Here is a 72089-nt window from a genome sequence, read left to right as displayed (position 1 = left end):
TGAACCTAAATTGTATCGAATTGAAATCTTTATAAATCAATACTAGTCCAAACCATAAAACTAAACAAACCGACAATTTTAATTTAGAATCAAACCAGAATCGACCCATGTCTGGATCTAACCGCTAGGTCTATCATTACCTACCCAAATGATGCATACAAGCTATTAAAAACAGGAAGTAGTAATATAAATAGTTAAGCGTTAAATATCAATTTCAAAGGTTGATATTACATTGAAGTAACTTTGCATTACAATCTCTAGAATTATTGAATATGGGGAGACTATTTTTATATTTTGATTATTATTTTTTTTAATTATAGACCCTTATTTTTATTAAAATTGATAAGATTTTTAAATTGCAAAAATCTTATAAGATTAGAGCTTTATTTATAACAATTAAAAATCATTGCTTTTATAATTTTATTATAGGGGATAACCTATGTGGAAGCAAAGAATGATTGGAAAAGAGAGACAACATAACTTACTCATAGTATAAGTATGTTTCTCTCTCTAAAATTGTACATACAAAAACTTAATCTCTTAGAATAATGCTATGCCACATGGCAAGGTAAGGAGAGGTAAGCTTTTCAACTAAAAGAGGTTCCCACAAGATCTTCTTAAGCAAGAAAAGCATAGTCAAGGTCCAAAGCCATTCCAATTCCTCATGCCCATCACTTGAGTTTGTGGGTTTGGAAGCAATAAATTATAAAAAATTCATTACTTTAATTTGCAACTTTCTTATATTTTTCATTGTCTTTCTCTAGTATCTATGCGTGCAAATGCAAAGGTAGATCAACAATGGAATAAAACAAAATTCTAATTTATTAGCTATACATGTAAGCCCCATTTGTGTCGTCAGATTTAGACCACTCAAAATAAGTCCAAGCATTTGAATCTATGACATCCTTTACAATCTCATACCCCACTAATTGATATTCATGGTAAACTTTCAATTTTTTTTTTTTTCCCATGTAACAATGTTTTCTTTAAAAATCAAAATTGAATTTTCCCCTTAAGAGGATAACAAATTTTACCATTGCACTGAATACCTTTTTTTTTGGTATATCAGAGTATCCTCTATGTCTGTTTTACGATCCATAGAAGATTGATTTTTTCAGGGTTCGTAACTGTCCCTCTTAATAATATCTTCTTCAAATATTGAACCTGAATTCTCTCTTTCGGAGTGTAGTGAACCTTATTGTTGCACCAACACTTATTGGTTGTTATCTTTAATATAAAAGGGTGTGAATTTGATGAAATTAAGAAAGTAAATATATTGTGATGCACCAAAAAATACTACAAAAATAAATAAATGAAAAGGATTAAGTAACCATATTGTAGGTCCAATTATAAGTTTCCTTTGAGATGAAAAATGCATCTTTTTCGAATAAAGGAAGAAATAAAAATGATACTAAATCTTGCAAATGGGACCAATAAGAGACTCCCTCTCTAATTTGAAATGAAATGGTGAGCACCTGAATGAATCTCTTTTTTATCAAAGTGAAAATATAAAAAAAAAAATTGTATGGAAGAAGGGAAACATGAAAGGTAAGGTGTTAAGATTAGATTTTGTTTTAACGTTAGGAATGTTCTGATTTCAAGCAATGATAATATGAAATTGATGAGATTTGTACTTTGAAAAGTGATTATAAAGCCAATCTCTCTCTCCATATCTCAATCCCTAAGTCTTTCCCTATTTCCAATGTGTTGATTAACTTTGATTTTGCATATTTCTTTCTTTTGATTTTCAGAACAAAACGTTACTTACTCATAATATGTTAAAAGAAGAGACCAACTGGCTTGTTTTAAACATTCTTTCTTCTATATGCTTTTAATCTACATCCGTACTCACTCATTAAGCTCCCACACCACAACCTACCTTCATCTCTTTCTATTTTAGAATACAATTATTATATATATATACAATGATTTTATTAAAATTATTGATTGTGATAGAATTTATGTGAATCTCGCTTGTTATAATTAACAGTTAAAATTTATCCGCTATACATAAAATGGTTGTACCGAATAATTTATGTAAAATTTTGAAGTTTTAACCAAATTTTTTAATTTTGTCAATTTAAATTTTAAATTTTCACATTAATTTCAATTTTAACCATTGGTTTAGTTGTTGTATGGTAGCTAAGTACCAATGAAAAAGATGTTTTAAGGAAATAATGAAATGAATACAATATATGCTCACATGACATATAAGGTGTTTGGGGTGAGGCAATTCTATGTCTTCAGCATCCACTTGTATGAAATGAAAATTAAGGGAAAGTTCTGAAGAGCTCCCATATAGGACTAGGCACATTGGAGCTATGAAATGAAAAGGGAAGACGGAATCTTTGATGATATAACTATCTTGTTGCGAATTATTTGTGCTGTGGAAACATTCATGTAGTTTTTACATCCATGTGATTGAATATTATTTAAATGATATATTTTCTTTCCTCATGTAATTCTCAACTTATTATGTTTATATACTCACCTTTTTTTTTTTTTTTTTTTTCTGTCTATCCCTTTTAGGGACAAGCCTAAGGAATAATAAGCAGATTTTGGATAAATTGTAACACCCCAAAATTTTAAATTTTATGAGCATTTTTGGTATTTTAATTTTATTTAAATTTTAGGAATTTTTTTGAGATTTTTCGGATTTTAAAAATCGGGTTCGATTTTCCGAAAATATAAACTTTGATGAATTTTAAAAATTAATTTAAAGACCACGTGGCAAAACTAAAAATATATTTGGAGTCTACGTATTTTTCTGAGTTTTCTGAAATTTTTTCAGAATTTTTGGACCTCGTTTTCGGTCCCGAGGCAGAGTAAAAATTCAAAATTTTGTATTCTGAATCGAACCGGCCGAATCGAACCGGACCGGATCGGACCGGTCGAATCGGACCGGTCTTCTTCTCTTTTTCTTCCTCCCGCGCGCGACGTTCCCTCTTCCTTCTCTCTCTCTTTTCTCTCTCCTCCCTCCCCTGCCGGCCAGCCACCTCCCCCTGCCACCCCAGCCGACCCCCACCGCCACCCAGCCACCCCAGCCAGCCGGCCGCCGCCCAGAACGGCCGGAAACCGCGCGCGAATCCCCTCCCTCGCGCGCGCGGCGTTTCGGCTTCTCCGGCCAAAATTCGGCCGATCCGGCCACCAATTGGACCGGGTCTTGTGTCTAAAATCATCTACTCGGCGAGAGCTTTCCATAGACACCAAGAACGCCGAAATCCATCGAGCGGTTTGTCCGATTTTTGCTCGGGAAGATTTTAGCCCATTTTGACTTTTGGGCTAGATTTCTCGAAAACCGTGAATCCCACGAGAAAACCGAGGGTACCAGCACGCTCCACTCGTCGAGAGCTTCGCGGCGACATAAATTTCAAATTTTTCCGACACTGTTTTTCAGTGGGTCCCACGAAACTTCGCAGTGTTTTTCCGAGTATTTAATGAGCTTAGAAAATTCTGAAAAATTTATGTACTAACCCCCGTATTATGGGCTTCGTGTAGGTATCCTCGATTCGCGGAAATTCGACAGTTGGCCAAGCCCACGAAATTCGGCGAATGCACTGCACGAAAAGTCTCCGAATTGGACCGAGGTTTTGGCTAGCCCCCCATTGTCAGACGTTCCGAGCGCGTTCCCGAAGTCGGAATTGGCAAAGGTAAACCCGAACCTTATTTTTTTCGTAATTTTCTAGTGCTTAAATAGGATTAAAAATCCATAAAATATTCGTGGTAGCTTAGAAAATTATGATTCTTTTTGCAATAGCTTAGTGATGTTGCTAAGGACCGCGGGGCAAAGTTTTAGAATTTTTAGAACTTATTTGGGCAGTTTTTGCAAAAATGGTCAATTATAAGGACTAAATTGAAATTTTACATGTTGTGATGGATGATTGAATTGGTGGGCCCAGGAGGGCTGTGTGATGTGATTGAGTTGTGGACATATGGATTGTGAATATAGAAGTGTGTTTTGAGCCCTTTTGCAGGTTGGGTAGGTCCTAGGTATAGGGGAGACTCTGCCGGATTTTCGGCACGACTTAGGACGTATTGGTCTTTTTCTTTGTTTGTATTGAGTCAAATTTATTAAATGATTGTAATAAAATTGTCGGTGAGCCGATGCCTTCTTCCTCCTCCGCCCAGCCGCCACAGTGATTGTCGTCAAGTCTGTGAGTAAAATATTAATTTTAATTGTAATTTCGATATTATTATATGTTCAGCATGCCCATGCATCACTTATATGCATATAATTATGTAGTTAAACTCTAGGCACGATTTATGTTGCATTGATAATCATTAAAGTGCCATGAATGTTGTTGCGGTAATTTGGAGCGAGCAGCGTGCGTTGGCGTGCGTGTGATGTGGTGTGGACTATGGATAGGACGGGTAGTCACGGCTTGAGTTCATCGCTGGGACCCGATCCTTCGGGGGGGTAGTCATGGATTGAGTTCTTCTCTGGGACCCCCGAATTGGTTATAAAGTGGAAGTCCGAATGAGTTCTTCACGGCACCAAAGTTGGATTTAAGAGAGTCAGATAGGGATCGGCTCCATATATTATGATTGATGCTACAGGTGCGTGAGTGCTCCAAATTACCTTTTGATGCTATGATGTGAATTTATTGCTGATGTTGCATTTCATTCCACAGGTTGCATTAGTTTTAGATAGTTATAGAGATTATGGTTAAAATTGATATTTTACTCTCTGAGTCGAACGCTCACTCCTGTTCAATATTTTTTTCAGGCTACAGGAGGATTTTATTTTGGTTAACCTGCTTTTCTCCTTCGCAGGTTGTTTATCGATAATTGTGTAATTTTATTTACTCCTAGAATTTTCGCATGTGTTAGAAGTATTTATTTGATTATGGTCTGTAATATTATTATCATGTTGGACCTGTAAACGTATAATGATATGCATGTTTGATGGATTGGATGAGGGAGCTGAGCTCCCATTTATTTTTATGAGGATATGAGTATGTGGAGAGTGAGCTGAGCTCTCCAATTGAGTATTTATTATGTTTACAGGTCGGGTGAGTCGAAAACTCCCCGTTGGAAAGTCCATTTTATGGCCGGACTCTGTCCGTTTGTTTTCTTGATATTGGGCCCAAATGGGCCTTAGAGTTGGGTTAATGAACAGTTAGGCTTACTACGGGCCTCGGGGGCTTTAGGCTGGCCCAGGTCCTAGTGCCGGTCCGGCCCATAGGTTGGGTCGTGACATAAATAAACTCTAAGGTTTGATATAGTCAAATTTGTATTTTCTTATATTATTTTGTGTGGCTATTTTGAGACTTATATGATTTTAGTTATTTTGACATAATGCTTGCTATCGTCAACTTTTGTAATACTATTGTATTAAAGAGATTGTATCTATGTTATGAGATGATATATTTTCAAAGTAATTACTAAGGAGTAGGTGAATAGAAGTCACATTTATATAGATTCTATTATCAAATAAAAAAAATATGAATGAATGCGATGAAAGATTTGCCCTGTCCCAATGAAATGAGCTCAATGAAAATGAAAGTGTAATATGATAGTAAATTGAAAAGGCATAAATGAAATGATGTTTTGTGTTAATATGTAAAAAAAGTGTTCACCTCGTGTGCTTATGAAGATATTATAAAAGAAATGAGGAAAAGTCAAGAGTTTAGACTTATTAAGGGTTGTACAAAATTGATATTAAAGCTCTAAATTACAAAGTCGGTAACAGTCCCTGCTCTAATATAACTTAAAGCAACGTATAGCGTATAAAGATTGTCACAATAATAAAATTACAAAGTCGGTAACAGTTCCTACTCTAATACAACATAAAGCAACGTGTAGCGTATAAAGATTATCATAATAATAAATGTCCAAAGAATAACAAATATTTAATCTAAAACCGCAAGAATAATGAGATAAAATAAAGTAAAAGAGCTTTATCGAGAGAAAATTTTAATATTGAAAAATAATGGTTATAAAATTTAAATATAATAAGGTATTTATAGAGTGGACAATTCTTAATTAATTAGAAAAAAAATATTATTTAATAAATTTTGATAAACATAAATGTAATAAAAAATTTTAAATTAAAAAAAAAACCCATCTTCAAACTCTCAACTTATTTTCTCTTTTCACCTTCATTATTTCAATTTTCAAATCCCTTAGTTGTACAGTAAGTACTATAAATTGTTTTTTCTTATTCTTAATTTTAATATTTATTTTTAAACTTCAAGCGTTCAGGACCAGTAAATTTTGGCCACATCAACAGCGATAATTGTTACTCTTGTCCCCTTAGCAAACTTTTATAGTTTGATGATGACATTTTCCTTACGTCACAAACAACGTCATAGTCTTGTAACTACTTTAATTTTTATCGCCTTCAGGGAGGACTCAATTTTACAAATACAATATTTTTGTTTTCGTATGATTAGAGAATGTCAATCAATTTATAAGCATAATTTAAATTTATGAATATTTAAAATTTTAAATAATTACTTATTTATTTTAAATATTTATTATTAATAAATATTTAATTTATTTCATAAAAAAATAATTTATAAGTATATTTATTATTAAAATGATTAATTATGATATTAGATAAAATTTATGATAAAATTTTAAAAATTAAATGAATATAATATAATAAAATACTTGATCAAATTAACTTATAAGTATCAAATAAAAAGTTTGGTATTTCAATTTATTTTTTTTAACTTATAAACTCAGCACATAAATCAAAAAATTATTATAAATAAATATGTTAGCCTTTTTTATTTATTTTAAGTTTATAAGCTAATTTGATCAGCTTATAAATTAAAACAAATACCCTTTTGAAATGAGTTCAAACTCGAGACCTTACAATCCTTGAGACTACTTCAGTGTTATATTAAAAAAAATAAAAATAATAGATCATAATTGATGTGAACCCTCAAGTAATTGGTAACTTCAAAATTCGCATTTAAGAATTAAATGAATAATATAGAAAGCACCAAATCAAGATGTATGAATTTGAACCAGCACAATTATATTGCTGTGTAATTCAAAGAAAATATCAAAAATGAGATTCTTGACCTAATTCATATGGAGAATGAATAAACCAAGAATATTATGCACATTAAACCTTGCAAGATAGAAATCTCAGTAATTTAATGAGTTTCACAAGAACAAAGGCAACAGCCAATTTACTTACTAATGGAGCAAAAATAATCTTTCATTAATATTCAAAGTCTATCCTCCACCTCTCCCATTACACTTGTATTTATAGCCTCTTGGTCCCAAAGCTAAAGGCTAAATATCCCTACTGTAGTAATAGCTGCAAGGAGCTTTAAGTCTAAACAAAAATTAAACTACTAAAAGACTAAAAGGTCCTAAACAAAAAAGCAAACCTAATACAGCAGCCACAAGAGCAATTAAGTCCAAAAGAGAGATAGTTATAACAGCATGGAATATTCCTTCAAAAAGGTGATAGCTGCACTTTTGTGTACATGTGCATTTCCTCCAAAAAAAAGGTGCCAACAGCATTTTTCAATCTTCATGTGCGTGGAACCTGATGCATGTACATGGGTTGAATCTGGTGCATGCATGTTCACAGGTTATTCCATGTAACCTAATGCTCTACATGATACCTGGTCACTTCTAAGCTTAATTTTCACCAAATTTAATCCTTTATAATTTTCTTCATGCCGTTTCAGCTTATAATCCTTGCTCCTTAAGACTTCACAAATTAAATTCTGAAGTGATTTAACTCTAGCTCTAGTAATTGGACCTTGGATGAAATCCATTAGCATGGATGTGGCTTGATTCTCATAATTCCCCTCCTCTTCAAAAGGATTCGTCCTCGAATTTGTTCCTGCATCAACACAAGGAGATATTAAAGGTGGCACTGATATTATACTCATCAGGCAAGTCTATTTTGTAGGCATTATCATTAATTTTGGTCAGCACTTGAAAAGGTCCATCACTTCTTGATTGTAATTTTGATTTCCTTCGAGAGGGAAATCTCTCTTTGCGCAAGTGAACCCATACCCAATCTCGAGGTTGAAATGTAACTTTCTTCCTTCCTTTGTTGGCTTGACTAGCATATTTTTCATTTTTCTTTTCAATTTGAAGCTTGGCTTGTTCACGGATTTTCTTCACCAATTCTGCTTTTCTTTTTCCATCAAAACTAGCAAGCTTGTTCACAGGCAAAGGCAAAAGATCCAAAGGAGTTAAAGGATTGAAACCATACATAATTTCAAATGGAGAATAGCCAGTAGAAGAATGCACATTTCTATTGTATGCAAATTCAACAAGTATAATGCAATTTTCCCAGGACTTCAAATTTTGCTTAACCACAGCACGCAAAAAAGTAGTTAGTATCCTATTTACTACTTCAGTTTAACCATCAATTTGTGAGTGACTAGCGGTGGAAAATAATAATTTGGTGCTCAATTTTCCCCACAAAATCTTCCAAAAATGACTAACGAATTTAACATCTCTATCACTAACTAAACTCTTAGGTATGCCATGCAACCTTACAATATCTCTAAAGAATAAATTTGTAACATTTGTAGCATCATCAGTTTTATGGCATGGAATAAAATGTGCCATTTTTGAAAACCTGTCAACAACAACAAAAATTGAATCATGGCCTTGTTTAGACCTAGGTAATCCTAACACAAAATCCATAGACAAATGAACCCAAGGATCACTAGGGGTGGGTAAAGGTGTATACAAACCTTGTGGCAAAACTATAGATTTAGCCTTAACACACACAACACACCTAACACATACTCTTTCAACATCTCTTTTCATATTCGGCCAATAAAAATGTTTCTTTAATACATCTAAAGTTTTTGCAACACTAAAATGACCCATTAATCCACCAGCATGAGACTCATTCACAAGTAATTCACGCTGGAACTCTTAGGTACACACAATTACTTTCTCTAAACAAATATCCATCATGCCTATAAAACTTCTCAAAAGCATACTTTTCACAAGCAGCATACACTCTAGCAAAGTCATCATCTTCAACATATAATTCTTTCACATATTCGAATCCTAATAACTTTGCATCAAGAAGGGCAAGAAGGTTATAACTTCGAGATAAGGCATCAGCAACCACATTTTATTTTCCATGTTTGTATTGAATCACATATGGGAAGGTCTCAAGGAACTCAACCCATTTTGCATGATGCTTACTCAACTTATTCTGCCCCTTGATATGCTTCAATGACTCATGATCTGTGTGGATGACAAATTGCTTTGGCCAAAGGTAATGTTGCCACGTTTCCAAGGCACGTACCAATGCATACAACTCTTTGTCATATGTGGAATAATTCAAAGCTGCTTCATTAAGCTTCTCACTAAAGTATACTATTGGTCTCTTATCCTGCATTAAAATGGCTCCAATACTTATTCCTGATGCATCACACTCAATCTCAAAAGTTTTAGAAAAATCAGGTAAAGCTAACACAGGAGTGGAACATAACACGTCTTTAATTTTGTGAAAAGCATCATCTCGTTTCTGTTCTCAAACAAAATTAATATTCTTTTTGACAAGATCATTCAATGGTGCTACAACGGTACTAAAATTCTTAATAAATCTTCAATAGAAACTAGCTAGTCCATGGAAACTACGTACTTTAGATGCAGACTTTGGAATGGGTCAGTCTCTAATAGCTCTAATTTTTTCATCATCAACTTCAACACCATTAGCACCAATGAAAAATCTTAAAAAGACAACCTTTTCCATGCAAAATAAACATTTCTTCAAGTTAGCATACAAATTTTCCTTTCTTAACACATCGAATACAACTCTTAAATGATGCATATGTTCATTCATGTCTCTACTGTAAACCAATATATCATCAAAATAAATAACAATAAATTTTCCAATAAAAGCACGCAATACATGATTCATCAATCTTATAAAAGTGTTAAGAGCATTAGTTAGCCCAAAAGGCATCACTAACCACTCATATAGTCCATGCTTTGTTTTAAATGCACTCTTCCATTCATCACCTACTTTTATGCGAATTTGATGATATCCGCTTTTCAAGTCAATATTGATAAAAACACAAGCACCACAAAGTTTATCCAACATATCATCTAATCTAGGTATAGGGTGGCAATATTTTACAGTGATTTTGTTGATTTCCCTACTATCCACACACATGCGCCATGTGCCATCTTTCTTTGGTACCAAAAGGACGGGTACAGCATAAGGGCTCATACTTTCTCTCACATAACCCTTAGCTAGCAATTCCTCAACTTGCCTTTGTAATTCTTTGATTTCTTCAGGGTTAGTTCTATAGGCTAGACGATTGGGAATAACTACTCCAGGTACAAAATCAATCTGGTACTCAATCCCTTGACTAGGTGGTAGTCCAGGCGGCATCCCCTCGGGTAGCACATCCTCATATTCCAGCAAAATGGAGACAACAACACTAGGCAAATTGGGGTCAAGGTCAGATGTGGATAAACAAGAGTCCTTAAACACAATTAATAACATTTGCTTGTTGGCAAACATGGCATTCCTCACATCTCTTCCTTTAGCATACAAGCTTAATTTTCTCTCCCCTCTTTCCACACAACTCTCCTTTTGTGCAAAAGATTCACCTTTTTCAAACACTCTTGGAATGTTTTCTTTACTTTCTTTTCTTTCCTCACAACTACTGTAACACCCTAGGTAAATCCCACATCGACAAAACAAGGGAGAGATGCTGGGTTTATAAGTTGATGGTTCGTAACCCCTATTGACGCGTTTTAAAACCATGAGGGTTTTGACCCAGAGCGGACAATATCATTAGTGGGCCAAGCCATTACAACTACCTTTGTCTTGCTTACTCACAATATTTTCACTCAATTTCTTGTCACTCATTCTTTTCTTCTCTGCTCTCTTTTCGACCACTCTTGATTTTACCTCACCCATTGCTTGCTTAAGCCTTGTTTGGTCTTTATAAATCTGTATTGGTGCCATAGGTGCCAAAATGATTTTTCTTCCATTCATTTCAAAAGATTACCTATTTTTATATCCATCGTGAATCACCTTTCTATCAAATTACCATGGTTGGCCAAGTAACAAATGGCCAGCTTGCATTGCAACTACGTCACACATAACCTCATCTTTATAGTTTCCTATTGCAAAGGAAACTAGCACTTATTTTGTTACTTTTACCTCATCACATTCATTCAACCATTGCAATTTATAGGGTTTAGGGTGTTTCAAAATCCTCAACCCTAATCTCTGCACCAAAATAGTACTAACAACATTGGCATAACTTCCCCCATCAATGATGACACCACAAGTTTTGTCTTGGATAAGAAACCTTGTATGGAAAATTATTTCTCTTTGCAATTCATTACCAACATCCTCCTTTACTTGAGTATTTAATGCTCTCATAATCACTAGAGCACTTCCTTCAGCAGTATATTCTATCTCTGCACCTCCTCCCCTAAAGATGTGGAATCACTCACAATTTCCTCCTCCGTTTCTATCTCACCATTTTCTCTTATGACCATGACTCTCTTGTTAGGGCATTGAGAAGCTAGGTGTCCACTGCCCAAACACCTAAAACACTTCACATCTCTATTTCGGGTAATAGTAGCAACCTACTTTCCTTTACTTTTTACAAATTTCTTCTCCACCTTCTTTTCCTTTTCCTCATTTTTCTTTTATTTGCTAACAGCCTTTTCCCTATCCTCCTTCTTCCAATTTGACTTCCAAGATGAAGAAGTACTTGCATTTCCTCCAAATTTTGACTTGCTTTTAAGTTGCCTTTCTACCTTCATAGCCATATGGACCATATCCTCCAACTCAACATAGTGATGTAACTCAATAATATGAGCAATCTCCTTATTTAGTCCATTCAAGAATCTAACCATGGTGGCTTCTCTATCCTCCTCCACATTTGCTCTAATCATAGCAATTTCCATTTCTTTATGATAATCTTCAACACTTTTAGAACCTTGAGTCAATTTTTGTAACCTCTGATGTAGCTCTCTATAGTAATGACTAGGAACAAATCTCTTCCTCATTATAGTTTTCATCTCACCCCATGTTGTAATTGATTGCTTATAATTTCTCCTTCTACTAATCAACACTTGATCCCACCATACCAAAGCATAATCAGTAAATTTTACTACTTCTAACTTTACTTTTTTCTCCTCCAAATGGTGATGACAATCAAAGACAACTTCTACCTTCCTTTCCCATTCTAGATACACATCTGGGTCATTTTTCCCTTGGAAAGGAGGGATGCTCATTTTAATACTTTTGATATTGTCATCTACCCTATTCCTCTCTCTTTCCTCTCTTCTTATCCTCCTATCCCCATTCCTCATATCTTCAGCTCTTCTCTCATACCTACCCCTCCTAGGTCTTTCAACCTCAAAAACATAGTTATCAACCACATCTTCATCGGATTCAACTACTGGAGGTACAAGATCCCTCCTATTTGGCCTTCTCTCATTTTGCCTATCTCTTTGCTCCATTCTTTCCAACCTATCTATGATTCCATTGCACACAACATTTATTTTTTCAAATTGTTGTCTAACAGCCTGCATATAAAATGGATTTTCACCTTCCCCCTCACTACCATCACCCCTTCTAGACATGTTTTCAGACTTACAAAAAAATGGTTAGTGTAAAGAAAACACCTCACTCACTCCCTTACGTGTTTACACTCAACAGGGGACACTCCACTCGTGTTTAACTCAACAAGGCTTTTCCCCTCTTATGAACTCACCACTCTGTGCCTTTTACCTCTTTTGGCTATGTCCACAAGTTCTTATCAAACTCAAGTAACTCAAACCAAGACAATAACTCACAAAAATTTAACACACAATAAAATTCTTGCACGTGACGGATTAAAACAAGTAATCAAGAAAGCAATAATGTGACTCAAGAAGTCAAGAAAAGAAAAGCTCAAGTATGGAAATGTAATGCAATAAGGAATCAAGAAAGAAGACACTAAAATAAAAGAGTAGTAAGCTGGAAAAGAGACAATCTAAAGAAGTGATATCAAGCTTAAATATCAAAGTTTACCACCAACTTATCACAACTACCAGCAGTTCACACAATACACCAAGAATTGCATCAATTTAGGATTATTAAGCAAACGAGTGTATTTTGATCTAAAATTGAGTAGGAAAATGCAACCCAATACTGACTAATTGCTGTTAGAATTTTAGGCTTTTCTTGGCAGGTTTACTATGTAAACTAAATTTAATCGGGTCTGCCACAAAATTTTGGTTTCCCATACAAACGGTTAAAATTTGAGCTGAGATTTAATTTAAGAATAGCTCAAATGTGGCACAAAAAACTTGTAAATTTTTGGGAATTTTTGGGCTGATTTGCTATGTAAACTTAATTTGATTGAGTCTGCCGCAAAATTTTGGTTCCCCACACAAACAGTTGAATTTTAAGCTGAAATTTAATTAGAGAACTATTGAAATGGGGTATAAACATCCTATCAATTTTCAGGAATTTCTGGGTCTATTTGCTATGTGAACTTAATTTGATTGGGTTTGCCGCAAAATTTTAGTTCAGTAGGCAAACAATATCAAACAACTCTCAAAATTGACACCTAACGTTTTAAACACACCCAAATAATGCTGGTAGAGTTTCAGGCCAAATGGATAAGTCGAACTCAATGACTCGAACAACCTCTCATGCTTAATATCAAAATAAAGGAAGCAAAAAAGATAGCTAGAATAATGGCTATAGCTTGATTAACCCAAAACCCTAAAACAACCTCAACAAAAAAAATTTTTAAACAAACAAATCATACTAAACCCCAGGAGCCAATTTTGATCAAGCATACAATGAACAAAATGTGAATAACAGAAACACAATAAGTAGCAAAATAAGGTCTAGCAAGAACCAGGTGCAAGATGAAGAAGAAGAAGCAAATATGGAACTAAAGCCAAACAACAAATATGAAAAAGGTAACAAACAAAAAGTAAGCATAAAGAAGAAAAAGCAAACAGAGAATTTACCTTGTTCGGACGTTCCTTTGCTCTGATACCAAACATTGATGTGAACCTTCAAGTAATTGGTAACTTGAAAACTCACATTCAAGAATTAAAGGAACAATATGGAAAGCACCAAATTAAGATGTATGAATTTAATTCTTTGAATCAGCACAATTATATTACTGTGTAATTCAAAGAAAATATCAAAAATGAGATTCTTAAACTAATTCATATGGAGAATGAATAAACTAAGAATATTATGCACATTAAACCTTGCAAGATAGAAATCTCAGCAAGTTAATAAGTTTCACAAGAACAAAGGCAACAGTCAATTTACTCACTAATGGAGCAGAAACAATCTTTCATTAATATTCAAAGTCTGTCTTCCACCTCTCTTATTACACTTGTATTTATAGCCTCTTGGTCTCAAAGCCAAAGACTAAAATATCTGTACTTTAGTAACAACTGCAAGGAGCTTCAAGTCCAAACAAAAATTAAACTATTAAAAGACTAAAAGGTCCTAAACAAAAAGCAAACTTAATACAGCAGCCACAAGAGCAATTAAGTCCAAAAGAGAGGTAGTTATAACAGCATGGAATATTCCTTCAAAAAGGTGACAGCTGCACTTTTGTGCACATGTGCATTTCCTCCAAAAAAGGTGCCAGTAGTATTTTTCAATCTTCATGTGCATGGAACCTGATGCATGTACATGGGTTAGATCTGGTGCATGCATGTCCACAGGTTATTCCATGTAACCTAATACTCCACATGACACCTGGTCACTTCCAAGCTTAATTTTCACCAAATTTAATCTTTTATAATTTTCTTCATGCCATTTCAGCTTATAATCCTTGCTCCTTAAGATTTCACAAATTAAATTCTGAAGTGATTTAACTATAGCTCTAGTAATTGGACCTTGGATTATATCCTTTGGCGTGGATGTAACTTGATTCTCATCAATAATCCATGGCACGTATAAACCCTAAAATTATGGTTTGTTTCATTAATACAAAATGTAATTAAATTTGTATAAAAAACCAAGAAAATGCTTATAAATTACAACCTAAATGTCACCTAATTTGTAGAACTAATTAACTCCATGATTTGAATAGAGGTATGAAGAAAATGATGGACCTTATGTACACCAATTAAAACATCCTTTAGCTCCTCTTTATTGTGAGTTTACTATTCAAGAAATTCAGCCTCCGCCTTCTTTTTGAATGAAAGCTCAACTTTTAGTTATGTTTCAAACAGGCTTATTTTAAGTTTTAGTCTCAATTAATTCATAACATTCTATTTAAATTGAAATAAATTCAATTTTTTAAAAATAAAATATTAATTAGGACAAAAATAAAAAAATAACCTATTTAAACATGGACCAAATATTCAATTGCAAAATTAAGATTTCTTCCCTTTCTTTGGCCCTTTTTTTTTTGTCTCATGTCAAGTAACTAATAGGTCGATCCATCATGAATTCAAGATGCAAGATATATGATGAGATCTATATAAATCCTACACATTTATGTCTTTGATCAGGCTCTAGGCTAGAATTTTCCCTAACACTAACCCTCATATAAAGCCACATTCATGCATACAGTGTTGGATCAAAGTGCAGCAAGGGAATTAACTTGCCATGTTTTGCAGCCCCATGCAAGGCTTGGCTCATGGGTAATTAGCCCATCATTAGGTGGACTCAAGTCCAATCTCCTTCATATGATTTATTTATTTTTCAAAACCAATAGAAGAAAACATCCATTAAAATATTGAAATTATACAATTAAAAAACATAAAGACAAAATGTGTTAATGTATGTTTGATTATGGAGTAGTTTCCCAACTTTGACATTGCTGCTTTAATTATTGAGAATATATATATATATTACTCTATAATAAATAAATAAATAGCAATTTTAAATATTGACTTTTTTGGTTGTCTTATTCCTCTCTTTCACACCTTTTCTTGTTGCTCTTTAGGTTAAATTCAAGAAGTCATATCAAAGCTTATTCATTGTAGGCATAAATTTCAATTTTCCACTCAATTTTGTATCAAATCTCCAATTCACTTCAATTGATATTTGAAGCTTAATTATAATGAACCTTTCTATTAGAAAATTCTCCTTTTTTATTATTATTTATTTTATTATATTTGAAATTAAAATTATTTTTATATTTTTATTTTATATCAATTATTATTATTATTATCATTTATTTTACATTATTATATTATTTTTATTATTTAATTTTAATTAGTTTATTTTTTCCAATTAGCTCAAATAAATTCAATTTCATTCGCATATATCACATATGCTAGCATAAGTTAAAATAAAAATTAAAAAACCAAGTAATTATTGGGGCCTTTATGCTTTATCTTATGTGAATGGGGCATACAAGTTACTTATTTTTTGTGTTGAAATATAATCACTATTTTTTAAAGAATATCAATTATACTAACAGATTTATAATTTTATATAATACTGTAGATATATTTCATGTTTGTGTTTATGATTTATAGACTTATTAAATATATGTGAGTGTAATAAGAACATTTAAAATTAGGTGAGTTAAAATAATTTAATCATTTTTTTTTCATGATTTATAGCAAAATGTTATGGGTAAATATTAATTAACTAAATAATAAATTGCATAATATGATAATTTTTATGGATATATGTATATATTATATTTATTAAATTGATAATTTGTACAATAAAAAAAATGGCCATCATGTAAATAAAATAAAGTTTACCTGATGACCTTTTTACATTCATATTTTCTCTTAAAATTTTTAATTTGCCACTATATAGTTTAAATTTTTTACTTTTAAGTAATAATAAAATTAATGTGATTATCAAAATTCTAAAAAAAAAAAAATTAATGTGAATGACCAATTTTCTTACAAAATTACATAAATAAAAATGATCATATTATAAAATGTATATTAGTGAAAATAATATGTATGCTCTATCAGCAAGATTTGAATTATATCCCTTCAATGTAAACTATTAATTGATTATTTAAGATTTTTTTTTATAAAAATAATACTTTTAATAAAGATTAAGATGGCCGTAGGAAAAATAAAATATTAATAAATGATTTAAAATTAAATTTATTATACATAAAAAATTTGATAATATTATTTATTTTAATTATTATTATAAAAAATATTAAATTAAATAAATTAACAATTGAAAATAAAATATAACGCATTAATGGTTTTTTTTTTTAAGTTTTTAGAAAATTTAAATTATTTAGTGAAAAAGGAATGAGAAAATATAAAGGATTAATTATTAAATAATGTAAAAAAATTTATTACCAAAATACTGTGAAGTTGAAACATTTACAAAAATAATATTTATTAAAGAAAACGTCAATTACAAAAGAAAATTTAAGAAAAGTAGTTCAACAAGAAAACGCCAATTTGCAGTTTTTGCCTTGTAGGCGAATGACATCGTTTCACTTTATTTGTTCTTGAAAACGCCAATCAAACTGGCGTTTTCAAGTTTTTTTTTTTATTATTAAAAATTATGGTAGATGTATTGAAAAAAAGAGACTTGCAGCCTAATACATTAATAGGCTATAGCCAATTGATACACTATAAAATAGTCAAGACCACCAATGATGGACACATGTACATGTTCGAAGGAGTCCTACGAGCAAGGTAGACGATTCCTTACATTGAAGGTATGTGTACGCGTGAAAGAATTCGTATGGATTGAAGAATATAATCGTATGGATTGAAACCAGCTATATTGTGGCTACACCTTATTGACCCTTTGTGTATTCCTTAAAGAAGGCAAAGAGTATAAGACCAGCAATGTCTCGATATAACTTGCATTACTTGTGACCTGTTTAAGTTGATAGCACTTCGATTGGTATGTTAAAAAAATCCACATAGTTCAAATAAACTAATTGAATGAGTGGATCATTAGGTTGGTTCGACTGGATATGACCCTTCATTAATTGGTTCAGGTATGCTAGAGTTATCATTGCCCTAAAACTATTTGAGTAGATCTTAAGATAGATTCCCATAACTAAGACAGTCCACTTATAGTAACTTTACACGGGTATCAAATAAACATTGATTCATTATTCTATAAATAAAAGCCTTTCCAATTGGAGATTAAACTTTTCCTAGTAAAATCACATCCCATTAGTCCTTTAATGCGCAAATTGTATTTGTTAGAGATTTCCCTATCTCAACCCACCTTAAACTCTATAACCACACATCGTTGGATTAACTATTCATCTGATTTAAACACATCAACAATTCCCCTATTTTAGCCTACCTTAAACCCTTTAACCACACATCGTTAGATCAACTACCCATCGGATTTAAATACATCACCAACATTACATGGAGGTTTTTAGAACAAGGTTTAAAAACTAAAAACAAAGAAATCCCGTAGTCAAAACAACAAGTCTAGCTACCCAAAAAATAGCCTCAACCCAAACAAATTGGTTCCTAGTTGAGATAGTTTGCCCATTTGAACCCTAACTCAAAAGACCAAAGAGCAGTGTTACTGTTGAGAACGAAGCCTTGCACCCAGTAAGAAAATGGAGCTAATTGAAAAACGCTTGAATAAAAAATGGCTGAAACGTTTAAAGCAAAATCCCTAAGAAAAATTTTCCCAAGGATCTTAGTGGCAGCAACCAAGTATTATTTGAATCAATTGAAACATAAGGTCATGGAAGTCGGAACCTTTGAGACTCTGGGGAAAGAAAAGAAAAAGGAAGAGACAAAGCCTAAGACTTTTCATCTGTTATAGCCAAAAGAGGTAGCCAATTGAGGGGTCTAACACTTACACCCTCAGGATTTCATCTTCCTTCCAACCCAACAAACTGAAGACATCCTCAAAGTTAAGATCTAAATCCTCACAAAAGAAGTACACCTAATATAGAAACAACACATATAGATCCAGATGATGCCCTTTCAATTTCACATAGATCTATAGGTAAAAACCCACAAAAAATTATCTACAAATCAACCCATTAGAGGAGGGCAAGATAGAGCCACATTCCAAGTTCAATAGCCAACTATTTCTTGTGTTGCATAAACATAGCTCAATTGCATTAAACAATATAGATTTTATTTTTAACTATTTAAAAAAAATTATTGAAATAAGATACAAGCAAAATAAAATCCGTTATCCTTCTTCTTATTCTATCCTTCAGTCCCTTTCCTGATCCAAAAGAATAAGAACTCTATTCATTTGGAATAGAGTTTTTATCCTTAATTTACTTTAAATTTTAAAAAATACAATTAGATTTTAAAAAGTTTATAAAATCAAAAATATTAAAGTTATTTAGTAATTAATTACAAGGTAAAAATTGTTAGGCAACTTGATTTTATTTTATAAAATTTTTTAAAATCTAATTATATCTTTTTTCTTTTAAAAATGGTATCCCTTGATTATATTTATTTGTTTTTTTTTTTTAGTTTCATATTAATTCTCTACCTAATTTCAAAAACTATTCTAAATTTTGTATGATATTTTTGTATTTTTATTAACTCTTTTAATTTGATATTTCTAATGATTATTTTGCCATAGCCTAAAGAAAATTGTTGCAGTTGTTGCATTTTCAAGTTTGCCCATTTATGATAACTTACAACTTATTGGATGTCATCACTTATATGTATAGTAAATCAGCAAGTTGTTTAGTAGCAAAGATGTTAAAGATGTCACACATCATCAATTATAAAAATTCACATTAAGCCTTAATTCAGTCAGCAGCGTCATCACTAAATATTTTTATCTTTCTTTGTTAGCTGAAAAGGATTTTTAAAATTATTAACACATGTTTAGAGTGAAAGAATTTAATTTTTTTAATTTAAAAAATATTTTATTTTAAAAAAAAATTAAAAAAAAAAAGAATTTATATTAAGAAGTAGCAATTCAATAAATTTAAAATTATGTAACTTATATATATATATTTTTTAAAATCATATAGTTTGTAAATATTATGATTATTTATTTTTTAAATCAATTTTCATACATGAATAAGATAAAAATGGTGAAACTTATATATTTTAGAAAAGTTTATATTTTAAATCAGCTAAGTGAAAATTTTTATAAATTTTAATAGAAATAATTAATTTAGAATATAAAATTAATGCTATAATTATTTTAAGCATCAAAAATTATTTTAAAAAACTAAAAATATTTTTATCCTTTTGCTAATTTGTCTTCTCATTTATACTTTTATAGATTGAAATAAACAAAAATTAAATAATATAATTTGATTTAAATTGAAAATTGAAAATTTTATTTTAAAATTACAAAGAAAATAATGAATTTTAATTTTTTTAATTTAGATATTTTTAAGTACGAATGTTATTTAACTCAATAAAATATAATTTTCATTAATTAGCTAAAAAAAAGTCTTTAGCTTTATCTGTTATTATATTTTTCATTATAATCAATAATTAAAAAAATCAGAAGTAAAAAAATTATAAATAAAAAATAATTATAAAATAAAATACGCTAATTTAAATATAAAATAAATTAAATTTATAAATAGAATTTTAATTGTTTCAAAATTACTTATCAAGTCAAATTAAAAATCATAAATACTTTCTAGTTATTTATAAATAAATTTTTAATTATTAAAATTCTAATTATAAATAAATTTTGCTTTTAAAATAATTTACTCTGCTTTATTATATAAGTCGATATACACTTAAAAAAAATAAAAACATACACATGGATTTCTTATTTTAATTAATTTTTTTTATAAAAATTTATTTAAATTGCAACAAGAAACTTAATAAATAAATGAATGTTAAGTATAAATAGAGCTAAAAATTTTTAATTTATACAAACTCTAAATAATTTAAAATATAAGAGATAACATATTTATAAATAATATAAAAAAAATTAAAAATATTTTTGTCCTTCAAAAGTTCTCCCTCATTCATATATATATATATATATATATATATATATATATATATATATATATATATATATATATATATATATATATAAAAGTTAAATCATCAAAATGACTTCACAAAAGTATGACACTGAACATAATAAGAAGACTTGAAAAATCGCCATCTGGCACAGTCTTTGTTTTATGTAAATAACTTATCGTATTAAAAACCAATTTTTAATTTATATTTTTATTAATTTCTACTACTAAAAAAATCTTATCTTATACTAAAAAATAATTATTTTTAATTCATTTTTCAATTAAATTAAAAAAAGAGTGAATTATTATTTTTAAATATATATATATATATATATATATATATATATATATATATATAAGCAATTATTCACTAGAACATTATTTATAAAATTTAAGCATTTATTTTTAAAAACACTTATCCTTTATCATATTTAAAATTTAAGAATTTTAGTAATGATAATTTAAAAATAGCCATATAATATATATATATATATATATATATATATATATATATATATATATATATATATATATATATATATATATATATACTTTCTTTGTCTTTTTATTGATATATGTAGGGGTGAGCAGATTTCGATTTAAATAGAATAATTGAATCGAATCAAGTCAATTTAATTTAATCGGTTTAGTTTTAAAATTTAATCGGTTTGATTCGATTTTATATTATAAAAATTTCAGTTATTTCGACTCGATTCAGTTTTAAAGAGAAAAAAATCGATTAAATCAAACCAAACCAAATAGTAATTTTATATATTCAAATTCAATCAAATCGAATCGAATTTTGAATTGATTTATTTTTATAGAGAATTTATGAATTATATTTAATTATATATATATATATAAATTATTTAATTTCATTGATTAATATTCATTAGGTTCAAACCAAAGTCAAAATTAGACTAAATGATTTAAAAATCAAGTCTAAATTAAAAAATCAAAACCGATCAGTTTGAACTGAATCGAGCTGAAATATAGCGGTTCGATTCGATTTGTTTTTTTATGCATTTCGGTTCGGTTCGATTTCTAAAATATGTAATTTAATTTTCATAATTTAATTCGATTCGATTTGAATCAAATGCTCACCCCTAGATATATGACAATTAATTTAAAAGATAATAAAAAATAGTTTATTAATCAACTTATCTCAAAATTTAAAATTAAATCATATATTACCAAACAAAAAATTATATCGATTAACTTTTTATTTAAATATTTTTAAATTTAACTACTAAAATCTTATCTTATACTAAAAAATAATTATAAAAAATTTTTTAATTAAATTTTTTGTTAGATTAGAAAAATGATAATTTATTTTTAAAAAATTATGTTTATATATATATATATGAAATTATTAACTAGAAAATTAGGTATGAAATTTAAACATTTATTTCTTAAAAATATTTCTTATATTTAAAATTTAAGAATTTTAATAATAATAATAATAATTTAAAAATCGCCACATGATATATACTTTTTTTTCTACTTTTTTGAATCCATTTGTTGGTGCATGAAATAAAATCAACTAATTTAAAAAATAATGAAAAATAAATAATTAATCAATTTATTTGAAAATTTAAAATTAAATAATATATTATCAATATGAAACATATCAATTACTATTAAAAAATTTATATATTAATACTTAAATAAAATTAATTTTTCATTTAAATATTTTTGAATTTCAATGATTAAAATTTTATTTTTTTTTATTTTAAAAAATTACCAAGAAAATAATATTTTTTATTTTAATTTTTAGTTATATTAAAAAATGAGTCATTTATTTTTTAAAAATTATATATTTACATTTATTTATATAATTATTCATTCGAAAATTATTAATGAAATTTATACATTTATTTTTTAAACATTTTTATGTTTAAAACTTAAAAATTTTAATGATAATAATTTAAAAATCATGATATATATATATATATATATATGTACACACACTTTGCTTATCCTTTTGTTGGTGTATGAAATAAAATCAATTAATTCAAAAATAATAAAAAATAATTTATTATTCAACTTATTTCAAAATTTAAAATTAAATAATATATTATCAAATATTAATTATATTGATTTCTATTAAAAAATTTATATATTAACACCGGAATAAAATCAAATTCTTATTTAAACATTTTAATTTCAATGGTTAGAAAAGAATTTTTTATTAAAAAATAATTATCAAGAAAATAATATTTTTTAATTAAATGTTCAATTAGATTAGAAAAGGGCAATGTAACACCCTAATTTTTAAAATACATATTTTATGTGTGAATATTAATATTTTATATTTGTAAAATTTAGAGAATTTATTTGAAATTTTTCGAATTTTAGAAATCGAGTTTGATTTTTCAAAGTCAATAAACTTTGTTAATTTTTACAAATTAATTTAAAAATCACGTAGCAAAACTAAAAATTTATTTGGACTTTAAATTTTTTTTTGAGTTTTTAAAATTTTTTCAAAATTTTTGGGCCTCTTTTTTTGTCCCAAGGCAAAATAAAAATTCAATTTCGAGTATCCTGAATCGAACCGAACCGATCGAATCAAACTGGCCTTCTTCTTTTTCTTTTCCCCTCTCCCTCCCGCGCCCGACCACCTCCCTTCTCTCTCCATTTTATCTCTCCTCTCTCCTCCCCTTGCCACCCAACCGCTGCCCAGCCCTTCCCTGATCACTAGCGCCCCATCGAGACGCCTCTCCGCCACTGGCCGATGCCCCAGCTGGTCGAAAAGTCATGCCAAACTCCTCTTGCAAGCGACTTTTCACCTTCTCGAGCCAATTTCGGTCGATCTGTCCACCAATTGGATCAGGTCTTGTCTCAATACCCATCTATACCTCAAGAGCTTTTCATAGACACTAAGAACATAAAAATCCATTAAGCGGTTTGTTTAATTTTTGCCTGGAAAGTTTTAGCCTATTTTGATTTTTAGGCTAGATTTCTTGCAAATTATGAACCCCACGAAAAATCCGAAAGTATCAGAGTGCTTCTCTCAATAAGAGCTTCGCGCCAATACCCATTTCAAAATTTTTTTACATCGTTTTTTGGTAGGTCTCACGGAATTTTGCAGTATTTTTTCGAGCATTAAATGACCTTAATAAATTTCATAAAAATTATGTACTAACCCCCGTGTTATGATCTTCACCTAGGTGTATTCGATTCATGAAAATTTGACTGTCGATTGGGTCTACATTTTTGGGCTAGACAGACAGGCAGTTGAAGCTACTTCAGAACCGGGTTAAGATTATAGGCGATCCCACCATTTTCAGACATCCCCGATACGTTTTTAGTATCAAAATTGACATAGGTAAGCCCAAACCCTAAGTTCCCTTAATTATTTAGTTTCGGGTTTAGACTAAAAATCCGTAAAATATTTGTGGATAGTTAGAAAATTATAATTCATTTTGTATTAGCTTAGTAATATTGCTAAGGACCGTGGAGCAAAATTTTAGAATTTTTAGAGTTCATTTGGATAGTTTTTGCAAAAAATGTTAGTTATAGGGGCTAAATTATAATTTCCCAACATTGTTATTGTTAACTGTTTGGATGGGCCCATGAGGGACCATGTGATGTGATTGAGATATGATTATGTGACTTATGGATATAGAAGTGTATTTTGAGTCCTTTTGCAAGTTGAGTAAATCCTAGGTATATGGAGAATTCTACCAGATTTTCGGTATAACTTAGGTATCTTTGGTTCTTTTTAAACTTGTATTGAGTCAATTAGATTAAATAATTATAATATAATTATCAAGGGAGCCGCGATAGTCTTCCCCCTCTGCTCAGCCACTACAGTGACCTCGGTTTATGTCTGTGAGTAAAATATTGATTTTAATTATAATTTCAATTTTATTATATGTTCAGGCATATCCATACATTACTTATAAATATATATTTATGCAGTTAAATACTAGGCACATTTTATGTTGCATCTCTATTTGATAAAAAAATTATGTTTATATATATATATATATATATTAACGAGAAAATTAGGTTTGAAATTTAAACATTTATTTCTTAAAAATATTTCTTATATTTAAATAATAATAATAATAATAATAATAATAATAATAATAATAATAATAATAATAATTTAAAAATCGCCACATGATATATACTTTTTTTTTTCTACTTTTTTGAATCCATTTGTTGGTGTATGAAATAAAATCAACTAATTTAAAAAACAATGAAAAATAATAAATTAATCAGTTTATTTCAAAATTTAAAATTAAATAATATATTATTAATATAAAACATATCAATTACTGTTACAAAATTTATATATTAACACTTTGAAATAAAATTAGTTTTTCATTTAAATATTTTTGAATTTCAATGATTAAAATTTTATTTTATTCTAAAAAAATTACGAAGAAAATAATATTTTTTTATTTTAATTTTTAGTTAGATTAGAAAATGAGTCATTGATTTTTAAAAAAATTATATATTTACATTTATTTATATAATTATTCATTCGAAAATTATTAATGAAATTTAAACATTTATTTTTGAAACATTTTTTATGTTTTAAATTTAAAAAATTTTAATGATAATAATTTAAAAATCATGATATATATATATACAAACATACACATACACTTTGCTTATCCTTTTGTTGATATATGAAATAAAATCAATTAATTCAAAAATAATAAAAAATAATTTATTATTCAACTTATTTCAAAATTTGAAATTAAATAATATATTATCAAATATAAATTATATTGATTCCTATTAAAAAATTTATATATTAACACTCGGATAAAATCAACTTCTTATTTAAATATTTTTAATTTCAGTGGTTATAAAAGAATTTTATATTAAAAAATAATTATCAAGAAAATAGTATTTTTTTAATTAAATTTTCAATTAGATTAGAAAAGGGTAAATTAATTTTTAAAAATTATATTAAAATACATTTAAATAATTATTTTATTTATACTTTTATTAGTATATGACATCTTTTTTTTTAAATAATATACTAATAAATTTATTTCAAATTTAAAATTAAATGTTATATAATCAAATATAAAACGACATCAATTACTATTAAAAATTTATATATTAACAATTGAAATAAAATTAAAATTAATTAAAATTTTAATTATTAATAAAACTTATATCATGATTATGAACATATAATATAAAATATAAAGAGTATATTAAATCACATTATTAATAATAAATAATTCACACAAATCATGGATAAAACAATTAGTTAACATAGAATTATTTTACTAATAAAATAAATTTTGTGTGGTTTAATTCTTTGAAATTAAAAATAGAATTAAGGATATTTAACTATAATAAATTTGGATGGAATGATTAATTTATTGATAAAATAAAATTTTTAAATATATTATAATTTTAAATTAAAAATAAAAGAATTTAATCTTATTTTTTATAAAATTTAGAGATTAAGTAGGAACTCATATTTAACCTAAATTTAGAAGCCTACATTAAGTTAAGTTTACGAGCAAAAATAATTATTGTTTACTTGGGAAAAATCAGAACAATTTTTCAAGGTGATTGAAAAACAGGTTTCGTGTTCATATATGTCAATTTTTTTAAATGAAAAATTAATTTTTTTACATTTTCAAAATTTAACTAAGAATTAAAAAAATTGTTTTCATTATTTTCTTTTATAATAAAATTTCTGTTTTTTTTAATTTTAATTAAACTAGAAACAATGACTTTTTAAAATCAAAATTATATTATTTTTTATAACTAAAATTTAACAATTATTAAAAAAATATTTATTTCAATAATAAAAAATTAATTGTATTACCATGAAATAAATGAATAATATATATTTAAAAATTTTTTATTATTTATAAATGAATTTTTTATTTATTTTTTTCTTATTTTTCATAAAAAATAAAAACTATAATTCTTTAAAAAAATAAAAAATAAATTATTTTTGGCAAATAATTTGCCTCCAAAATTGACTTAAAACGTCCTTTGTGGGAAGAAGGGAATCAAAAGCAGGTTGCAATTATAGAATTTTATCCGATTCCAAGTGATTCCACACCACAGGAAAGAGGAGATTCTTTGTTAGCGTCGTAGAGGTTTGTTGTGGCAAGAAACCAAGGCTCCTCCTCTGTATGTGCGCTGTCTTTTAACACTCTTATTAGTATTGACCCTTAAAGAACCAAAGAAATGATGAATTGAAGAGCAAATCAACGAGTGGTGTTTGTAGTTCTTGATGGGTTCTTCTGGGTGTCCACCATTTCAATTCTCAGCTAAGTATTATCATTATCAAGTCTCTGAGAATGGAGATGGGTGTCTCAGGCAGCCCAGTTTCTTTCAAGGCAGGCCTGTCCTCAATCAAGGGGTTGGCTACTCTGTTATTCTTGGTTTTGGAGTCTTTTTTGCTGTCTTCACTTCTTTCTTGGTAATCCTCCACTGCCTCTTCCACTTCTTTTCCCTTTTCTTTCTTTTTTACCCAATTATTTTTTTATTATTCATCAGTTTTCTACTGTTATTTATATGAATATATTTATTTTTAGGTATGGTTAGAGAAACGATATGTTGGATCTCGGCATACATCAGAATGGTTCAACACTGCAGGCAGGAATGTCAAAACAGGACTTATTGCTAGTGCAATTGTATCCCAGGTGAGTCCTCATTTTTTCAATTAAGAATATACAGAATCTTTTAAGCTTTTTTCACTATTTTAATCATCAATTTTATAGTGGACTTGGGCTGCTACAATTTTGCAAAGCTCTAATGTTGCTTGGCGGTATGGAGTCAGTGGACCTTTTTGGTATGCTAGTGGGGCTACTATCCAGGCATGATCTTACTTCTCTTCTTACTTTTTTTTTTTTTCCAAAAAGTATGTCAAATGAGCCATAAATATGAGTTACTTAATGAGACTTTGATTAAAAAAAAAAAGTTACTTAATGGGAGCAGTCATCAAATTTTTCCTTTCATTTGTTTCCTTGCATATATAATTCTTGACAAGTTCAATGAACAGGTACTCTTGTTTGGTATAATGGCTATAGAGATCAAAAGGAAAGCTCCTCATGCACATACTATCTGTGAAATTGTAAAAGCTCGGTATATGTTTAATGATTGCAGTGAACTTAATTATCATATGTAACAACCTCATTTGGATTTAATGAACTAATAAATTACTTCTTTGCTTCAGTTGGGGGATTTCTGCACATGTTGTGTTCCTCATTTTTTGCTTATTAACAAACATTATTGTAACGGCTATGCTGCTTCTTGGTGGTTCTGCTGTTGTAAATGCACTTACTGGAGTGAATATTTACGCAGCTAGCTTTCTAATTCCACTCGGAGTAATTGTCTATACTCTAGCTGGAGGGCTAAAAGCAACCTTCTTGGCAAGTTATATACATTCTGTTATAGGTATATCTTGAGTTACCCTTTATTATTTGAGTTTCATTAATCTAGCTGTGTTTATGGAGTGTGCCATTTTGTGCTTTTCAGTGCATGCGGTTCTAGTCATTTTTGTGTACCTAGTTTACACAGCAAGCAGTGAGCTGGGAAGTCCCAGTGTTATATATAACCGTCTGGCGGAGGTGGCTAGTAAGTCAAGACTGTGTCAAGAACCGATTTCACATGATGGGCAATCCTGTGGTCCTGTCAGTGGAAATTACAAGGGTTCTTACTTAACAATGTTGAGTTCAGGTGGTCTGGTTTTTGGAATTATAAACATTGCTGGAAACTTCGGTACGGTTTTTGTTGACAATGTAAGCTTGATGATTTAGCATTATGCAGCTTAAGTTTTAGAATTTCAATCCCTTTCTTATTCATCTCTTTATGTGTGTATATATATGAACTGTAGTACTGATGTACTGATGTTTCGGCCTTGAAAATTTTAGGGATATTGGGTGAGTGCCATCGCCGCCAGACCTTCATCAACGCATAAGGGGTATTTGTTGGGTGGCCTTGTGTGGTTTGCTGTACCATTCTCTTTGGCAACATCTCTGGGTCTGGGGGCACTTGCCCTTGATTTACCAATATCAGAAAGTGAGGCAAGCCATGGACTTGTTCCTCCAGCTACTGCTATAGCTTTGATGGGGAAAGGAGGATCAATACTTCTTCTTACAATGCTTTTCATGTAGGCTGCAATTTATGCTAGCTTGAATTGTTTTTTCTTTTCTTTTTCTCTGTAAAATTATATTGGCCGAGAATCGCTGATTATACCTATTTAATTGCTAATCTAGGCCATTCAGTCATCTTGCTAGTCATAGATCCAACGGCAGTTTACATCAATCCATTGATCAAAAGTACAAAATATTGTATTATCGAACTTTCAACTCAACTCAACTAAGCCTTTATCCTAAAGATTTAGGGTCGGCTATATGAATTCGCTTTCTACACTCTAAACGATTTTGGGTTAAATCCTCAGAAATGTGTAATGCTTCTAGATCATGTTGTACTACTCTCCTCCAAATCAATTTAGGTCTACTCCTTTTTTTCTTTCTATCTTCTAACCTAATGTGCTCTACTTGTCTAACTAGAGCCTCCGTATGTCTACGTTTCACATGACCAAACCATCTCAATCTCTCTTCTCTCAACTTATCTTCAATTGACACCACTCCTACCTTTTATCTAATATTCTCATTACAGACTTTATCTAGTCTAGTATGGCCACTCATCCACCTTAACATTCTCATCTCTGCAACTCTTATCTTAGACGCATATGACTTTTTCAGTGCCCAACACTCACTACCATATAACATAGCCGGTCGTATGGCTGTACGATAAAATTTTCTTTTCAACTTATTGGGAATTTTACGATCACATAAAACTCCAGTGGCATTTCTCCACTTCAACCATCCGGCTTTAATCCTATGACTAACATCCTCCTCACATTCCCCATCTACTTGAAAGACTGAGCCTAGATATTTAAAGTGATTACTTTGGGACAGTACCACTCCATTCAAACTAACTCCTTTCCTATCACCAGTTTGGCCTTCACTGAACTTGCAATGCATGTATTCTGTCTTCATTCTACTTAACTTAAAACCCTTTGACTCTAGAGTACTTCTCCAAAGCTCTAGCTTTCTATTGACTCCTTCTCGTGTCTCATCTATCAGAATAATATCATCTGCAAACAACATGCACCAAGGAATACACTCTTGTATATGTTTCGTCAATTCATCTAAAACTAATGTAAAAAGGTAAGAGCTTATGGCTGATCCTTGGTGTAATCCAATTGAGATCGGAAAATCTCTTGTGTCCCCTTCCACTGTGCGCGCAATAGTAGTTGCTCCTTCATACATATCTTTCAATATTTGTATGTACCTAATAGATACCCTCTTTTGTTCTAACACATTCTATAAGACATCTCTTGGAACACTATCATAAGCCTTCTCCAAATCAATAAAAACCATGTGTAGATCTTTCTTCACATCTCTATATTTCTCCATCAAGCTTCTAATAAGAAAGATCGCTTCCATAGTTGAACGACCGGGCATGAAACCAAATTGATTGAGATAGATAGAAGTATCATGACGTAGTCGATGCTCCTCAACTCTCTCCCACAACTTCATAGTATGGCTTATGGGTTTAATTCCCTTATAGTTTGAGCAACTCTGTATGTCCCTTTATTTTTAAAAATAGATACTAAAATATTCCTCCTCCATTCATCAGGCATTTTCTTTGATTTTAGAATCTTATTAAATAATTTAGTTAACCATGCCACTCTCATATCTCCCAAACACTTCCACACTTCAATTGGTATTTCATCAGGTCCACAGGCTTTACCCACTTTCATTCTCTTAAGTGTTTTCTTTACTTCTAAAGATCTAATCCTTCTAGTATAATTCACATTCTTTTCTATTGTTCTATAGTCTATATTCACGCTATTACCATTTTGACTATTATTAAAGAGATCATTAAAATAATTTCTCCATCTTTCTTTAATGTCCTCATCTTTCACCAACACTTTCCTTCTTTATCCTTAATGCACCTAACTTGATTCAGATCTTGACATTTCCTTTCTCTCCTCCTTGCTAATCTATAAATATCTTTCTCCCCTTCTTTAGTTCCAAGTTTCTCATATAACTTTTCAAAGGCCTGTGCTCTTGCTTGACTGACTGCCTTTTTTGCCTCTTTTTTTGCTATCTTGTACTGTTCATATGTCTCATTATTATCACATTTAGGTAATTTCTTATACTATTCCCTTTTTCTCTTCACTGCCTTTTATACTTCCTCATTCCACCACCATCTCTCTTTTGAGGGTGGTCCATGTCCTTTAAACTCTCCAAGTACTTTTCTAGCTATTTCTCTAATCTTTAATGCCATCTGTATCCACATATCATTGGCCTCCATATCCAGCTTACATACTTCGGACTCGAGAAGCTCATTTTTGAACTTCACTTGCTTTATTCCTTTGAACTCCTACCACTTTGTTCGAGCTATACTATTTCTTCTGACCTTACTTGAATTGTTCCTAAACTTGACATCCAAGACCACCAACCGATGTTGACTTTTTAAAGCCTCTCCTGGAATGACTTTGCAATCCTTGCATAGAGCTCTATTTGTCTTCCTAGTTAAGAGGAAGTTGATTTGGCTTCTATGTTGTCCACTTTTGAACGTCACTAAATGTGACTCTCTTTTTATAAAGTAGGTATTTGCTAGTATTAGGTCGTATGTCATAGTAAAATCCAGGATGTTTTTTCCCTCCTCATTTCGACTGCCAAAACCAAAACCTCCCTGAACATTCTCATAACCTTGTCCATCACTTCCTACATGTCCATTCAAATCTCCACCAATGAAAACATTCTCTTCATTCGGTATGCTTTGCATTAATACATCCATATCTTCCCAAAATCTTTGTTTACTCTCACTGTTTAGTCCTATTTGTGGGGCATAAGCACTAACTATAGTTATTGTTTCTCATTCTAGTACTAGCTTTACTAGTATAATTCTATCTCCTACTCTTTTCACAGCTATTAGTGCGTCTTTCAATGTCCTGTCTATGATTATGCCCACTCCGTTCTTGTTTCTCTCCATTCCGGTAAACCACAGTTTGTACCCTGAATTACCTACTTCCGTACTTTTCTCTCCTACCGATTTAATCTCCTGAATGCAAGCAATATTCACCCTTCTCCTTTCCAAGATATCTACAAGCTCCATTAATTTTCCTGTAAGTGATCCAACATTCCAAGTACCAACCCTGATCCTCCTCCTATCCTGCTCCTTCCTAATTGGTCTCCTTTTATTATATCTTCTATTGTTTTCTACGTCTATCTTGTGTTCTGTTCCACTATCTGTTCTATTATCTGTCCTATGGACTAACTTATTTACCCATACCCGTCCATGATGTGAGAATCCTTACTCACTTAACACCACACTCGGGCGCTAGCATGGCGCGTCGCTTTCGGTGAACGCCCTACACCCTTGCATATTTCTCACTACACCCGAGCTCCGATATAGCGCGTCGTGAGTAGAGGACGCCCCAACGTTTATATCATTTGAATTCATATCATAAGGTGTGATGAAATTTTTACGCTGATTGTCACCTACCGCAACCCTCCTCCTTTATCTAGGCTTAGGACCGGCTAAGCGCAAGCTATTTAGGCGGAGTTATCATCAAACTTTCAATTTTTGGAAAATTTTACTTGACAACTTTTTCTGCATATAGGAAATTGTTGACATTTTAACTTAATTTCAGTAGTTTCATGTTAATATTTTGTGCTTTGAACAAGTCATAATTTTGATCAAATCATCCTATGCTTGAACCAGTCCGTGATGCTAGCTTGTAAAAAAATAAAATACTGACAGAATAGTGTCATTCTTCAAACTGTAGCAGTTCTGAGATCATTAGATCATTTGAAGCAGATTACATCTATTTCTGAGAATCTAGCTCCAAAAAAGCTATCTTCAATTGTTATGTTATGACACTCTTTAATGATTTTATGATGATCAGGGCTGTGACATCTGCTGGGTCCTCTGAGTTAATTGCTGTTTCATCATTATGCACATATGATATCTACCGTACTTACATAAATCCAAATGCAAGTGGGAAAAAAATCCTCAAAGTGTCAAGGGCTGTTGTCCTCGGCTTTGGATGTTTCATGGGATTGTTAGCAATAATACTGAATAAGGCTGGAGTCTCATTAGGTTGGATGTATCTTGCCACGGGAGTGCTTGTTGGTTCTGCTGTTCTTCCTATTGCTTTTATGCTTCTGTGGAGCAAAGCAAACGCAATGGGTGCCATTCTTGGAACAATTATTGGTTGTATTCTCGGTATTGTAACTTGGCTATTAGTTACAGTCATTGAATATGGCCATTTAAATCTTGACACAACTGGCCGTAATGCACCAATGCTGGCTGGAAACCTTGTCTCTATACTTACAGGTGGAGCTGTTCATGCTGTTTGTAGTCTTTTGCGGCCCCAAAACTATGATTGGGATACCACCAGGCAGATCACAGTAGTTGAAAAGGAAAAAGACGAGCTTCCAGCAGAAGAGTTCAAGGAGGAGAAACTTACCAAAGCAAAATCCTGGATAATTAAATGGGGTGTCGGTTTCAGTGTTGTGATTGTTATATTATGGCCTCTTCTCACTCTTCCTGCAGGTAACTTCAATTGCTTTGAACTTGGTCACATTTCGGTATTGTTGTTTGAACTGCTATTGAGAAAAGCATACCATTAAAATTTGATTTGAATTTAAATTTGACACTTTATAATCTTTAGAACTTCAAATCAGCAAAATAATAGTTTCAAACTACTTTCTCCAATTGCATCTAAAAATGTGCTTTTCCAGAAAGGTGGTTTGTAACCTTATGTCCATACAAGCAAAGATCAGATTCTGTTAGAAAAGCATTGCCTTCTACAGAGCAACAATTATTATATCTATTAGAAGCTAGCATATTCTTTTGCTAAAATGATAAAGATTTGAATCCAAGATTCTTCGCTTTCCTATTGTTGCCATTGCAAATGCACTATGAAAAATTGTAATATCAACAAATTTTAGTATAGATTCTGTTGAGAATATGCAAGTGTTGAATTATCATGCCAAGAGGAGATGGAATGAGTGAAAGATATATAAGTGGGAATGAGAGTTTTTGGTTAAATGTGGTATCGAGGCCATGAGCGTATTCTTTCACAAGACCCATTAAGAAGCATTCTTACTAGACACTTTAGGTTCCCCAGATTTCTAACAAATTTCCTGCATTCATTGAAAAAATGAAAACACTCAAATGCTCATACTTAATGTAAAATAGCAGTGATAAAGCATTCACATATGCACTAGTTCTCAGATTAAGTTAATGATGTTGATTAGTAAATTCGTTAACTTTGTTTATACTGCAGGGGAATTCAGCTTGGGATACTTCACATTCTGGGCAGTAATTGCTATAGCATGGGGCACCATAGGATCGGCAGTAATCATTGCTCTACCACTGGTTGAAAGCTGGGAAACCATCCAAAGTGTATTTCTGGGAATGTTTACAAATGACAAGCTTCTGGAAAAGATGGAGGAGATGAATGTCAAACTAAGTACAATCATTCAGGCTATGCCGGAAGCTCAGAAAATTTACTTGCTCGAGAAAGAGAAATCCAAAAAACAAGAAACAGCAGAGCACCTGGCTTAATGTGCTCTTAGCTACCAATTGGTTCAGCTAGACCTGTCTTCATGGAAGTACAAAATATTTAACAAAGTTCGAAGGTAAGGTTTTTTTTTTTTTTGGAAAAATACCCTTTAGTATCTTATGGTTTACGTGTTTTATTATTAGGAGTCTGATTTTTTTTTTTTGACAGTTAAGGACATGTATTATTACACTATTAACACTTAAAACAAAATTACTAAACTGCATCGCATCAATGTATGTTGATGTAGCAAGTCTCCATATGTTCTTAAATTGGTGTAGCAAGTGAGCTCACCTATTTGATTGTATAAACCAATAGGGATTAAAAATCAGCATATTCTGTTTTCTCTCATTCAGCATATTCTGTTTTCTCTCATTTTTTCTAACTTAGCATGGAATAGATGATATGACAATTGAATATATGAGCTTACTTGGCATGTTAGCTCTGTATAAATTAACGCTGTTTAGTAATTTTATACTAAGTGCTAATAACGTAATAACACAAACTTTTAAGTCAAAAAAAAAAAAAAAAATCGTACCCCCATTGATAAAACGCTTAAACGGCAGGATATTAAAGTGTAATTTTCCTTCTTTTTTTTTTCCTTAAATGTAAATAAGCTCCCTGGCCTAGTATCATGTGTTTTCTTATTCTTGAAAGCAAACTCTCACAGATATGGAAATGCATTTAGAAACTGTCATATATGTATCTCTTTTTATATAAGAAAAAAGAAAAAACCTATAGAATTGGAATCATGGAGAAAGAATTATTTTACTTTTGAATTTCTTAATGTGATCATGAATAACATGCTTAATTTTGAATAAAAAATGTAAATTTAATATGTGGGTGAGGTAGTTCATGTATACACTTACTACAAAGTAAAACAAATAAAAATTACATAGGGAAAGTCTACCATTCTTGATTCATAGGTGAAAGATATGAAGTATCAAGTTTGAGTCACAATCGGAGCTATTTAAACTTGAAAAAATAGCTTTCTTAAACGAGGAAAAATCTTTCTATGCCTGCATATATATGCCGATCCAATCCGTAAATGCCACATTAGAGAAGCTGAATTCAAAATCCATTTTTATCCTAGAAAGTAAAAGGGTTCTTCCAAATTCTTTTCATGTTAAAATACAACAAGGTGTAGGCAAAAATTTCCCTCGTTTCATAACATTATCTACAACATTCAATATATTTTTCTGCAATGTATATGCCATTCAAAGCATTACTTACAATCTTCGGGTCATTCATCTGTAACAAAATGAGTATAACCCAGAGAAGAGAAACTTGCCATGAAATTGCTGGATTTACAAGCAAATTTACTAAACATTACAGGTTGCAGCTCGACCTAATTCAACATGGAATTTGTGGCCCCATTATCTCGAGGAGCTGTGATTATCATGCATGACTAACAGCAAAGAGTACAGTTCTAACATGAGCAGATCTCCAATTGGGTGCCACTGGAGGAAAATTACGATGGGTGTTTATGGATTTGAAAACCAGGTTTTAACTTGTCATTGTCAATACCATCTTTCTTTGCAGGTAAATTAGCAGCTGCCTTTTCTTTCAAAGCTTCCTTCTCCAATTTCTTCTTTTCAGCCTCAGCCTGCCTTTCATTCTCCTCTCGTGACTTATTGAACATCTTCACAAAAAGGACCAAGGTTTGTGTCACTGCAAAGTGCAACCATAACAAAAGGATCAGAAATGAATTCAAATACTTCTATCACAGTCAAGTTCAAAAAAAATCCATGATTGTTACTAAACTTTGATTTATCGCATAAATAATTGAACTTTAATTTTTGTAACAATAATGTCATTAGGATATAATTCTGTTGAAATTCTCAGCAACATGGTGAGCAATAAGGTCATTGCACCTATTTTCAAAGTCTCAGTGGGACTGCTACACATTTTATTTCTCTCTCCCCTCTCTCTCCTCTCTCTCTCTTTCACTCTCCTACAGTTTTATTTCTAAGCTAGCCATAGCAGACCCATCAAATTACATCAAATATCAATCAATCCACATCATAATCTTCTAAATGCTAGCAAACCAAACATGGGGAAGAGAAGTAAGAACAGAAACTTACACGAGTGAAATAAAATAGTGGGCTAACTCATTAAGACTATGACATACATTACCATAAGGATGCTAAGTTCACAAACCAGCAAAAATTTGGCCAAAATTAGGTCCCAGTAATTTCGTTATTACATAAATTAACTTCAATTTTTTGTAAGTGACAAATTGAAATTGAAATAAAATAGTTGGCTAACTCGTTAAGACTATGACATACATTACCATAAGGATGCTAAGTGCACAAACCAGTAAAAATTTGGCCAAAATTAGGTCCCAGTAATTTCATTATTACATAAATTAACTTCAATTTTTAGTAAGTGACAAATTGAAATTTCATGATAATTTTGCAAATTAGTGAATATTCCAACGAGTGAAATTAACCCAATGACCTATTATTCCTCACTTCCATCTAGCTCCAAAACCCTTCTAAACTAATCAATGATCACATAAAGAAAACCAAAACTTGCATAATCATTAGCTTTGGATTTTGAAGTTGCAAAATTCAAGCTAATGCAATTCTGAAACCCATACAAAATGATGACCAAGAATTATTTGATTATATGTCAAAAACCAACATCAGATTAATATAGCTGCATGAAAGGAAAAGAGCATTTTGTTATTGGACCTTGCTCAAAGGGACAACGAGCTGGATCCTCTCCAAAGTACTGGGACAATGAATCTGCATTTCTTCCCTGAAAGATAATGGATCAAGAATTTAAAACTAAAATCAACAATATTCAGCACACGGATTGCAGTAATAAAAAAATATATATATATATTAAAAAAACCTAGAAGGCAAAGAGAGAACTGACCACTTCAGAATACAAGGAGATAAGCGACCGCACTTCAGCTTCGGCAGTATCAAGAAAGTTCTTCAACACCTGCCAAAGGGGGTCTTTATATTTCAAATGGACCAAAATTCAAGTTGAAAGACTCAACTCAACTCAACTCAACTAAGCCTTTATCCCAAAAATTTAGGTTCGGCTATATGGATTCGCTTTCTCCACTCTAAACGATTTTGGGTTAAATCCTTAGAAATGTGTAATGCTTCTAGGTCATGTTGTACTACTCTCCTCCAAGTCAATTTAGGTCTACCCCTTTTTTTCTTTCTATCCTCTAACCTAATGTGTTCTACTCGTCTAACTGGAGCCTCCGTATGTCTACGCTTCACATGACTAAACCACCTCAATCTCCCTTCTCTCAACTTATCTTCAATTGGCACCACTCCTACCTTTTCTCTAATACTCTCATTACAGACTTTATCTAGTCTAGTATGGTCACTCATCCACCTTAACATTCTCATCTCTGCAACTTTCATCTTAGACGCATACGACTTTTTCAGTGCCCAACACTCACTACCATATAACATAGCCGGTTGCATGGCTGTACGGTAAAATTTTCCTTTCAACTTATTGGGAATCTTACGATCACATAAAACTCACGTGGCATGTCTCCACTTCAATCATCCGGCTTTAGTCCTATGACTAACATCATCCCCACATCCTCCATCTACTTGAAGGACTGAGCCTAGATATTTAAAGTGATTACTTTAGGACAGTACCACTCCATTCAAGCTAACTCCTTCCCTATCACTAGTTTGGCCTTCACTGAACTTGCAACGCATGTATTCTGTCTTTGTTCTACTTAACTTAAAACCTTTTGACTTTAGAGTGCTTCTCCAAAGTTCTAACTTTCTATTGACTTCTTCTCATGTTTCATCTATCAGAACAATATCATCCGCAAACATCATGCACCAAGGAATATTCTCTTGTATATGTTTCGTCACTTCATCTAAAACTAATATAAAAAGGTAAGGGCTTATGGTTGATCCTTGGTGTAATCCAATTGAGATCGGAAAATCTCGTGTCCCCTCCCACTGTGCGCACAATAGTAGTTGCTCCTTCATATATATCTTTCAACACTTGTATGTACCTAATAGATACCCTCTTTTGTTCGAACACATTCCATAAGACATCTCTTGAAACACTATCATAAGCCTTCTCCAAATCAATAAAAACCATGTGTAGATCTTTCTTCACATCTCTATATTTCTCCATCAAGCTTCTAATGAGAAAGATCGCTTCCATAGTTGAACGACCGGGCATGAAACCAAATTGATTGAGAGAGATAGAAGTATCATAACGTAGTCGATGCTCCACAACTCTCTCCCACAACTTCATAGTATGACTCATGAGTTTAATTCCCCTATAGTTTGAGCAACTCTGTATGTCTCCCTTATTTTTAAAAATAGGTACTAAAATATTCCTCCATTCATCAGGCATTTTCTTTGAGTTTAGAATCTTATTAAATAATTTTCTTATGAAAAATCAATCACTATGTTATAGAAAGTCAATCACAATATTATTTCTCTGTATATTCTGTATTCTTATTTAGGATTTCTTCCTAATTAGTAGAACACAATTATAGGAATCAATTGTATGTATATACCCATTTACAGATTAATTGAAATCAATGAGAATCATCTCTTTCTACATGGTATCAGAGCTGGTCATCAATCTAGGGTGATTATTTGTTCTCACTACCCAGCTTAGGAGAGACCTTGGCCGCCGACCGGCCGTTTCGACCCCGATCAACATCGCCGGCGTCGCCTCAACCCCCTCATTCCACCACTGTGTGTTGTTGCCTGATCCAGTATACCATAAAAGGACTTCTGAGGTTTGACTCTCAGATCCTATTTCGGTATTTGCTTGATTTGTGATTTTGGGTTATTTTGCTGCTATAAGCACTTTGGATTAGCGTTTCGATTAGTTTTCTTTGTCTCAACAAATGGCAGACAATAAGAATGTTATTTCTGATGTGATTCCGGTGATGACTAAGATCACAGAACACAAACTTAATGGTTCGAATTACAGGTGAAGTAAGATCATAGGGTCTATTTGCATAGCATTGATAAGGATGATCACCTTACTAAAGATCCACCCACTGATGATACACGACAAACTTGGTTAAGGGAGGATGCTTGGTTGTTTTTGCAGCTTCGGAACTCGATTCATAGTGAGGTAATTAGTTTAATTAATCAATGTGAATTTGTTAAGGAATTGATGGATTACTTAGATTTTCTGTATTCTGGTAAAGGGAATATCTCCCGTATTTATGATGTTTGTAAGGCATTCTACCGTACTGAGAAAGAGGATAAGTCTTTTACGGCTTATTTTATGAATTTTAAACGGATATATGAGGAACTTAATGTATTGTTGCCTTTTAATCCTGATGTAAAATTTTAGTAGGCCCAACGGGAGCAACTGGCTGTTATGAGTTTTCTTGCAGGCCTTCCTTCAGAGTATGAGACTGCTAAATCTCAGATTCTCTCCAGTTCTGAGATTTCCTCTTTGCATGAAACGTTCACACGGTTCCTTCGTACAGAGAGTACTCAATCTTCATAGCCTGCCAGTAGTGCTCTTATTAGCCGTAATCCAAATGGACAACAGGGTAATAGAAGAGGAAATAGAAGAGGAATTATAGGCAACAGAAGTAATCAGGGTAATGGAGAGGCTAGTTCTAATCAGGACTCAAGAGGAGTCATTTGTTGTTATTGCCATGAGCCTGGCCATACAAAATATAATTGTCCGCAACTTCAGAGGAAAAATCAGCGATCACAGATGGCAAATATGGCAGCAGAGAATTCTACAGTATCTTCCTCTGAGAAAACTATTTTGGTATCTGCAGAGGATTTTGCACAATTTTCCCGATGTCGTGCATCTCTAAAGCCTACCGGTTCCACATCGCGATCAGAGTCAGATAAATCCACTACATGCCTTGTGTCTTCTTCATCCAAATGGGTTATTGATTCTGGTGCGACAAATCACATGACAGGTAATTCTAGTCTTCTAACTGCTTTTCAATCTAATCTCACTTCCTCTACTGTTACTTTAGCTCATGGTTCTACTTCTTGTGTCATGGGTTCTGGAACTGCTAACCCGACTCGTCAATTTCTTTGTCTTCTGTTTTGTGTCTACCAAAATTCTCTTTTAATCTACTTTCTGTTAGTAAACTTACTCGCACCTTAAATTTTTCTATTTCCTTTTTTCCTGACCAGTGTTTGTTTCAGAATCTTACGACGAAGCAGATTATTGGTAGAGGACGCGAGTCAGGTGGTCTCTACATTATGGAAAATCATGTACTGCGGTCGCTTGTTTGCTCCAGTACCTTAACACCTCTTGAAGCTCATTGTAGATTGGGTCATCCTTCTTTGTCTACCATGAAGAAGCTGTGTCCTCAATTTCAGTCTTTATTAGTACTAGAATGTGAGTCGTGTCAGTTTGCAAAACATCATCGTTTGTCTTCTATGTCTAGAGTCAATAAACAGGCTTCATCCCCTTTTGAGTTAGTTCATTCTGATGTTTGGGGTCCTTGTTCTGTTACATCTAAAACTGGATTTCGTTATTTTGTTACTTTTGTTGATGATTACTCTCGTGTTACCTGGTTATATTTAATGAAGAATCGCTCTGAATTGTTTTCTATCTTTTGTGCCTTTTGTAATGAAATCAAAACTCAATTTAATATTTCTGTGCGCATATTAAAAAGTGACAATGTCAAAGAATACTTTTCAGCATAATTTCAGTCTTATATGACACAAAATGACATTCTTCATCAGTCTTCCTGTGTGGATACCCCATCCCAAAATGGCATGGCCGAAAGAAAAAATCGGCATCTTCTTGAGGTAACTCGTGCTCTTCTTTTTCAGATGAAAGTACCTAAACACTTTTGGGCGGATGCAGTTTCTACGGCATGTTTTTTTATCAATCGTATGCCGTCTTCTGTCCTTAATGGGGATATTCCTTATACTGCTTTGTTTCCTACAAAATCTTTGTTCCCTATTGAACCCCGTATTTTTTTTTGTACCTGTTTTGTGCGTGATATTCGTCCACAGGTTACTAAATTGAATCCAAAATCTCTCAAATGTGTCTTCCTTGGGTACTCCCGGCTCCAAAAAGGGTACCGTTGTTTCTCTCCTACTCTTAATCGTTATCTTGTTTCTGCAGATGTCACATTTTTTTAGTCCACTCCATTTTTTCCTCCATCATCTGTGTATGAGAGTCAGGGGGAGGAGGATGATCTCTTAGTATATACTGTCCAACCAATGTCTAGTCCTCTCCCACAACCTGTTCCTTCTGTCTCTAGACCTACTCGACCTCCCATTGTTCATGTTTATTCCAGGAGATTGGAGATTCCTGACTCAGATCCTCCACCAGCTATTTCGTTGGGAGATCCTGTACCTCATACTGATCATGATTCTGATCTAGACTTACCCATTGCTCTTCGTAAAGGAAAATGTTCATGTACTTACCCTATCTCTTCTTTTGTTTCTTATAATCAATTGTCTTCTTCTTCTCGGTGTTTTGTTACTTCTTTAGACTCTGTTCCTATCCCTAATACTGTTGGTGAGACACTATCTCATCCTGGCTGGTGTGATGCTATGAAAGAGGCTTTAGATGCTAATGGTACATGGGAACTATTGCCTTTGCCTACTGGTAAGAAAGCTATTGGTTGCAAATGGGTATTTACAGTAAAGGTAAATCCTGATGGTTCTGTGGCTAGGTTAAAAGCACGCCTTGTAGCAAAAGGATATGCTCAGACATATGGGGTTGATTACTCTGATACTTTTTCTCCTGTAGCTAAACTTACTTCTATTCGCTTGTTTATCTCTTTAGCAACTACATATGATTGGCCCCTGCATCAATTAGATATCAAGAATGCTTTCCTTCATGGTGATATTTAGGAGGAGGTGTATATGGAGCAACCACCTGGATTTGTTGCTCAGGGGGAGTTGGGTAAAGTTTGTAGGCTTCGGAAGTCTCTTTATGGCTTGAAACAAAGTCCTAGGGCATGGTTTGGGAGATTCAGTGAAGCAGTACAGGAATTTGGTATGCAAAAGAGTAAGTGTGATCACTCAGTATTTTATAGGCAATCTGAGGCTGGTCTAATTCTCTTGATAGATGTCATCACTGGGAGTGACTCTGCAGGTATTTCATCTCTTAAAACCTTCCTCCAAACTCAGTTTTAGACCAAAGACTTGGGATTGTTAAAGTATTTCTTGGGTATCGAAGTTATGAGAAGTAAGAAGGGTATTTTCTTGTCTCAAAGAAAATATGTCCTCGATCTATTGACAGAGACAGGAAAATTAGGTGCTAAACCTTGTAGCGCACCAATGACTCCAACTTTACAACTGTTAGCAGGGGATAGTGAGTTGTTTGAAGATCCAGAGAAATACAAGAGATTGGTAGGAAAATTGAACTACCTTACAGTCACTCATCCTGACATTGCTTATGCCGTTAGTGTGGTAAGTCAGTTTATGTCTTCCCCAACTATTGCTCATTGGGAAGCCTTGGAACAAATCTTATATTATCTAAAGAGCGATCCAGGAAGAGGTTTGCTATATAGTAATCATGGGCATTTGAATGTTGAATGTTTTTCAGATGCCGACTGGGCTGGATCTAAGGTTGACAGGAGGTCAACTACTGGATATTGCATTTTTATTGGAGGAAATTTAGTGTCTTGGAAAAGCAAGAAGCAGAGTGTAGTTTCTCGATCTAGTGCTGAATCCGAATACAGAGCCATGGCACAATCAGTATGTGAAGTAATGTGGATACTTCAATTACTAGATAAGACAGGTTTTAAGACCTCCTTGCCTGCAAAATTGTGGTGTGATAATCAAGCTGCTCTTCATATTGCTTCTAATCCGGTGTTTCATGAGCGGACCAAACATATTGAGATTGATTGTCACTTTATTCGTGAAAAGATTCAACAACCGATCATCTTAACAGGACATCAAAACTGGAGAACAGTTATGAGATATTTTCACAAAAACTCTGAATGGAGCTAGGATTGACTACATTTGTATCAAGTTGGGCATGATTAACATCTATGCTCCAACTTGAGGGGGAGTGTTATGGAAAATCAATCACTATGTTATAGAAAGTCAATCACAATATTATTTCTCTGTATATTCGTATTCTGTATTCCTATTTAGGATTTCTTCCTAATTAGTAGAACACAATTATAGGAATCAATTGTATATATATACCCATGTACAGATTAATTGAAATCAATGAGAATCATCTCTTTCTACAAATTTAGTTAACCATGCCACTCCCACATCTCCCAAATACTTCCACACTTCAATTGGTATTTCATCGGGTCCACAGGCTTTACCCACTTTCATTCTCTTAAGTGCTTCCTTTACTTCTAAAGATCTAATCCTTCTAGTATAATTCACATTCTTTTCTATTGTTCTATAATCTATATTCACGCTATTACCATTTTGACTATTATTAAAGAGATCATTAAAATAATTTCTCCATCTTTCTTTATGTCCTCATCTTTCACCAACACTTTTCCTTCTTTATCCTTAATGCACCTAACTTGATTGAGATCTTGACATTTCCTTTCTCTCCTCCTTGCTAATCTATAAATATCTTTCTCCCCTTCTTTAGTTTCAAGTTTCTCATATAACTTTTCAAAGGCCTGTGCTCTTGCTTGACTAACTGCATTTTTTGCCTCTTTCTTTGCTATCTTGTACTGTTCATATGCCTCATTATTATCACATTTAGGTAATTTCTTATACCATTCTCTTTTTCTCTTCACTGCCTTTTGTACTTCCTCATTCCACCACCATCTCTCTTTTGAGGGTGGTCCATGTCCTTTAGACTCTCCAAGTACTTTTCTAGCTACTTCTCTAATCTTTGATGCGATTTGTATCCACATATCATTGGCCTCCATATCCAGCTTCCATACTTCAGACTCGAGAAGCTCATTTTTGAACTTCATTTGCTTTACTCCTTTGAACTCCTACCACTTTATTCGAGCTACACTATTTCTTCTGACCTTACTTGAATTGTTCCTAAACTTGACATCCAAGACCACCAACCGATGTTAGACTTGTTAAAACCTCTCCTGGAATGACCTTGCAATCCTTGCATAGAGCTCTATTTGTCTTCCTGGTTAAGAGGAAGTCGATTTGGCTTCTATTTTGCCCAATTTTGAAAGTCACTAAATGCGACTCTCTTTTTATAAAGTAGGTATTTGTTAGTATTAGATCGTATGCCATAGCAAAATCCAAGATGTTTTTTCCCTCCTCAATTCGACTGCCAAAACCAAAACCTCCATGAACATTCTCATAACCTTATCTATCACTTTCTACATGTCCATTCAAATCTCTACCAATGAAAACATTCTCTTCATTCGGTATGCTTTGCATTAAATCATCCATATCTTCCCAAAACCTTTGTTTACTCTCACTGTCTAGTCCTATTTGTGGGGCATAAGCACTACCTATATTTATTGTTTCTCTTTCTAGTACTAGCTTTACTCGATAATTCTATCTCCTACTCTTTTCACAGCTATTATTGCGTCTTTCAATGTCCTGTCTATGATTATACCAACTCCGTTCTTGCAATTTAAATTTTTCAGTTATTGCTTTTTCTAAAGAAAATCACAGGAAGTCAGAACATTGAAAATGAAAATGTTGAAAAACAAAAATAAACATTAAATAGGCAAAAGTAATTAGAAATAGGCCAGTCAATTTTGGTTTGTATTGACAAAGGCGCTAACACAAACACAAGTTTTAGGCAAAAATTGAACACCACCGAATTAGAAAGCTGTCATGAACAATTAAAATATTGGAGCAAAATAAGTTAAAACATATAGATATCAGTTGCGATTTCAGTTATAAGCGATTGACATAAATAAGTGGGAAAAGATAGAACTATTCTTTATAATTCATTGCATGATTTAGGATTCCTTGTAAATTCTTTTCTATTTAGGAGTTATATTTTATTCATATTTATGACAAAGTAAGACTTATTTGATGTGAGCAAGGAAAAGGACATTTGGGCAGTGGCGATGGACAGTGGTGGAAAGTGGCAATGGCTGTGATGAAGCCAACAGCAACAAGCAGCATTTATGATTATACTGCCATTGCCAGTGTGAGGTGGTGGAAATGTCATCAGTTTCGGCACTGATAACCAATAATAATGGTGTTATGGCAATGGCACTAATGGCAGTGCATGATAGCAGTAAAAGAGACGATTATAGCATTGCCAACAGCAGCAATGAGGTTGAGGTGGTAGTACCATTGTTAATAATATTAAAGATGTTCTCATTGTTGATTTCATAGTGGTAGTAATGCTGCTGGAGGGAGAGTGGAAGGGGGATGGCTGTCTGGTGCTGGTAGAAATAAAGGATATATGACAAGCAAAAGGGAAGTGGAGTCTTACAGAAAAATAATTGTAAACAAGTGTTTTTTTTGTTTTATAGCGTTGATAAATATTTGGAACCTGAAATTGATTAAATCTGAATTCAGAACTCCATTATTTTTATTATGTGGAAGAACTTATTAAAAATAGCACTAGTTTTCCATAATTAAACAAGCCCTTTGTCCGCTTTAGGATTTTATGTGATGTGACCTTAACTATAAGTTGGATACCAATGATATGTGATGGCCTAGAAAGTTTAGGTATGACACTATATCTTTCCTTCAAGCTCACAAGCAAATTTATACATTCATGTTCAGTTTTCATTCCATTCATTCAAACCTTTATTAGAATCAAACATGAGAAACCCCAAATCCCCAAATCAAAATCATACTCCTAAAAAATAGTTCACCATTATGGGTATAATGCATAGGTGCAACCATAATGCAGATCTTAAGTCTGACTTCCTTTATCTTCTTTTGGTTCCTAATTATATTTTTGATAAGACTGAATCACTAACACAAATTACCCCTTCTGTAGCTTTTACTTGTAGCACTTGAATCCTTGAAAACCCTATTTTAAAGACCATTCCTTTTAGATACTTCCTACATCAGTTTGGAACTTTTACTCAGCACATTTTCCTTTGTCAATTTTGTATTAGGGATCCCACAAGTTTGCTGGTATATCCTTTCCAACAATGGTTCATAAAATAACTGAGTTGAATCCAAAAGTTAAATCTTGTAATCAACATCTTGAAACTGTAAAGAAGCAATTGAATGATGATATAAGTGAAAGAGCTAATTTATCAATGCAACAAAGAATCTCATCACTCCTCACCCTTTGAAAGCCTGCAGAGATAGCACCATCATTTGCTGAAGCAGCAAGCTCTTGCTCAACCTTTTCAAGACCTTTACTCACAGCTTGCATTTCTTCAGCCAAGTTTTTCAATTGAATCTAGTAATTTGAAGCAGAAAGAAACAACGAATGAGTAGTGCATCTCTGACAACTGGCTCAGGCATCAGCAACTTAAACAAGTAACCAGGAAGAAACCAATACTAGCAGCTTATAAGGCATACCTTTGAGGCTGCTTCTATATGTACAAGGTCCTTATCAAAATCTAGCAACTCTGGCATCTTCTCAGAAAGGAGCTACATGAAGACAGAGAGTGTAATTAAAATATTATATGAAACTCTCATGATACCAGCAAAGAAACATAACACTGAATTACTCCACATTCAAACCAATAATGAAATTAAAAATGGCTAATGAAGTACATAATAATTATAACAAAGCATAAAATACAGACAAATTATCACATGCACCTGGTGCAGTGTGCTGCCCCCTCACAAGCAGCCACAGCCCCTGTGAAAGAACCTGTCACACTGCACCATGTGCATACAATAATTCCTCTAAAATACAGCTTCTTTTAACAATAACAAAAAATCCAACAGGCAGATATTGAAGACTACACAAGACATGCACCACATTTGCATCAATATCCATCTTTACTGTCAGTAATCAAATTTATTTAGAAAATTCCAAAAGATTTAAATATTAATTTCTCATCATATGATTTTGTATTCATGAATGCACAAAAAAGGAATAGGAAGCAATCCATTTTAAAATTTCTTTCAACTACCTCCATAATCAGAAAAATCCTTCAACTACTTGCTTTTAATACTTCGAGAAAAAACAAGAACGTTCAGGCAAATTCATTTACAAGAACCGACTTTCTTTAATTCTAGAAATCCAAAATAGAAGCTTTATTCATATGAGGATGTGAAGTGAAATACTGGAATCAAACTATTTACTACCTCCATTGAACTACCAAAATTTATTTAACCCAATTATTGTTATTATAATGAGAAAAAAATTATATATAAAAAAACCAGACACACACACACACACTTGGCATGCTCCCAGATCATGATGAACTGTTATGCTACTGGACATTACATAACACCAAGGATTTTAATATCGGTATCCATCTATAAATCAACTCCCTAAAAATATGGTGATATCGAAATATTATTAAATATATTGAACAAAAAATGAGACATCATTTTATATAAAAAGAGTAAAATCTTCCAGAAAATTTTTAAAATATTAATTAATATTTTGTACATATTCTTTTTTAAAACTTAAAATATTGTAAATCAAATAAATAAAATAACTTTATAGGATATAAAAGTAACAATTCAATAGATCATGATTCCAGCAATTTATGCTTTTTTTTTTTAGTAGTGTGATCTATTGTTAACCTAGAAAGTGTGATACTTTCTAGATAGGAGTGACTCCTAGATCCTACTAGTTTGAGGCTAGTAATTCATTTGTTTGTTTAAATTTTTTTCTGTTTTCCTGAAGAAAATCAGATCTTCCATTTCATTTTAAAGCCATAATTCTTAAGTTCTACAAATACTAACACTAATCTTTAACAATCAAGCTTTTCTTTAAATTGTCCTAGTGTCCTACATCATTTATTGCAGTTAATATCATAAAGCAAAAAGAATTGGAGTAGGAGCCCACACTCATTGTTTAAATAATGCCAGAAAAGCATCAAAGTATTAAGAGAACATTTTGGGAGGCTGAGGAGAGAGCAAGTGGACATAGCAAATTCGAACATAAAATTCAATAAAGGAAAGCAAAGGCAAGTGAAAGGTAGAGAGCTTTGTGATAATGTTCAGACCATTCCTTAACTTTGGAATGTTTAATGGCATTATTAAGACCAAAACTACAAAACATAAGAACTCAACCACAAAAAGACAGATGTAGATTGGATGGAAAATCTATATCCTATATTCCATCCATGTTTCAAAGGATCATGGATTAGAAAAGAGTAGAGTCAAATTTCTATCCTCAACCCTGGATAGGCAACAAATAACAGAAAAGTATGACCACCAAAGTTGTAAATTCTTTTGGAAGGAAATGGGACATATTCAATTGCCATTCTAGCTACAACAGGCAACAAAAACTGTCACAACCACAATCACACTCATCTCTAATGCAAATTTAGGATTCAAACTTTCAATTTTAAGCAAATCTACCTTGCATAAGTAGTGCATTAAAGTCATTTTGTTATTTCTTGCACGAGTGTCAGATAACTTAAGAAGGCTGTCCAATTTGAATCCAACAGCAGATCCTGGAATAGAAAGTAAAAAATATAAATAAAAAGGTGTGATAAACAAAGAAGCCCAAGAATAAAAAATTATGAAAAGCAAGTATCAATTAGAAGTAACAGAGTAGTACCTCTTGCAGTGCCCTGATTCAAAGCATTTCCTAAAGTCAGAATTGTTTGCATTATCTGACGCAATTTCACAGATTCTTTTACCTGCAAATATGGGTGGCATTCAAGATGCAGGAAAAGAAATATACATTTTATATATTTAAAATCCATTAATTTATTTGGTACCTCTCTAGCAGCACCATTAATAGTTTTTAGGTGACATCTTAAATCTTCCACCTGATATTACAAAGTAGTAAGTACAAGCTATCCCAAAATAAATGAGATTAAGAATCAAATACATAAAAAATCCAACAATAGACCTGACTAGAAAATGTGATTCTGAAGGCAAATACTCGAAGCTTAGCTTCTACTCGCGGAACCTTCATCAGCTCCAGGAAAAACTGAATGAATGAATTGGCCCATCAGTAATCAGAGTATATGGTTTGCATGAATTCAAGATTTTAGCATTACAATTAACCTGTTCACACTTCCCCAGCATTTCCTTGTCACCAGTATAATTCTGTTAGTAACAAAAATCAGTAAGAAACCACAATAAACACCAAATATTATTAGAAAAAAAATAGATTATCCATATTTCTCCCATAAGTCAATAATATATTTTTTTAATTATTCAACCTGCCAAAGCTTTGTTGATTAACAGAATCACACCATTGAGAAATATTCAATGGTGTATAAGATAAGATCATGAATTCACATCTTTTTGGCTGCTTTGACACCTATCTTCTAGTTAGTTATCTCACACAGAGGCCTAAATGCAGCAATTAGTCTATATTTGTATTTCTTACCATTAGGGGAAAAAAAAGACAGAGAAGGTAATTGTATAATCTATTTTTAAGGATATCAAGGTACACAATAGCTTCTGTTCCAAGCAATAATACAAGACAGAAAAAGTACCCGAGTTTGAAAACACTTCAAAAATTAATTTCAGCTAAGATATTTAACAAAAACATCTAAGCAGCAAGATATTGCATAATGCCCAAAATGTGAACATAATCTAGAGACTGCTGCCACCGTATGCCTATCACAAGCAAACAAGACACATTACCTTCAGCGTCTCCATTTCTTCCTTGGTGGGACAGAATTTGATGAGATTCTCAACCTGATCAATATCTAAAGATGAAGAATCCAAAGCCAGAACAGCATTCTGGAAATAAATATATGAAATAATTATAAAATCAGTTTCAAAAAAAATTGAATTAAAAAAAAAAAAAACTTTGAAACACCATATGAATCATTCCAAACAAATGAAAACAAAAACATAAAATTTAAGCATCAAAGTTGAAGTCTACTTTATTTTGCATCAAATTCAAGAGCATGCAACACTGTATTTCTTTTTCTCTTGCGTGTTCTCTCTCTGTGTCCTACAAATAAGCACAGTCCAGCAGCTAATCACATATTTCAACATGCAATAACTTAGGAGATGTTTTATTTAGTCAAAATATCAACAAAGAATATATATACATAGGTAAAGTAGACATCCTTGGATTATCTTTCAAATGTCTTATTCCAACAGAGACCAAAGAATCATTCCACTCAAATAAGGAATATAAGCTTTTTGGAGAGAAAAAGATATATTGAAAAAAAAAAAAAAGATGCATAAACTAATCTGTAGAATTTACAAATGAAGGTCTCATTTGACAAAAAGATTTTCAGTATGAAGAGGTTGCTTCAAGGCATTTATCTCCTCAATATCAAACCTAGGTGTTTAAGAATAAACAAATCTACAATAAGTCACATCAATCAAGATAAAAATGGACTTACAATCATGTCCGGCAAAGGTATTTTTATCTTTGTGAGCATTATTTCACAATTATATGCCCTACGCAAGTCAACCTGCAGAAGGAAACACAACCAAGAACTTTGAGTCAAGTATTCTCATAATTGATACTTCCAAGATAAAAATAAATAAATAAATAAATATAAGAAATTTCACAATGAGAAGAGGAAAGAAAAAGCGTATTTTTTACTAGGTGTGTTATAGATGGTGATTCTAAACCAGAAAAAAAATCTGGTCAATAAAAACTCAGCATAAGATGGCAAATGCAAGAGAGTACAAGTCATAAACATTAATAAAAGTAAATCCAACAGTTGCATCATACAAACTATGAAGTCATAAAAATCCATTCCTGGCATGATACCGTTAAAAAACTTCCAAGTTTTATAGTTTCCAACATAATCTTAAGAACAATGGCTACAGAACTGGTAGCAAAAATGTCCTCGTTAATACAATAATCTTAACATGACCGAAAAAAAAGGGATGATATTTAAGTCTGATACTCAATAGGTTATGCCAAGGATGGTTTTATAATTGCTAGGCTTGGGAGGAATTAACAATAAAGTCGAGTGTTGCTAAGGCAATGCTTCCACTGCTTACCATGGAGCCTGCATTTGGGTAAGTTGGAGGGGGCTCACCAGCATTTTTGTTGCATGGATATATGATCATCTAAGTTAAGGTTGGAATACTGAAAAGCTCTTTTTTTTTTTTTTTAAAGTTTTCAGAGACTGTGTTTCTTAAGCCCATTGATATGCTAGGCTGTGTATTTTACCCATCAGCATGTTTGCCCCTTTCTTTGGTACTCTTTTGACATACCAAAATTACCCTACCCCACCTACATTTGTGCTTGTGAGCCCCAAGTCAATCAGGTAGAAGAGAGGAAAAAGTCCATATAGCTGACCCCAACCAAATGACAAAACCACAACAATTCATGATAGTGATAACAACAACCAAAAAATAAAATAAAATTACAATGCCTAGTTTATAATCCTGAATCAGTGAACTTTATATCTGCATCATTTCTTTGAAATTTGTGCTAAATTAATCTATCAACCAGAACATGTGAGAAATTTTCATAATTGGCAATAGTTATTGATGAAATAGGTAAGCAATAAAATCTAGAATGATAGGGGGACCCAAATATTCAGGATGGTAAACCAAGAATATAAATTTCTTGAGGTTGATAACTGTTTGGATTACTTTGTAATAATTGCTTGGATGGGATTTCCATGGCCCTTGGTACAAATTGGTTAATTATGTAAAAAGCTTTGATTTAACTTTATTATTGAATACGCCATGATAGAAAACCACTTTTTTGATCTAGTAATTTTATAAACCACATTGTTATCAATGTCCTACAAATTCATGTCTGCTTGGCAACTATTCAGCATTACAAAGTAAGGAGATTAATTTTAAAAAGTTTCAGTACTTCATAGGTGTCTTATGACATTAATAATTGTTATACATTCACATTCACAAGATTATTCAAGTAGCCTTAGCTACATCACTTCATTGTCATCATATATTACCTCCTTCCTTCCAATGGCCTCAGTTCTTACTTTCACAAAATAACAATATTAATTTTGGAATCCATTATACCAAAATTAATTGGGTAATGACCTTTTAATGTACCACAAGAAGAATGCCAAAAGGCTCTGATGCTAATTGAAGACTGATCAACTAATTCAAGCCAGGTTTCTATGGTTTGCTTCACATAGAAAGAAACCTCAGCATAGCCTCCAAAATAACAACAATTCATATACGATCAGCGAAGGATTATGGCTTACCTCTAATATACCAATTATGATTCAACTTCTTACTTCCAAATTTTATAATATTATGTCATCTTCCACATTAAAAACAAGCAATGGCAGACTTTGTAGCCAATTTGGAACTTCTTCACCAGAAAATATGGTGAATTCAGATTACACCTTAAAATTTTAACAATTCCTTACAATTTTTCACATCTAAGTTGCTTAGCAAGGCCTTCATTACTAGTTATTGAATATTCAGTTGACTTCATATTTGTTTCAAGATTTTTACATCTTTCCTTCCTTTTCTCCTTCAAGTTGAAGTAAAAAAATTTTATTCTCAATTCTCCTCTTCTAGTGAAGACCCCATCCCCATAGTGCCATGACTTTCTATTGAAAAAAAAAAAAAAAAAATTACATCAGCTAGACAAAAGATTGTTACTGATCCTATGTTCTTCAATAATACCTCAAAGTACCAATCATTTGGGCATATAAAAGTAAAACTACAAATGAAACCACTAAATAATAAAAATAACATCTTACTAATTGCACTTTCTCAGGTTTGTTAATGTTAGAACCACGTCGTACTCCAGCTTTATTACTACCACTTCCATCTGAAACAGAAGCAGCTGAGAACAAGCTTTCAAGTTCTGATATATCAATTTCGGGGGCCCTACCAGAAATTTTCATTAGGCAACATCAGAAATGCAGCCCTCCTCTCTCCTCCCCAATCAGCAGGGGAAGTCACAGAGAAAATAGGCAAAAACATCAGCAGGGTATATGTTAACTGATGGAAGGAAGGTAAAATAAAATGAATGATCAAATATGCACATACCTTGACTGATTTTCCTGCTTCTGTGAATCTGCCCACAAACTCCCTTGCATTGCTCGAGTAACTTTCACCCAATGTAAAGGTTTTAGTGAAGTTTTCCTAGGCGCATTACCTGTCCCACCAGTACTCCGACCTCTTCCATGGCCACTAGGCCCTGAAGAAGCTTTTCCCCTTCCAATAGATGGAGGTGGCGGTGGTGGCACACTAGAGGCCTTGGCTCCAGGAGGGGGTGGTGGTGGTGGACCTGGTGCTGTGTTGCGACCTGGTGGTGGAGGGGGAGCAGGAGGATTGGGTGCTGATGATGGAGGTGGTGGGACTGAACTAGGCCGCATAGGTCCTGAAGGAGGGGGAGGAGGAGGAGGGGGGCAAGGTGTCTTCATGGTATTACTAGGGTTTCGACCCAAAGGAGGTGGAGGAGGTGGAGGCGGCGGTGCCGCTGCCAAAGAGAAGTTTGAGCGTGAAGACAGTGTCTGAGATGGCGGCAGTGGTGGCGGTGGTGGTGGAGGTGGAGGCCGTAGACTATTAGTTGAACTGATCAAGGATGGTGGCTGTGGTGGTGGTGGCGGTGGCGGTGGTGGCCGTGATGGTGGCGACAATGATGGGTTTGATATTGAAGGAAGAGGAGGAGGTGGAGGAACTGGAGGGGGACTGGGTCCTTTAGAAGAACTGAAAGGTGGTGGTGGTGGTGGTGGTGGTGGTGGTGGTGGTGGTGGAGGCAATGGTGGACCTTTGCTGGTAGAAGGAGGTGGTGTGTAGGAATCTTTAATGGAAAAGTTAGGAGGAGGTGGTGGAGGTGGAGGTGGAGGTGGAGGACCTCCACCAATTGGAGGTGCTGAAGAAACAGATTTATTGAAGGTTGGAGGTGGAGGTGGACAAGGAGGTGGCTGAGGATTTCTATTAGTAGTGAGAGCTGGAAATGTGGTAGAATCTCTGTTCGAAACACTGGGAAGACGTGGCAAAGGAGGTGACTGAGGTCTATTAATGTTACTTGAGAGACCAAGACATGGTGGTGGGGGAGGCGGGGGAGGAGGCGGGGGCAGTTGTGCAACAGATGGGGAAAGGAGAGTTGGAGGTGATGAAGGAGGAGGAGTTGCTTCATTTGGAAATGATAGCTGCTGAGGAAGGGAGGATGGAATAGTTTCAATGGAAATTTGCGCTGGAGGTTCTGAAACATTATTTGAATCATGAAGACCATCACCGTCAATAGGTGAGAGAACTGAATCGGCAGAAGTTTTGGGAATAAGATCAAATGCTTCGTCTGAACTATCAGCAGCACTAGAAGCATTATATTCTTCTTCAGAGTCAATAGGTGATGCATATGAACTGCCTCTATTTTGCAATCTTGAAAATTCTCTGGCATCACTTAAGACAGAAAGTTGTTTAAGTAACCACAAGGTAGCGTCATCATTGTGATCAACCCACTCGACCCCATTGAAAAGTTCTTGAACCCTAGAAAAAGCTTCAATTGGCAATCCACCTTTCTCCTCACCATTTAAAATTGTAGTTGGAGCCTTCGGTGGGGATATATTCTCTGCCTCCCCAAACAAAACCTGAACTTAGAAATTTAATTTTGTCAGATGGATTGCAAATCTACAAGTAAAACGGGGGAGGGAAGGTGGAGGAGGAGGAGGATAAATTGACAAAGTAATATATTCACCTCTGCCCGAAAGCCTTTGGGATATCGTTCCCTTGAATCCCAAAGAATGTCCAAGTTCTCAGAATTGAGAATTAATATATTAGATCGAATAAACGCAGTATTAAACATTACGCGAAACATCATAACCTCCCTTTCTGGATCCAAGTCCTGATGCACACACTCCAATACAACATCTCCTTGCACCATACACTGAATGTCAATCTTAATCACATCACATTCTGCCTGCAATTTGAGAAGTATCATATCCATACTGCCAGTGAATAAAAATTGAACTTAAAGTGATACATGATGCAGAAGAACAAGAAGCCTCTCACCTGGCGATAATGCCGAAGGGTGGCCTTCTTCTTCTTGGACATTGAGAAGAGCATATGGGTCGAAAGCCCACGCTTTGTGTGGAAATTCCTACCAAAAATACGAATGATTGGCCTGCACCCATTTTCAGAGTCGAAGCTTGGAATGGCACGAATAATAACACAATCCAAAGAAAGTGCACGTTCTGGAGGAGGCCACTCAGGTGTTATATTTCTTCTGGCTACATACTGCAGGTAACGAAGCTGAGATGGGAAAGGATTGAGAGGTGACAAAAGCTGCAAGAAGCCTTTAGGAGCCTCTCGATGCACAATCTCAAGAGTTCTTCGTTCACCAGTATGCAACTTGTTAAAAATCAAGAAACTAGCTAAAAGGAAGGCCAAAAGAGGCCAACCCCCCCTCTCACAATGGAAAAGGATAATATTCTGATGATTCCCAATGGAAAGCCAAGTCTCACAAACACGAAGAAAATGCTGAATCAAAGACAAAGGAAGAAGAGGGCAACCCTCATACTGTCGTGGATAATCCATGACAGTGACATCATATTGGCATAAAATTTCAGCAAACTGGCTCCTTTTTTCACCCTCACGAAAATTAAAAGCGAGAAAAGATGAATCAGGAAATTCCTCATGCAATTCAGCAACAATTTCATGTAGATATATTTGATACATTCCATCAGGTAAAACTTCAGTTGAAAAGCAAGAATCAAAAACTGCCCAAACCAGATGTAAATATCAGACATTGCAAAACTAACAATAAAAAGAAAGGAAAGGGAAGATTTCAGTTACCATATACTCTGTCGACAAATTCAAGCAATCCATCGGGAGGCCTTCGGTAGAAGAATCTACTGAGGAGGGACATTACTGCCAAAGTAATTTCAAACTCAAGGATACGAAAACAAACAGAAAATTTTCATTAGTTGAGGGAAATTGAAATTTCTTGGGAGTTCAACTTTCTCAGCTCCCAAACACGGAGAGAGAGAGAGAACTCTCACTTTACCTTCAGTTTTGAAATTTCAATTAGGGGACGGAAAATGATATATTAACAGACGAGAGAAGAGGGCTTTTCTTTTCAATTTCTTTTTTATTTTTTATTTTTTACTTTTTACACGGGGCTTATGATAATGTGAGGAGTGACGGTTGGACACAGCGATCATCCGATGATATATATAAAAAAAAAAAATTATTTAATTTTTTAGCTAATTGAACTAAAAATACCAATAATTTTTAATTCTATGTAAAATCGTTAAATTTTTAAAAGTTTTATGGAATTAATTGAATTTAAAAAATTAATAATAAATTATAATATAATATATGAAATTTTATTTAATTAATAAAATAATATATTAATCAATATTTATATTTAAAAAATATATATTTTATAATTTTTTAATTAAAAAATTATATTAATAAATATTTTTATTAATTAAAATTAACGTAATTATTTTAAAAAAAATAAATATTATTAAAATAATGTAAAAAAAAAGGAGAAAAGAATTAATTTTAATGAGCTTTGATTGTCTAATAAAAAGGAGTACCATACAAGAATCTTTCTAAACAAATTTCAAAGTTCTACTATATATTTTCCCATGGCCTTCGTTGAACTCCCTTGTAATTAGACTGTTTTCTATGTCTAATTTATTTTTCTCTTTTTCAAAATTCAAATTTTGATCCAAAATTGACCTCCTATGTATTATATGAAATTGAAATTTAAGAGAAATTTATTAGAATAAAATTTTAATTAAAAATAAAAGTGAAATATATTTTCTTTTTAAATATAAAATTTAATCAATAAATTATTTTATTAATTAAATAAAATTTTATGTACTATTTTATAATTTACAGGTTATCTTTTTCAAATTCAATTTACCTCATGTGATTATAAATATGATAAAGAATTTTTTTTTAACTCATTAGAAAAGAAATTAAAAGGGACAATATACGAAAAATTAAATCATATATATATATTGAGATTTTACTATTTCACATAAAATTAAAAATTATAGATATAAACATGAATTGTCATTAATGTTTGACATTTTTAATTTAATTAATTTATTTTTCTAATTTAAAAACTTATATATTTATTGTGTTAAATAACACGTTAAAAAATATAGTAAGTATAAAAATCTTAATTTTAATAAATTTTATTTTAAATTTTAAATTATAATTACATTTTATGCTAAAAAAATTAGAGTAATTTACAATAAAACCTCTAATTGTGAAGTCATTATTCTACCCTGCATACACCGGAGCCATCGTGTTCTCATCGACCAGAAGAGCCTAACGGCGACAACACAAGGTTGTTGGCTACCTACTCGGGCTAAAGGCATGCCATTACAACCAGGTAGTTGAGAGACAAATAGCAGCATGGGCGGATTTACATGGAAAGGAGTGGAATCAATTGATCCCATGAACTTGATAAAAGTTTAAAAAAAATAAATGTATATTATGAAAATTTTCATTAAAAATTATTAATGACCCCACTCAAAAATTAATAATAAAAAATGATAATTCACTCAATTATTTTTTTCAAAAGATAATTATGCAAAAGTTGATGTACCATCAAATTAAAAAAAAACTAAATTAAAATGATTTTTTTCATATATTTGTGTGAAATTTTAAGTCAATCGAAATAAAAAAAAAAACTTGATAAAAGTTTAAAAAAATAAACGTATATTATGAAAATTTTCATTAAAAATTATTAATGACTCCACTCAAAAATTAATAATAAAAAATGATAATTCACTCTTTTTTTTCCAAAAGATAATTATGCAAAAGTTGATGTACCATCAAATTAAAAAAAAAAACAAATTAAAATGATTTTTTTCATATATTTGTATGAAATTTTAAGTCAATCCAAATAAACAAAAAACTTGATAAAAGTTAAAAAAAAATAAATGTATATTATGAAAATTTTCATTAAAAATTATTAATGACTCCACTCAAAAATTAATAATAAAAAATGATAATTCACTCATTTTTTTTTTTCAAAAGATAATTATACAAAAGTTGATGTACCATCAAATTAAAAAAAAAAACAAATTAAAATGATTTTCGTCATATATTTGTATGAAATTTTAAGTCAATTGAAATAAAAAAAAAATCTTCTTAATATTATTTTTCAATGAAGCCTTAACTATTTTCTCTAATGCTACTTTTCACCTTATTTTCATTTTCATATTTATAAGAATTGCAACTTTTTTTTTTCTCTTTCATTTTTCTTTTTTTATTCTCTTTCAATTGGCTTTGTCTTTTATTTTTTTAATTTTGTGAGGAACGTAATATAATTATTTTGAATATAAATAATATCTTTAAAATAAAGGACATATCATGACAAAAAATTTATCAAGTTATCAATTTGCACCATTATAGAGAAGAATTATTTTAGATGATTATAGATTTATAAATTCAAGAGTTTAACCATCATTTTAATCGGATTAATGCGAATTGTTTCTTTGTATAGTATGCTTAAATGGTTCATTTTCCTTTTTTTGCATCATTTGTTATTTTACGAAATTATTTTCCTTTATTTTTTACTCTATTTTTTTATATAAAGAAAATTTGTATGTATTATTATTATTTTTTGTCGATAATTTATTATTGGAAGTTTCATTCTCAAAGAGTTGAGAATGTGAGTGACGGAACTATCCGATATAAGTATTATAAATATTGGTTCATAGTTAAGGATATTATGTTGGACATGTTCCATCCAGTTAGACTTTCATCCCTATTTATTTCTACAGATTAGTATAAGATGCTAATAAAAAGTGAAATTGTGAGTCTCATGTCATCTAATATTAAGATGTCAAGACAAATAGAGTGGGCAATTATAAGACAAGTAGGCCAAATCAGTGCCACATAGATGACATCTACATGAAGTTTTCTCTTGTCAATACATTGTCATCTAGATCATAATAATGCACATAGTCTCTTGATCTGAGATGACACAGTTATCTCGTATATAGGTGGTTTGAGTTTCATACCTCTTACATCTTTGTACTAGGTATGAGTATATGAGCATGTGTTGGCTCTAACTAGTTGTATATGGAGATAGTCGTTCAGTCGTGATGGGATTTATTACCTTAAGTAAATAGAGATAAAGTCTTATTCTATCTAAATTATTCTTGATAAAGAAAGTTCCTGGCCAGGATAGTTTGATTTAGTCAGAAAAGAGTTTCTGATATATTAAGCATTAGATTTAGATGAGGACATATGATCTAAAGCAATTGGGGTTTGGCATATACCATAATCCTAGCTAGGATCGGACTTTATAACGAAGAGATCTTAATGTATGGTATGTATGATCAAGGTTCTAAGGAATGGGATGAACTTTATTCATCACTAATTGGGTAGTCATGACAAGTTGTGCTTTGTCTTAACCATGCTTTATGAGAGCTAATAGTGGAAAGGAATTTCACTCTATGTATGAAAAGAGTTCCAATGATATTAAAGAGTTAACATCATATTGTTATAGCCAATTAATCATGAACCTAGAAAATCACACACAATAGAATAAATGTGATCAAGACAATATTAATTTAATTAATTAATTAAATGATTTAATTAATTAATTAAATTAATGAATTTAGTTTATAATAAGATTGTAAAATCCCTAACTGACTTGAAACTAAATTGAAAGAATTGGATAATAATAAGAAAATTAGTTTATATTTAATTGTTAAATATAAGTTATAATTAAAGGGGTTTAATTATGATATAATTTATATTAGATATAAATTTTAATGTAAGAAGAATTAATATGGCTTAAATGATTTATGAAACCATGAGAGAAATGCGGCTTAGTAGCTTGGTGGTATTTTTAGAAATAGTTAATGATGGAAAAAGTTGTCCCATATCGAAAGAGTTGTATTTGTTCTTTAAAAAGTATCAAAACAATCTGTGTATTACCAACAGTTTTATCTGTTTTGAACAGAAAATTAACTCTTTCTCTTTTATCTCTTCTTTTCACTTCTACTTACAATCAACATCATTATTCTTTAATTAATTATTGGGAGAATTCTAAAATTATTATCCAGAATTTTATTTTGGCTTTGTTATGCTAGAGGGATTTGCCCAAACTACCTGATATAAAGGACCAATAAACTAATTTGGATAAAGTTTGCCCATCCGAGCTTGGAATTGAACACCTAAAGGATCCAAGCTTGGAGGTGATCTCTAACAGTGTTTCGACCTATTTTGCGAGATCAAATAGATAAGAGAGATTGACATTCTCATTGAGTTCAGACCAAACAAAGATCACATCATTGATCACGCCTAATTTTCAGCATTATTTTAGGATGATTACTATCACAACTTAAATGGAAAATTGGTGAAGATCTAGCCAAGATTTCATATAGTTACCATCCCAATCACTATATAAACAAGGTAAAGCTTCAAAAATAGGTATGCAAATAAAAAACACTCACTTCGATTACATTGAATATTCTATTCATAATTCGATTACTAACTTGAGCGTTGGAGTGGCAGTTAACCACCATTGGCCCTCACCTATTCTTTGACTTTTTGGTGACCCTTAATTCAGTTAGATCCAACCTCCAGGAAATCTACGGCTACATCAGTTGGCGCCATCTATGAGAAAAAACCACCTGCTATTTTTTCCTCCACATTTCTTATCGAAACTTTGTTAGAGGTTTTTTCTAGAAAATTTTTTGTTCTCATTCATAATAGTATAATGGCTGATGCAGGTTCAAATTTTGAAAAAAAACCTTCAGAAATTTTAGGTGACATGGGCACTCTGCTAATGGCAAGTAGATCTTGTTGGTCCTAATTCAATGATCAGAAAGATCAAAGAAATGGAAGCCATGCTAGAATCATTAAAAAGAGAATATGAGCAAAACATTAAGGGTAGCAACCTAGATACACCAGTGATCATACCACCACCTCCACCCTTTGTAACTATGATACCATCTAGAAAGCTAGTCAAAAAAGCGAAATCTAGAAATAGCAAGGGCAAGACAAGGAGAGTTCATTCAGATGATGAAGAATTAGACTTTGAAAAAAGCACTCTTAGCCGGAAAATCGCATGGGCAATTAAAAAGTTCCAAAGGTCTCATGACGATGACTATGGAATGGGAGATGGCTCACCTTTGAGTGAAGAAATATTATCAGAATTTTTTCCATCAAAATTCAAATTACCAGCCCTAGAAAAATATGATGGGACCTTTGACCCTGGAAGCCATTTAGCAAACTTTCGCACAATAATGCTTTTACAAAATGTTAATAATTTTATTTTGTGTAGGGTTTTTCCAACGACACTAACAAGACTTGCCCAGAAGTGGTACCAAAGGCTGCCAGATGGCTCTATAGAAAACTTTGAGCAACTGGCAAGCTCATTCAAACAAAAGTTTGCAAGCCACATCCCACCCAGGAAATTGTCATCTGATCTGAAGAAGATTTGACAAGCAGAAAAAGAGTCTCTCAGGGAGTACATATCCAGATTTAATGCAGAAACTATATAGATAGAAAACCTCAACTATGAAACAGCTTGTGAGGCGATAAAAAGGGGTCCAAAAATAACAAATTCATGAATTCCCTAATAAAAAACTAGACAGTGGATTATGAGCAATTGATGGAATGAGCAAAAAAGTACACCAAGTTAGATGATAAAAGAATAGCCTTAAAAGAGGAAAGGCATGCAGGCCAAAGTTCAGAAAGGAGGTATGAAAAAAGAAACAGTGATCGGCGAGCCTATGGATCAGACTTAGTAACCTCTCGACAAGATTGGTGCAGCTCTTACATGCCACTAACATAATCCAAAGCTTAAGTATTGATGTGGATACAGAAAAATAGCCAAGAAATCAAATGGCCATAGAAATAAAAGCCAAAAACTTCAAACCAAAGAAACAGAAGAAAACTACTATTGTTTTCACAATGATCATGGACATACCACATATGAATTTCGACAGTTAAAAGATGAAATCGAAAGGCTCATTCAACAAGAAAACCTCAGAAAGTTTACTAAAATAGAAGAGAGATAGGATAAGTCAAATGACTAGAGTCAAGAAAAACATAATAAAGAAGAGCCCTTTGGAGTCATTAATCTTACAGCAGGAGGACCAAAAGGTTTTACAGATAATGGTAAAAAGATAGCTGAAGCAGTTAGCTCGGAGAATGTATTTTCCATCGACACGGAATCCCTCTCCAAAGATCCAATCACCTTCAGACCAAAAGATTATGAAAAATATTAAAAGGCCTCATTCTAACCCTCTGGCAATTAATATTTTAATGAATAGGTACATGGTGCAAAGAGTTCTCATTGATACAGGTAGTTCGGTCAACTTGATTACACTGAGAGTTTATGAAAAGCTAGGGTTAAAAAAAGTAGATCACACCAAAGTAATGTTCCCTTTGGTCAAACTAGGAGACAAGACTGTTTCAGTAGCTAAAACCATGAACCTAATAGTAATTTTGGGCAACGAAGTCCATAAGCGTACCATATATGCAAAGTTTGTAGTAGTGGATATCTCACTTTCCTACAATGCCATCTTAGGACGACCAATTTTAAATAGTAATAACATTTTGATTAATATGGATTGCTTGTATTTGAAACTTCTAGCCCTAAGTGGAATAGTTGTGGTTAAAAGGAGCTAAAAATTAGCTCAAGAATGCTACAATTGATCTACAAAGGCAGCGAGTAAGGTCACACTACTAATCAATCTCCTGGAAAAGCTAGAAAGCGGTGCCTCATCATAACTAGCAGATTAGATGGAAGAGGTTGAGCTCCATACAGGAAAGAATATCAGGATCAGCATCACAATGCAAGGTCTGAACAGGGACGAGCTCATCAAAACACTTACTGAGAGATCGTCCACCTTTACTTGGAGTTTGAAAGAAGTGCTAGGAGTAGACTCTACATTCATGGTTCATAGCCTCAATGTTAATCCAAACACCAATCCAGTACAACAAAAGAAAAGAAAAATTATAGTGGATAGATAGCAGATCATTACAGAAGAAGTCCAAAAATTACTAAAAGTAGGTTTTATAAGGGAGGTGAAATACCCAACACGGCTAGCGAATGTGGTCCTAATAAAAAACTCAAACGGTAAATGGAGGATGTGCATCGTTTTCACTGACCTTAACAGAGCATGCCTAAAAGAAAGACCATTATCCTCTACCAATAATTGACAAGTTAGTCAACTCCACAACTAAACATTCAATATGCTCCCCAGTAGATGCCATATCTAGGTACCATCAAATAAAGATGGATTTAGAAGATGAGGAAAAGACAACACTCATCATAGATATGGGAGTCTTATATTATAAAGTAATGCCTTTTGGTTTAAAAAATCCACGTGCAACATATTAAAGATTAGCGAGCAAAATGTTTGAAAAGTAAATTAGCAAGTTGGTAGAGGCATAATCATAAAACACAAAAATTTAGAAGATCATCCAAAAGACATCGCAGAGGCATTCAACATATTTTATAATGTCGGAATGAAACTAACCCTGAAAAATGCAAGTTTAGAGTCAAAGCAGGAAAGTTCTTAGGATTTTAAATCTCAGAAAAAGGAAACCCAACCATGAAAAAATCAGAGCCATTATAGAGATGAAACCACTAAGAACCATCAAAGAAATTCAAAGATTGAATGGAAGAATAACAACTCTTAGATGTTTTATGTCATGCTCTACAACGAAATATCTACTATTCTACAAAGCACTCAAAAGTAAGAAAAACCTTTAAATGGGGAGAGGATGGTTAGGTAATGTTCAATGAACTAAAAAATTTTTTAACGAACCCTCCTTTATTGGACTCGCTTAAACAAGGCGAGATATTGTATCTTTATCTTACAGTACAAAGGAGACTATAAGCTTGGTTCTGGTGAGAGAGGAGGATGGAGAGTAAAGACCAATTTACTATACAAGCCAAGTCCTAAAAGGAGTTGAACTCAACTATTCGATCTTGGAGAAATTAGCTTTTATTGTTTTTCCAGAAGCCACAAAATTAATATGTAACACCCCTATGTTTGATAGTGCGTTCTACTGTTCCGATGACAGTGTCTGTCCGGACAGTTAGGATGCTTGAAATTATATTTAAATGTTAGTGAGGAGACATAAAATAATGAAATATAAGAATAGAAAATACAAGAAAAACAAAGGAAAGGTAATAGCAATGAAAAGAAACTAAGTTAAACGACCCAGCACCGCAGCGATGGGTGACCGCACGAGGAAGTTACGGCGCAGGCAATAGCCGACCCCAGGACTTCAGGGAACCCTCAGAATTTAATTTCGAGACATAATTAAAGACTTATTGAAGCATAAATGTTATTAGAAATATCAAAGAAAAATTAGTTAATTAGTACAAAGAAAAATAAGAAATCGAAAAAATGACAAAACTCGGTGTTACCAAAAAATTGGAAATGCAACCCAAATAGGGGCATTATGGTCATTTGACATCCCGAGTTGCCTTTTGACCTAAATGTCCATTAAAAATAAGTGGTATTGAATTTTGAAAATCCCATGAAAAAGGAAATTAAATGTCAAATACAATTTATGAAAATTGAGGGGTAAAGATTAGGATAATTAAAAGTTTAATATCTTAATATTTAATCAAGTTAGTGGACATTAAGTGGCACAATATAAAACACCTAAGGACACCTAAGTGGGCAAAATTTCCCACTAATAAACCCATCTGCTTCACTTCCATTCTCCATAGCCGAATTGAATTCCCAAAAGCCTCCATTGAATCTTTCACGTCCAAGCTTTAATTATCCATCTCCATGCTATGATCTTCACAAGTTGTCTTCATTAAACTTGACCACCATACCTTGGGCAGCATACTTGGAGCAAGAAAGATAAGTTTTAGTGAGGTTTTGAAGAAGTCCAAAAGAGGTAAGTGGGTATTTTTAATTATTGTTTCATTAAAAGTGTAACCAAGATTGTAGGTAGTTGATTTATAGAAGAATTTTTGATGTTTGATGAATTATTGGAGTTGAGCCATTTCGGCAGCCATGAAACCTCACCATGAACAGCTTGTCCTTGCATGTAAATAGTTGTTTGAATGTTGATTTAAATGTTTAATTGTATTGAAGTTGAATTCCATGTGTGAAGTTTGATTTATAAGCTTGAAAAGTGAAAATGAAAGTTGATGGGAATGTGTAAACTTATAGCAACCTCATGAAGAAGATTGAAATGTTTAAGTTCATGAAATATTATTGAATTATGTTGCTTATAGTGGCAGTATGTGTATGTGAATAATTATTTAAATTTGGACATGTAAATGAGGTATGTTCATATGGTTAAATTATTGTAATTAGACTTTGAAAATTCTGAGTTATAATGTGTATGTTGAGTGTAACACCCCAAATTTTTAAATTTTATTATTTTATGAGTATTATTGATATTTTAATTTTATTTAAATTTTAGAAAATTTTTTTGAGATTTTTCGGATTTTAAAAATCGGGTTCGATTTTTCGAAAATATAAACTTTGATGATTTTTAAAAATTTATTTAAAGACCACGTGGCAAAACTAAAAATATATTTGGAGTCTACAAATTTTTCGGAGTTTTCTAAAATTTTTTTCGGAATTTTTGGACCTCGTTTTCGGTCCTGAGGCAGAGTGAAAATTCAAAAATTTTGTATCCTGAATCGAACCGGTCGAATCAAACCGGACCGGATCGGACCAGTCGAATCGGACCGGCCTTTTCTTTTTCTTCTTCCCTTCCCGCGGGCGTCCGACCTCCTCCCCTTCTCTCTCTCTTTTCTCTCTCCTCCCTCCTCCCCTTGCCGCGCCGCCACCTCCCCTGCCTCCTCACCTCGCCGACGCGCCGCCTTAGCCCTCCCCCACGACCGGCCGCCGCCTGGAACGCCGGAAAACTGCTCCAGAAGCGACGCGCAGCGCGCGCGCGACCGTTCACCTTCCCGGCCAAAATTCGGCCGATCTGACCACCAATCGGACCGGGTCTTGTGTCTAAACTCATCTACTCGTCGAGAGCTTTCCATAGACACCAAGAACACCGAAATCCATCAAGCGGTTTGTCCAATTTTTGCCCGGGAAGTTTTAGCCCATTTTGACTTTCGGGCTAGATTTCTCACAAACCGTGAATCCCACGAGAAAACCGAGAGTACCAAAGCGCTCCACTAGTCGAGAGCTTCGCGGCGACATAAATTTCGAATTTTTCCGACACTATTTTTCGGTGGGTCCCACGGAACTTCGCAGTGTCTTTCCGAGCATTAAATGAGCTTAGAAAATTCTGAAAAATTTATGTACTAACCCCCGTGTTGTGGGCTTCGTGTAGGTATCCTCAATTCGCGGAAATTCGGCGATTGGGAGTCTGTGAATTCCGAACGGTGCAGATTCTGGAAAAGTCCTCGAATTGGACCGACGTTTTGGCTACCCCCCTCCCCCCATTGTCAGACGTCTCGAGCGCGTTCCCGAAGTCAGAATCGGCAAAGGTAAACCCGAACCTTGCTTTTTCGTAATTTTCTAGTGCTTAAATAGGATTAAAAATCCATAAAATATTCTTGGTAGCTCAGAAAATTATGATTCTTTTTGCAATAGCCTAGTAATATTGCTAAGGACCGCGGGACAAAGTTTTAGAATTTTTAGAGCTTGTTTGGGTAGTTTTTGCAAAAATAATCAATTATAAGGACTAAATTGAAATTTTACATATTGTGATGGATGACTGATTTGATGGGCCCAGGAGGGGCTGTGTGATGTGATTGAGTTGTGGGTATATGGATTGTGAATATAGAAGTGTGTTTTGAGCCCTTTTGCAGGTTGAGTAGGTCCTAGGTATAGGGGAGACTCTGCCGGATTTTCGGCACGACTTAGGACGTATTTGGTCTTTTCATGATTTGTATTGAGTCAATTGTGTTAAATAATTGTAATGTAATTGTCAGGTGAGCCGGGACAGCCTTCTTCCTCCGCCCAGCCGCCCCAGTGACTGTTGTCAAGTCTGTGAATAAAATATTAATTTTATTTGTAATTTCACTATTATTATATGTTCAAGCATGCCCATGCATCACTTATATGCATATATCTATGTAGATAAACTTTAGGCATGATTTATATTGCATTCATAACTGTGAAAGTGCCATGTATGTTGTTGTGGTAATTTGGAGCAGTGTGCGTGCGTTGGTGTGCATGTGATGTGGTGTGAACTATGGATAGGACGGGTAGACACGGCTTGAGATCTTCATTGGGACCCGGTCCTTCGGGGTAGACACGGCTTGAGTTCTTCGCTGGGACCCCGATTTGGTTATTAAGTGGAAGTCCGAGCTGAGTTCTTCGCTGGCACAGTTGGAATTAAGAGAGCTGTATAGGGGATCAGCTCCCATATATATATGATTGATATTGCGGGGTGCGTGAGTGCTCCAAATTACCTTTTTGCTGTTATAATGTGAATTTATTGCTGATGTTGCATTTACTCTACAGGGTGCATTAGTTTTAGATAGTTATAGAGATTATGGTTAAAATTGATATTTTACTCTCTGAGTCGAACGCTCACTCCTATTCAATATTTTTCCAGGCCACAGGAGGATATTTTTGAGGTTAACCTGCTTTCTTCCTCGCAGGTCGATTATTAATGTTTGTATAAACTTGTTAAATCTTAGAATTTCCGCATGTGTTAGAAATGTTTATTTGATTTGGGTCTGTAATATAAATTATTATGTGGACCTGTAAAATTATTATATACATGTTTGATGGACTGGGTGAGGGAGCTGAGCTCCCATTTATCTTTATGTTGATTTGAGTATGTGGAGGGTGAGCTGAGCTCCCCAATTGATGATATATTTTGTTTACAGGTCGAGCGAGTCAAAAACTCCCCGTTGAAAGGTCTACTTTATAGCCAGACTCTATCCGGTTGATTTCTTGAAATTGGGCCCAAATGGGCCTTAGAATTGGGTTAATGAATAGTTAGGCTTACTACGGGCCTCGGGGGCTTTAGGCTGGCCCAGGTCCTAGTGCCGGTCCGGCCCATAGGTTGGGTCATGACATTGAGAGTGGTTACAAGCTGCCCAAAATGACCAAAATGTGATGTAAAGTGTGTTAATATTATGGTACCAAATCAGAATTGGCATGGAAGGTAAACTTAGTAAGTATTGAATGTGTAATTAGTAAGTGTTGAATAATGTGTAACAGGGCAGTGTACACTTTAGCTTAGAACCTTAAGTGTGTGACTCCAATTGGTATGAGACCAATTGGAGGTGAAACTAGGCACAAAATGTGCCAACTTTCATGAAGGAAGCTTATCTAAATTCTGCCTAGAAGGTAACTTGAAAAATGACCAAATCCGGATTAGTGACTTTAAAGCCTAAAAATTGACCATTTGGGCAGCAGTTAGTGTTTTGACCATAACTTACTCAAAACGGGTCCAAATGACTTGAAATTTTTACCATGAATATTTTAGACATAGATCTACAATTCTTATGAAGACATAAAAGCTCAGAAATGGCCAAAACCAAGCCAAATAGCTTGCACAAATTCAGGTACCAAAATTGGCCGAACCAAAAGTGACCTAAAAATTACCTAAGCCTATCATTTTAGTGCATTCTGTCCAGCATTGGTAAATTGACCATATCTTGGTCTACACAACTCAGAATGACCTGAAATTTTGCCCCGCATGCAATAAGACATAGACCTACAAGTTTGTAGTTTGGACTGAAACCCGAAAACTGAGGGAACTAGGTCATCCAGCTAGGTCAAAATAGTACACCGAAATTTGCTAAATTGCAATAAAATGCAATACACTTGAAAATGAATTTGGTAACATATACCAACACTAAATGGCTATAAAATGTGACATATTGGTAACACTGGAATTGACTCACTTAGAGTGCATGAAGGGTCAACACTATAAGTTGACTAATGAAACGAATTGAAGGGAATAGTACCAAGAAAATTTAGATATTGAATTTTATGGTTGGAAACAAATTCATTGAGTACTGAAACACTTTAAATTGTATGTTTCAGTTGATAAGGATATTGAGAAGCATAAAGAACATTGAATCAAGGCCTAGGAGCGACTCAAATCAGGTTTGTACACAACTAGTTTTTAATTGATTTTATTCTGAAAATTTCATATGATTAAATGACGTTATTTCCCTTATGAATTATGTTTATCAAATATTGGATTTAATTCAATGATTATTGAAATTGTTATAGTATATATAAAGTTAGCTTTGTGAAATGGTATTTCCACAAGTATTAAGCATTTTTGTGAATTGAATAAATTATGTTTTGGAAAATTGTGATAGAACATGTTTTGAATTGTGATGGGCAATTTACATGGAAAAATGCAAATTTATGATTTGAATTGTGATGAGCATAAAAATTATTGGATATTGGAATTATCTATGAATCGAATTGTATTGTGATTTATGCTCACTGGATTATGATATTGTTTTATATCTCACTATAGATGCTTGACTAGGTTATTACCCATCTCTCTCATTTATTGAGAAGACAATGGAGTTAGTTGTGTTTTGATTACCATGGTACGTGCACAAGCTTAGATTCTCCTCTTATTAGAGGTTAGATCTAAGTTTTTTATGTTATGGCCTTTTCGGATGTTTTATTATTGTGGTGTGTACTGTGCACGATGATTTGACCTCCCCGACCATAGGGAGTTAGAATCACCTCGAAGATGGCCCTTTCGGATTAGTCTTGCATAGTTAGTAAGATAAAGAATGGTTTTTGAGATAAAGAATGGCTTTTGAGATAAAGAATGGCTTTTGAGATAAAGAATGGCTTTTGAATAGTAAAGAATTATGATTTCAATTATGATTTATGTATAATTGATTTTATTGGAATTACCTTAAATGTTTGGTTGTGATTTGATAAATTGAATTTCGTGATCAAAGTCATTTCATACAAATGATTTTTGTTATTGGCAATGAATAATTTGATATTTGGAATTTGATGAGTATCCTGATTTCCAAATTATTTGCTGTAATTTTGCTAAGGTATATTGAACTATGTTTAAAGTTATAGTTGTGCACCACTGAGTTCACTACTCAGCAATAGCATTGCATGCTGTCGCAGGTGAAAAGAGCATAGAATAGTTTAGTAAGCTTCTTTGAAGACACATTCAGATCAGCTCCAGGTATATCATAGGTATACCCATGTACATAGGTTTTGATGTATGTATGTAATAATATGTATGTAAATTATTTGAGCAGTCTTATAAAAACTCTTGTAAAATATTTTGGTATGTAATTAAATGTAAATTATTGTAAATGTAAATTTGAGATTTCATTTACCTGAATAGTTTTGTAATATTAATTTTTGAGTCTTGTAATCAATGAAATATTTCTTTTATGATGAGGTTGGTTTGAAAATGAAATGACTTAATTATTGAGATTGAATTTTGAGATGAAATGAAGTTTATTGGAGTTGTATTTGAGAAAACATATTGGGAGTGCTTTCTTTTTCAGGTTTGAAGAACTATTTTCTCAAAATACAGCTGGCACTTTACCGAAATTTTAAAAAAATTTTATAACACCAGATTTTAATCGATGATTTAAATTTCACGAAAATTATTTTAAAATCCCTTGTAGTATATCTAATGGGTTATTGGTAGGCAAAATACAGTAATTCATTAGGTATACTACGGGATCATGTTACATCTTACGGGGAAGTAGGGTGTGACATAATATCATACTTTGAGTCCCACACCATCGAAGTACGCATAAATTACCCCTTAAGGAAGATCTTATAGACGCAAGACACATCGGGTCGCCTATCCACTTGGTCAGTAATATTGGGAGCCTATGATATGAGGTATGTTCCTCAAACAACCCTATAGGTCTTTGTTGGTTTTGTTATTGAACTCATGCCACTACCAGAAGCGAAGACAGAACAAAAAGCAATATGGAGTGTCTAGGTCGATGGAGTAGTAATTACCAGCGAATCAGGAATTGGGATTGTTTTGGAGGGCTCTCAAGGCATAAAACTAAAGTATGTCACACAACTAAGCTTTCAAGCTATAAACAACGTGGCCAAGTACTAGGCTCTACTGATCACCCTACACATCATCAAGGAAGTAAGAACCCCTAATGTTACTATATATTCTGACTCTCAGTTGGTAGTGAATCAACATCAGGGTAACTTCCAAGTGTGGGATTCAAAGTTGGGGATGTACAAAACCAGAATATAATGGCTAATAGCCTAGATCCAATCTAACCTTGGAGATGTCACAATCATGTAAGTACTTAGAGGAGAAAACTATGATGCTGATGCCCTAGCCAAAATGGCAGCAACAGGGGAGCAACACCTATCACAGCCAATCCACCTCAAGAAAATAAGTTAACCAATAATTAACCAAGAAGATATCATTCTAATCGATATCGGTTGAACATGGATGTCCCCATTTTTCAATTATCTCAAGTATGGGACATTACCCGACTAGCCTTTAGAGGCAAAGAAAATGGTACAAAAGTCATCAGGTTACAGTGTTCTTAACAGACAGCTTTACAAGAAGTCTTTCACACAGCCATGGTCAAAATGCATCTCACCCAAAAAAGGAGCAGAAGTCCTAATAGACATTCATGAGGGATTGTGTGAAAGTCATGAAGGAGCTCAGATAATCATTAAAAAGCATTTTGACAAGGATACTTTTGGCCTACAATAATAGACAACGCTAAAAATCTAGTTCAATAATGCAGAAAATGCCAAGAGCATGGTTTCATCCCTCTAATCCCCTCAGAGAAGTTGACAGCGCTTGAAAGTTCTTAGCTGTTCTACCAAAGGGGAATCGATGTACTCAGACCATTTCCAAAAGTTACCAAATCTAGGCAGTATGTCATCATTATCATAGACCACTTCACTAAATGGCCTAAAGCAGAAGCAATAC

At 32.8% G+C, this 72089-nt stretch overlaps 2 protein-coding genes across 2 annotated transcripts; one reads left to right on the top strand and one right to left on the bottom strand.

Moving 5' to 3' along the window:
* Positions 1-26837: 26837 nt before the first annotated feature.
* LOC110643727 (urea-proton symporter DUR3) lies at positions 26838-34670 on the top strand. Its single transcript, XM_021796204.2, has 9 exons — positions 26838-27249; positions 27365-27472; positions 27551-27646; positions 27832-27914; positions 28006-28226; positions 28308-28570; positions 28703-28941; positions 32761-33410; positions 34147-34670. Exons 1-9 carry the CDS (start codon positions 27061-27063, stop codon positions 34425-34427), a joined length of 2130 nt encoding a protein of 709 aa, XP_021651896.2. The 5' UTR covers positions 26838-27060; the 3' UTR covers positions 34428-34670.
* An 896-nt stretch (positions 34671-35566) lies between these two features.
* Positions 35567-56337, bottom strand: LOC110643722 (formin-like protein 14). The gene is made up of 17 exons (XM_021796200.2): positions 56061-56337; positions 55278-55984; positions 54964-55185; positions 53310-54856; positions 53018-53147; positions 50711-50782; positions 49995-50093; positions 49407-49448; positions 49249-49329; positions 49115-49165; positions 48952-49033; positions 48750-48844; positions 46782-46853; positions 46543-46659; positions 37306-37374; positions 37119-37185; positions 35567-36093 (listed from the first exon to the last, which is right to left on the bottom strand). The coding sequence occupies exons 1-17, from the start codon at positions 56131-56133 to the stop codon at positions 35894-35896; spliced, it is 3726 nt and encodes a 1241-aa protein (XP_021651892.2). The 5' UTR covers positions 56134-56337; the 3' UTR covers positions 35567-35893.
* Positions 56338-72089: the final 15752 nt, after the last annotated feature.

Source organism: Hevea brasiliensis, chromosome 18 (assembly GCF_030052815.1).
Source record: "Hevea brasiliensis isolate MT/VB/25A 57/8 chromosome 18, ASM3005281v1, whole genome shotgun sequence".
NCBI lineage: Eukaryota > Viridiplantae > Streptophyta > Magnoliopsida > Malpighiales > Euphorbiaceae > Hevea > Hevea brasiliensis.
Note: the sequence above shows the minus strand (reverse complement) of the source record. Positions and strands in the feature narration are given on the sequence as shown.

Excerpts from the sequence above, each read along its gene's own strand:
- LOC110643727 (XM_021796204.2), top strand. The coding sequence starts at position 27,061 with ATGGGTTCTTCTGGGTGTCCACCATTTCAATTCTCAGCTAAGTATTAT. Across the intron at positions 27,250-27,364 it reads CTGTCTTCACTTCTTTCTTG|GTATGGTTAGAGAAACGATA; the intron begins GTAATCCTCCAC and ends ATTTATTTTTAG. Across the intron at positions 27,647-27,831 it reads CTAGTGGGGCTACTATCCAG|GTACTCTTGTTTGGTATAAT; the intron begins GCATGATCTTAC and ends TTCAATGAACAG.
- LOC110643722 (XM_021796200.2), bottom strand. The coding sequence starts at position 56,133 with ATGTCCCTCCTCAGTAGATTCTTCTACCGAAGGCCTCCCGATGGATTG. Across the intron at positions 49,034-49,114 it reads TTAATGGTGCTGCTAGAGAG|GTAAAAGAATCTGTGAAATT; the intron begins GTACCAAATAAA and ends CCATATTTGCAG. Across the intron at positions 36,094-37,118 it reads TCGTTGTCCCTTTGAGCAAG|TGACACAAACCTTGGTCCTT; the intron begins GTCCAATAACAA and ends TGCACTTTGCAG.